Source organism: Gossypium hirsutum, chromosome A07 (assembly GCF_007990345.1).
Source record: "Gossypium hirsutum isolate 1008001.06 chromosome A07, Gossypium_hirsutum_v2.1, whole genome shotgun sequence".
Classification (NCBI taxonomy): Eukaryota; Viridiplantae; Streptophyta; class Magnoliopsida; order Malvales; family Malvaceae; genus Gossypium; species Gossypium hirsutum.
In genome coordinates this window covers 753,051-823,890 of record NC_053430.1, presented here as the reverse complement: position 1 = coordinate 823,890, position 70,840 = coordinate 753,051, and the positions used below count along the sequence as shown (strand labels likewise).

Below are 70,840 nucleotides of genomic sequence, written 5' to 3'. Positions count from 1 at the left end.
GGCATTAACTATCGACAGCTAGAGCAATAACATGACAATGCTGGAAACAACGAAGCCAAAAAAAGAAAACCTTCTAAATAGATAAGTGACTACTGATTCTATTTTGAACATTTGATTTATACGTTGAAGGTTTTATATTAGTTGTTGAATTATATTTTACCCTTTTTATTAAAAGGATCGATAAATTAGTTGTTATAGTTAAATCAATGAGTAAATTAGTTTTTTTTTTTGTTAAAAATTGGTTTATGTATTTTAACATGAGATTCAGATGTAGGTAATCTAGCCCTAATTAGTTAGTGATGACTCCATGCTAATTTACGCCCTCCGTGTTTAACTTTGCTTACTAGGCCTCCATACTCTTATATAGGTAATGTTATGATAGAAAATTTGGAATGATCTCAATCCAAAATGACCTAAACTTTAAAAGATTCGGATAAGTAACTTACTTGAATTCAAGTGTCAAATCCAAATGACTTAAAACATAATAAATTTGAATTTAAATGATCTGTATAAGTAACCAAAAATGACTTGATTCTCAAACTTAATTGATAATACTTAAATAACTCGAAATGATTTGAGCTGAACCGAAAACTTAAATGAACTAAACTCAAAATGGTTTGACTCAAAACAAATGACACAAATTCAAAATAATCCAAACTCAAAATGATTTGGAGCATAACCTGAAATGACCCCTAAAAATTTAAATTTCAGTCCAAATTGATACAACTTGAAATCAATCCAACCATTCTATAAATAGGTAAAGATGACAAGAGCAATGAGAAAATATATGTTGGCAAAACTGACACTCCCAACTTACAAACCAAATCACATTTGTTGGTTGATTGCCCTATTTATCATCAACACTAAAACATTATATATCCTTATCTCCTTAACACTACATGCTCTTATAATAGCATTTTTGGGTAATAGTACAGGACTCGTATACTTTCAATAGGTTCAATGCCATGGAGAATCGTGAATGGGAGTTACAACAGACTTGATTTGCAGATACTGGTTAAGTGCATCCAAACCATAATCTCTTCCAAACCCGCTCATCTTGTACCCGCCATAGGGGCAATCCATATCGAACACAGTATAACAGTTGATCCACACGACCCCAGCACGGACCGATCTCGAAACGGTGTTTGCCACGTTCAAGTCCTTCGTTATAATCCCAGCTGCTAGGCCATAAGCCGTGTTGTTTGCCCTCTTAATCCCCTCTTCCATAGTTCTTACAAAAGAAAAAACAAAATGATACATGAAATTGTTTCATCAACAGGAACAGAAACATAGTATGGTAAAAGTAAAATGGAGGCTTTTGTACTGAAAGTTAGATTGCATTTTGTCCCTTTTACTCAAAAAACGGACAACTTAGTCCTTATAAATTAGATTAAAGACCAAATTGGCCCTTTTTGTTAAAAAATTCATCTATTTCTATTGTTAAAAACTGGCGTGGTTGATGAAATAACTTGACAGTTACACTTGGCATGCCACGTGTGCCTTTTGCTATCATATAGGGACCAGTTTTTAACAATAGAAATTAATGTAATTTATAACAGAATGACATGTTTGTTCTTTAATCTAAAGTTCAATAACTAATTTGTCCATTTTTAAAGGGATAAAATGCAATTTGCCTATTAATACAAGGGCCCATGGTACTTTTACCAACATAGTTCTTTTTTTTTTTTAAATAAAAGCTACTTACTTGAACTTCATCAATGACATTACTGGCCCAAAAATTTCATTTTTTGCTATGATCATATCATCCTGTTAAACAAAAGGTCCCCATAGATGAAGAAACATATAAAGAAACATCATAGATTTTTAAGGTTGTCCAAACAATATATTTGTTACCTTAACATCAGCAAATATGGTAGGCTGTATGTAATATCCCTTTTGGCCAATGTGTTTGCCTCCTGTTAGTAAAGTAGCTCCTTCTCTTTTGCCATGCTCGATGTATGATAGGATTTTCTCGAATTGCTTCTTATCAGCCTACACCATTTGTCAAAAAGAAGAAGAAGCAGTCATTCATATTAATTTATATAGGTTCGGGTCTAGACATGTTCACGAGTTGAGCCAAATCCAAACTGAGTTCAAACAGTAGGGTGGATTCAGAAATTATTTTAGGGTTTTGGAATTGAATTATAAAATTCTTAAGAGATCAAAATGTAATATCATCATCTATTAAAGTATAATTTCATCATTTTTGAAGGAATTAAATAGAAATATTTTCTTTTTGAAAGTTTAAAGTGCAATTCTACTATATATTAATTTTTAATTATATCATTTTTAAAAGACTAAATAGCGATTTTCTATTATTTGGGAGCCAATACCTTAATTGGCCTTCTTGTATTTACCTATGCAAACAATTTATTAAAAAAATTATTTTAAATTATGTCATATAAGATTTTACTTGTTATTTAATAGTTTCAATAACAGATTAAAATCTTATTGATATAACATTAATAATTTAAAGAAATAATTAAAAAGTTTTGAAATTTGAGACCAATTCAAAATAAAGGCCATACTTTGAAATGTCTTATGAAATTAATTCTTTTTTTTCCTCAAATTTCAAGCGAGCATTTAAAACGAAGGAAATAATCCAACCCCTTAAACAGGTTTAGCCTAACTAAGGTTCATTATAATAAAACTTACTTGGGGTCCTTGATTAACTTGAGGGTCAAAAGGATCTCCAACAACCAATGCTTTTGCTTTCTCTACCAACTTGTCCACAATCTTATCATAAATACCTTCTTGTACATAAATACGAGAACTCGCCACACAAATTTCTCCCTACAAATTTAGAAACATTGCCAATGTTTTTGTTAAATTCAAGTATCAAATTGTAAAATTAAAGTTTGAACATAACCAAAAAAAAAACACATACTTTGTTGAAGAACGTGCCATTGAAAGCAATATTTGCAGCTTCATCAACATCAGCGTCATCAAATATTAACAATGGTGATTTACCACCCAACTCTAATGAAACTGGCTTCAAATTGCTTGTTGCTGCTGCTACCATTATCTTACGACCAACTTCAGTTGACCCTGTAAAACTCACCTGAAAAGCCCATCAAGAATGACCCGTATTTTAAAACATTCTAATTGCATCATTAAAGGTGAAAGTATATATCAAATTTTACAAGGCACAAAGTCAAAATTTTATTTTTAGGGGCTAAAATTAAATTATAAAATTTTAAATAGATCAAAATATAATTTTATTTTTATATATGCTTATTATTTTAGAATCTTAAAAGGGATTAAACTAAAACTTTTCATCTTTAAGGGATTAATGTATATTTTTGTCATTAAACTAACTTATAAATTTAGAAACTTTAAAAGATTAAAATGATAATTTACCATTTGAGACAGGGGTAGGGCTGCCTATCCCCCTTGGCATTGTGCCTGAGTCCGTACCAATTCGAGTTAATTCCTATACTATTAAATTGATTGTTTTGGACTTTGTATTAGTAAAAAGAATCAAATAAGGTCAAAACAAAGTAATATTTAGTGTTTAAAAAATGTTACTTATTATTTATCAGAGTTGGTATTTTTATAGATTTTATGGGTTTGCAAAATGGAAAAAAAATTCATGTGATTTTTTAAACAATAAATGTTAACTCTATCAAAATTTAATATTATTTTATTCTTTTCACTAGTTTAAGGATTAAATTAATTCATTTAATAGCAAAGGAATTGATTTGAACCTGTCCTTGTAATGGAGGGACTTGACACCCTCTTTTTTCTTTCATGATATCAAATTCAAGCTATTAATACAATAGGTATACATGTTTAAAATATGCTTCATGTCAAAGGCGGATATAAAGAGGGCAAGCAAGGGCCCTAATCCGCCCCTCAAATTATAAAATTGTAATATAGGGGAAAATTATGCTTTGACCCTTAAAAAAATCTATTTAGTCCTTCAAAAATCATTAAATCATAAATTAATATATGATAAAATTCATATTTAATATATTCAAAATCTATTACTCAATTTTGACTCAAAAAAAATTCTTGATTCGCCTTCATGTTAGATCCAAACTAGCATTTATAATCCAAACTAATGATTTGATTAAAAAAAAGAAGAAGCCTAATCAACAAAGTTAGAAGACTCAATCAAGACAATTTGAAGCTTTGAGCCAAGTGAAAATCCTCTATATATAAATGAAATCAAAGCTTACTTTATCAATGTCCATATGAGAGCTAATAGCAGCACCAGCAGTCTCTCCGTATCCATTCACAACATTAAGCACTCCATCAGGGACACCAGCCTGAGCAATTTCAAAGTAAACAAGAACCAAAAAAAAAAAAAAACCCATTTCAACAACATAATTTTCATTTCATGGACAATCGAAAAACTTTGTTGTGGGATAGGTAATCTGGGAGAAAATTTTGAAGTGTTGTCCGTCGAGTATTTGATTAAACTCTCAAACAATAAAAGTATTGTCCCTGAGGTGACTATACTCGGTTTTAGCCTCAAGTTTTGTTTCTCTACTTTGAAGAGAGCACAAATGGGTTCACGGAGTTTACCGCAAGTGCTTAGGTTCACCAAAGAAATGTTTTATCATTTGGCCCTAAAATGATAAAATTATAAAACATTTCCTTGGTGGTGAGGCATTCTCACAAACTCTATAAACCCGGTTGGGTTCTCTTTGAAGTCTGAAAGAAAAAATTTCAAGGTTAAAACTGAGCATGAACACTTTAGGCATAATACCTCTATTATTTGAGGGTCCGATTAGCTGCTCGACAGAGGACCATTTAAAAACTTCTCTCAAAAGAGAGCCGACCCCCTCAACATTGTTTCATTTAATCCAAGCTTTTAATTACCAGCTTAGCAAGATGAGCATAATAAAGAGCTGAAAGAGGGGTTTGTTCAGCTGGTTTAACCACAATGGTGCAGCCAGCAGCTAATGCTGGTGCAACCTTCATGAAGAACATGATAGTGGGGAAATTCCATGGGATTATAGCTCCTACAACACCAATGGGTTCCCTAAGAGTGTAACCATGGAGTCCTTTGCTTAATTTCAACACGGTTCCATGGATTTTATCAGCTGCACCAGCATAGAAACGTAGTGCCATTGAAGCATTTGGTATGTCAATGAGCTTGCAAAGAGAGAATAGCTTGCCACCATTAATCGCATCCAATGAAGCTATTTCTTCTATATTTTCTTCTATTAAGTCTGCTAACTTCATCAAGATCCTTCCTCGTTCCTAACATGAAAGAAATGAGTTAATTTCACTAAATTGACCCTTAAAATTGAATCTTCAAATTATTAATAGCCTATCAATCAGGTCCTTTTGTAAGTTTAGTGGTCATTTTAGACATTGAATGTCAATTTTGATATGTAAGACAACTTGAATTTGATGTGCTAAGAAAAACCAACAATTCCTATCGGGGACGGAGTAAAAAAATTGCTTTAGGGGAGAAGAAGATGAATCATAAATTATTGGGGAGGTTAAAGTGGAATTTTACCATTATGCTACTAACATATAATTTCATAAATATTTAAGGGGCTAAATGGCAAATCTACCATTTGAGGGGGCAAGCCGCTTCCTGCCCCTTTGCCTTTATCCCTGGTTCTGGTTCTTATAGGACGGCACGAGGAGCTGGTAGGGGATCTGTCCCCTTAAAATAGGAATCCCACTATTAGCCTTTTAAATTTGATAAACTTTTAAAGTTAGTACAAGATGAAATTTCACTTTAATCCTTCAAAAATGATAAAAGTTTAATTTAGTCATTTGAAAAAAAATATAAAGATATAAACTATTAAAACAGTAAAAAATTGCATTTTTTAGCTCCAAAATATATATTTAACTTTATTGCATGCCCTCCCAAAAATATTCTGACTTCACCCTTTGAGTTTTCAAAGCTATTTTCTTAACACATCATATTCAAGTTATCTATGGTATAACATGTATTTACAATTTAATTTATATGCTTTAAATATGTTTCATGTCAAATTCGAGCTAGCATATAATACTCAAACTAATGATTTTATTTAGAGAAAGACCTTACAGATGTGAAACTAATGAAAAACTCAAATATAATGTTTTGAAATTTATAAACCAATTTAAAGTTTGAACCATAATTTGAAGACACCAGATGCAATTAAATTCATAAGTAGTACTCAAATTAATTGGACCTTTTGTTATTGTTCAAAAGAAAAGAAAAGAATCAAATCATACACATACACACATACATACATAATAAATTGAATGAAGGAAATAACGTAAAGCAGAAAGACATACAGAGCCAGACAAGCGAGGCCAAGGGCCATTATCAAAAGCAAAACGTGCAGCCTTCACAGCCAAATCAACATCCTCTTTGTCCCCTTTCGAAACTCGGGTTATCGCCTCCCCAGTTCTCGGGTCGATCGCCTCGAACGTTTTCCCTGTAACGAGATCATAAACAATTAGAGAGAACTATTGTATTAGCTTATAACTTTTTCGCCAGTTTCGCTTACCCGAAACGGAGTCGACGAAGTTGCCATTTATAAAGAGCTTGGTGAATTTTATTGGTGGAATATTGGCAAAAGATTCAGAGGTGTGAGAGCTTCCATTGCAGTGATCTGCCATTTTCAAGTTTCTTTGTTATGGTTCACCGTTATACAAAGAGAACGTAGCTCTTCAATTTTTGGTTGACATTTGGTATGTCTAGTATACCGGTATTTAATGCTGAGTGGAGGAGTTTTTAATTCATAAATCTTTTTAAGTTCCTATCCGAATATCTGAATTTCGTAAGTCAAAAAAATTAATATACCATTTGGTTCCTATATTTAGCTTCAATGTTAATTTTGATACTTGAGTTTTTTTGTCCCAATTTGTACTCAAGTTTAACTTCAATGTTCAATTTGGTACTTAACCTAAACAACATCATATCGCCCAATAAATATTTGACATATGTGCTTTAGTAAAAAAACATAAGTACATAATTGGGACAAAAGAAAAATTCAGGTACCAAATTGAATATTGAAGTAAAACTTAGGTATTTGTATGAGAAAAATAAAAACTCAAGTATCAATTTGAAAAAACTCATGTACCAAACTAAACTTTGAAGTCAAACTTAAGTACTAAATTGGGACAAAAAAAAACTTAAATACCAAATTAAACATTAAAACCAAATATAAGTAGCAAATAATATATTAATCTGGAGAGCAGATAATGTCAATTTGGTTATTTGCAGGTCGGATGGTAATATGTGCTGCGGAGCCTTAGTCTACCCAAAATTTTTTCTAGATATTTTCATTATTCCCTTGAATATATTTAAAAATTTTAATTAAGCTCTCATAATTTTTGAAAATTTCAATTAGACCCTCAAAATTTGATATCAAGATCTATCACTAGTTATTTGTAAAAGTAAAGGGGGGTTTGATTGATAAATATCTTAAGTTGAATTTAGGGTAAATCTTAAAATTATACATCAACTTTGGCTTAATATGTAATTTTATACATGAACTTAGATTTTGCACAATTTTATACATGAAATTTTGATTTGATCCAATTGTCACAAACTAATAACATAATTGTTGATATAATATCATTTTATGTTTATATATTGCATATACAAATAATAATATTTATCCAATTTAAAAATAAATTGACATATTTATTTCTTTAAATATATATGATTAAATTAAAATTAAAGTTTTATATATATATTTGAACCACAAATAAAATTTTATTTGTATAATTACATCAAATCAAAATTTATATATAAATTTAATATTTATCTATTTAAATCTATTATACTATAATATAAAATAAATTCAAATTATAGATATTTGAGGATTAACATCCACGTATACCTCGAATTTACCATGGATATCTATAAATATTCATGAATATCCAAATTTTAAACATAAAGAATTTTTTATTTGGAAGAAAAGATGAGAACAAAATAATTTGGTTTGGGTCAAACCTATATAACATATAGGGTAATTTAAAATTATTACAAACGTATTACATTTTAATTCTTCAGTGAATGCCTTAAAAAGTTGGTTACTAATTTATTTTTTGATAACACACAACTGTATGAGGTAACAAGCAAAATATTATATTCCATAAGTAAAGAATTTCAATCAAATATAGATATTAACAATTCTTTTGTTGATCGAATCTTAATTTAATTGGTATGGATATTATTATCAAAGTAGAAGGACGTGAGTTTGAATGCGATGAAATACATTATCTTCTTATTTATGAGTTGAAGAGGGGTTTTAGGTAATTTTAGACATTGTGTCCGAAAAAACGAATATAATCAAAACTTATAATAAAATTATTAAATATATACATTTATATCTTTCTGAGAATGAGATTATAAATTAAAAATTAATGTGAACATATTTTATGACATGACTATGTCAATGCTTGCAACATGTGACTAAATCCCACGTTCCATGTGCTTCTTCTTGTTGTATTTGATATAAACAAATTAATAATTATTTTATCTTAGGATAACTTTTATTATTAGTAGTAGTAGCATAAAGAAAAGGGTAAACTGCACATAAAGTCATTAAACTATTAGTAAGTTTATATTTTGGTTATTCAACTTCAAAAAGTTACAAAATAGTCATTAAATTATTTAAAAATTTTCATTTAAGTCACTAGGCTGATAAGTCTTTTTTATTTAAGTTCGACTGGCAAGCTCCAGTCGACAATCGGTACAATGGGATAGTACCTATTAATAGGAGTGAAGTCAGAAATATTGATAGGGGGATGTTAAATGTGTTGACTTTAAATGCTCAATTTGTATTAAATATTGTAATTATTTAAGCATTAATTATTTTACCAAATTAATTTTTAGATTTATCATAAAAAAGTATAAATTCTATAAAAGAAATCAATTAAAAGAAACGTTAGAAAACTTTGGGGGGCAAATACAATTTTATCCTATTTTTAAGCATTACGTTAAAATAAAAAATTAAAAGGGTTAAACTGAAATTTTACAAAATTTAGGGAGGTTAGGGCTACTGCTTGCCCTGTAAATTCTCCGTTGGCTATTAATAAGTAGAAGAACATACCTTCAATACAAGCCAATCTGACGGTCAGTGTTGGAGATCCGAGAAAAAAACTATTTAGATTTTGGTTTATAGATTTGTGCCAATCAAAGCTATATTATGGGGAAAAAATGGACTGTAGAAAAGGGGAATACAAGTTTTCAAATGATGTAAGTAATGTGAATAGAGAAGATCATACAATTATGATTTTAATCGTCCAATAACTTAAATAAAAACTTTTAAATACTTAAATGCTTATTTTATAATTTTTTAAATTTAAATAATCAAAACATAAATTTATTAATAATATGAAATATAATTTACAATATATATTTTTTATTCCAAAAAGATAATTTAAAGTCATCATCGGTCGGCATTTTGTTATATAAATAAAATAGTATAGCCGTGGTTGAATGACTATTATTTTGTTATTATTATTATTTCAGTTTCCCAGTTTCCAGCTATTCATGCAAGAAATGGTTGACAAAATTATAACGAACACATGCAGTGACGAAATACTCTTGACATTTTTAATATTTAAAAAAATAGAAAAAAAAATAATAATCAATGACGTATTAGTTTTAGAAGTAAGATTGAGAGTCGGGTTTTACGTTTATATTGCAAATCATATTTCAATTTTCCTTAAATTTATTTTGGTTTAAGTTCTACGTATTATGTTTGAGCTCCAAGATAAAATCAATTTTTTTTTAATTTAGCATAATAAAATTATAAATTTTTGAAGGATAAAAATATTATTTTTTTTATTTTATTAATTTTTAATTCTATAGTTTTTAAAGAATTTACACTAAAATTTTAGTATTTTAAGGGAATCAATGCCATTACTTGACCTCTTTGACACTTAGCAAGTACTATCCAAATCTATTTTGATTTAAATCCAAAATAAACATTTGTAATTGAAGTTCATGAATATATGGAGTTGGAATTTTTGGTTTGTCATCTTGTAGATGATTTATATATATATTTATAAATATAAGATAGGCCATATAGGTGATGTTTAGAATTATCTTTCACCAAAACATTAAATCAATATCTGGGTCTTGAATTTGGTAATAATTCTTATATTGAATTTAATTTTTTTTTCTCTAAGTTAGTTCTTGGACTTGATAATTATTTCTATATTAGGACTTGATCCAGACAATTGTACCCATATTGAGGCTTGAATATTTTTTGTCCAAGTCAATACCTAAACTTGACAATTGTTTTCATATTGGGACCTGAACTTAGCAATTGTTCTCACATAAGACCATGAACTTTAGGGTTTTTAAGGAAATATCAATGGCTAACTTGGACCAAAAAAAGTTTAAGCCTCAATTTAGGAACGATTACAAAGTTCAGGGATTAACTTGGACAAAAAAAGTTAAAGGCTCAATGTGAAAACAAGTGCCAAGTTCAAGACTAACATGGACCCAAAACAATTTACACGCTAATATGAGAATAGTTGCCAAGTTTAAGCCCCAAAAGTGATTTAACCAAACACTAAACATAGGAGATTTTCAAAATATAACACATGCGGTTGTTCTTGCATAGAGATATTTTATTTATTTAGATTTTTATGCTCTTAAAATAGAATTCTCGGGTAATAATTAGGGACTTGTACACTTAGTGCCATGGTGAGTCAAGAATAGGAGTTACAACAGACTTGGTTTGCAGATACTCGTTAAGTGAATCCATGCCATTTTCTCTTCCAAACCCACTCATCTTGTACCCACCATATGGACAACCTACATCTAGCAAAAGGTAACAATTGATCCACACGACCCCGGCACGAACCGATCTCGACACCGTGTTTGCCACATTCAAGTCCTTCGTTATAACCCCGGCTGCTAGGCCGTAAGTCGTGTCGTTTGCCCTCTTAATTGCCTCTTCCATGGTCCTTACAAAAAGAAAAACAAAACACAATGATTATCTTAAAACTAGTTCGTCAACGGAATGATATAATTAGAAAATATAGACTAAATCTATAGTTGTATGCATAGTATAGGATTAGTAATTGAATTTAACCAAACATATTTAATTACTACTGTTTGGAACTAGTAATCCTCGGTAAAAGATAACTATTAAATTCATTAAGTTATGCTATTTCCAAAATTTAATGCGACAAACATATAATATTATCATATGTGTAAAGTCATACCAGCTTATTATTTCCACATATTACTCACTTAAAATCTAGTCAATGGATTAACGGCTATTAGTTGCATCAAGATTGAAATTTCATAATTTGAAAAGTGTAAGGACCTAGAATGATCAATTGGAGAATATGAATTAAACATATGACTATATGCATAATACAAAACTAGTAATTCAATTTAACCAAATGTATTTAACTGCTACCATTTGGGTAAGAACTAAAATTCCAAAAATTGAAAAGTGCAGGAACTAAAATTGACCAACTTGAAAAAAAATGGACTAAAATTGATCAAATTAAAGCAGAAGGACTAAATCCATAATTTTTACAAAGTAAAGAGACTAATAGTATAATTTAACCAAATTTTTATAAGAACTACTTACTTGAACTTCATCAATGACATAACTGGCCCAAAAATTTCTTCTTTTGCTATGATCATATCTTCCTGTTAGACAAAAAGGTCCCCATAGATTAAGAAACATATAAAAAACATCATAGTTTTAAAAGGTTGTTCAAACAATATATTTGTTACCTTAACATCAGCAAATATGGTAGGCTGTATGTAATATCCCTTTTGGCCAATGCTGTTACCCCCTGTTAGTAAAGTGGCTCCTTCTCTTTTGCCATGCTCGATGTATGATAGTATTTTCTCGAATTGATTTTTATTGGTCTACACCATTCGTCAAAATAAAAAAAAAAATTGCATTTATTCATATAGGCCCTCAATTATACATGGAGTCGATTCAAGTTTAAACCGGATCCAAATAAATTAATATAAACGAGTTTAAAATATAGATGTCGGTTTATAACCAAATCCAACTTACATTTTCATTTTAACACCCATATTTGATCTGGCATGTCTAAATTAAATTATATTTTTAACCCTTAATTGAAGCAGTAGTTAAAGCTTTTATTTGTGATATACATTCAAATCCTATCATACTCTATACACTTTTATAGATTTTTTGGAATTAGTTCGTTTGCTTTTAATTTTAATTTTGGGAATTTAATTCTTTAATGAAAATCAATTAATAGCATTATCATGGACTTTAATTTTTATATTACACAAGTAAAAAATTACATTCTTAAAAATAATGAGCAAACTAAATTTTAAAAATTTAAATAGTACAAAGACCGAAAATATCTAAATAAAAATAGTTTATTTCATATTTATGAAGCATAATTACTAAACCCAATTTTTCCCCTCTGTTTTTTTTTCTGTATTTGGATAATGACTATTGATTAGCTTTAAGCTACATAAATATATTTAACTACTATACATAAAGTATAAATACTAAATATATTACTATTAGGGTCGGGCTGACTTAGATTTGATAATTTCTATTTAAAGTTCGATTTGTTTAGAAAACAAAATTTACTTTTTATTTAAATTGATTTTTCAAATTTAATGTTTTTATCAAAATCTTTCAAATTTTAAACAAATAACTCGAATTCTAAGTAGCGTTCAATATAATATGAATTGTGTTTGAAACATATAAATTACACTTACTTGAGGTCCTTGATTAACTTGAGGATCAAAAGGGTCTCCAACAACCCATGCATTTGCTTTCTCTATTAACTTGTTCACAATCTTATCATAAATACCTTCTTGAACATAAATACGAGAACTGGCCACACAGATTTCACCCTACAAAATTTAAATGTTAGGGTTCCAATTATAGATTTAAAGCTGCTATAAAAGTGAAAATGAACTGTGAAAGTACTATAGAGACCTCTGTATTAAGAGTCGAATTGTATTTTGCAACTCACTATTTAAAAAATAAATAAATTAGTTCGTATATAGTAGATTAAAGAGTAAATTAGCTCTTCTGTTAAAAATTTAATCCATTGCTATTGTTAAAAATTGGTCATTGTATATCAATATGATGTACATGTGGCACACCATGTGTCTCTATTGGTTTTTAATAACATAATTGGTTGAAATATTTAACAGAAATGATTAATTTGCTCATTAATCTAATATATAGGAACTAATTTACTTATTTTTTTAATAAAGGAAGCAAACTGCAACCCGACTTTTAATACAAAAGACTCTATAGTACTTTTATTGAAAATAACGTACTTAGCTGGTGAAGATGCCATTGAAAGCAAATTTTGCAGCCTCATCAACATCAGCATCATCAAATATTAACAATGGGGATTTGCCACCCAACTCTAATGAAACTGGCTTCAAATTGCTTGCTGCTGCAGCCATCATTATCTTACGCCCAACCTCAGTTGACCCTGTAAAGCTCACCTGAAAGACCCATCAAGGAAACCTCATTTCTTCATCAATGTGATTTTTTTTTATCTTATATATAAACATGACTAAAAACTCATATTTTAAATTCATCTCAAACTTTAAAACATTATAATAGAATCACTAAAGTATCAATATCAAATCAAACAAATTCTACTAACTTAGCTGTCAGCTTGAGTGTTAAATGACTACTTAAATTTAATGCAAAGTACATTTAAATATGTGTATACCTACCAAGGGTGAAGCTAAGAATTCTATTCAGAGTTCAAGATCGAATTATAAAATTTCGGGATTAAAGTTAAATATTTTATTTTTAATTTATTTAAATTAAATTATTAATTTTTGAGGAAAAAATACTTTTTTTATTTAATCAAAGACTAGAAAGTGTTGAATTGAATGTTTTAATTTTTTGGAGGGGCTAAAAAGCAATACTCCCATTTAGCCAGGTGGCCGAGGCCCACCTGCTCGCTAGCTACAACCCTAGTACTTACCTCATTGACAACTTGAATTTTACATAAAAAAAAATAGTCTTCATAAAATTTATTTGTTTTTTAACATTACAAGTATTAAAGTTGTTCGTGTAATTAGTAAATTTTTTTAAGAAAAAATTGATCCACATGAGTTAAGTATGCTTCAAGTTAGATTCGAACTCCTGTTTAATGCTCAAAACAACACTAAACTAACTAAAGAAACACTAAACTAACTAAAGAACCTGATTGATAAAATATTGATACTTTAAAAGCTCAAACGTTTTAAACTTTAAAACCAATTAAAAACCTGCACCATAGTTTAGGGACGTAAGGTACAAATTAACCTTAAATATAAATACATATGAAAACATATATCTTACTTTATCAATGTCCATATGAGAGCTAATGGCAGCACCAGCAGTCTCTCCAAATCCATTCACAACATTGAGCACTCCATCAGGGATGCCAGCCTGAGAAATTTCAACCCAAACAAGAATCAAATAAACATCCATTTTAAGATTGGTTTGTTCTATACGTCAGATTGCAATTTACGTTTTCTATTCAAAAAATAAATAAATTAATCTCTATATATTAAATCAAAGAGAAAAAATGAGTAAATAAGTCAAATTACATTTTGATCTAACTTTTAGCTTTTAACATCATATTAAAAACTTGTTTTAATTTAGTCCAAACTTTTAATTACCAGCTTAGCAAGATGAGCATAATAAAGAGCTGAAAGAGGGGTTTGTTCAGCTGGTTTGATCACCATGGTGCAGCCAGCAGCTAATGCAGGTGCAGCCTTGATGAAGAACATGGAGGTGGGGAAATTCCATGGAAGTATAGCTCCAACGACGCCAATGGGTTCCCTGAGAGTGTAACCTTGTAGTCCTTTGCTTAATTTCAACACGGTTCCATAGATTTTATCGGCTGCACCTGCATAGTAACGCAGTGTCATTGCAGCGCCTGGGACCTCCATGAACTTGCAAAGAGAGAACAGCTTGCCACCATTAATGGCTTCCAATGTAGCTAGTTCTTCTATGTTTTGTTCGATCAAGTCTGCAAACTTCATTAGGATCCTTCCTCGTTCCTAAAAAGTCAATTTAATTCAACAGAATATACTAATTAAGTGATGAATTTGATAGGGTGTTTTGAATTTTTCGAATAGTTACTGATAAGGAGTAAAAAAAAAAACTATAATAGTATTATGGAGGCCGTGTATTAAGAGACTGGATTGCATATTGCTTCTTTCTACTAAATAAATAACAAATTAGGCTTTATATAGTAGATCAAAAGAAAAGAAGTAAATTGACCTATTCGTTAAAAATTCAATCCATTTCCACTGTTAAGTGATAATGTAACAAGTGGAGCAAATAGGCAATGACATGTGGCATGCCACATTATCACTTAACGGTAGAAATAGATGAAATTTTTAACAAAATAATTAATTTACTCTTTAATTCAACATACAAAGGTTAATTTATCTATTTTTTAATAAAAGGAATAAAATGCAATTTAAAATTTTAATTCACAGTCCTCCATAATACTTTTATCTAAAAATTTGGTTTTGAAGTGCCGGATTAAATTATAAAATTTTGGATGCCAAAAATTTTTTATTACCATTATTTATAATTTTATAATTTTCCAAGAGACTTTAGTAGTATTTTTACCATCTAGAGGGCTAAGGCTTACCCCTTGTGTTTGCCCTTATTTGTTATAATTTGATTCTGTTTAGTTGTTGGCTTTTCATACTAGCTTTGAATTCCAATCTTTTAGACTTTTATGTTGAGAAAATGACTTCGTTGTATCCCTTTTGAATTTTTTTTTTGAAAAATAATTCTTATATAGTGCTTTTAAATTAATTTTATTATTATAAGCATAAAATAATTATTTTTATATTATAAAATAAATAATAAAATTTAATAAAGGTAATTACGATTTTTTAACTTTTCAACAAAAAATAATCCAAACATCACCGAATCGAATCAATTTTGGATTTCCCTTTTCTTTTTTTTAAGATAATAACAAAGGAACATTTTGTGACCCACTTTACCAATTTAAAAAGAAAAACATTAATTATTAGTACGTGTAATATATTTTTTTCATTGATAGGTACGATGTGTAATAATAAAATCAATCCTTGAAATTATTGGGTAACCAACAGACAAAAAGGAAATATCAATAGCAGGCCGCCTGTTTTGTGTATATTATCTAAAAGTTAGTGGGTTAGTTGGTAAAATCACCATCAACGTTCTTATATTAAAAGAATATCAGTTATGCCAATTTTTAATAATATAAATGAATAATTTTTTAACGAAAAAGAACCAATTTGCTCTTTGATTTAATGTGTATGGACTAATCTGTTCATTTTTAGAGTAAAGGGAGCAAAATAGAATCTAACCCCTAATATAGGGACCTCCATGATACTTTTACTTAAATTAATTTGATTTTAAAGCAGGTGAATTTAGGTCAAGGTAATTTCGATTTATAATTTTTTATGTAGTTTTGGGTTCAAATTGTTTTTGTCATATGAATTTATTAGATAAGAGTGAAAACATAGATTTTTTCTAAATATCATAATTAAATTATATATTTTTATTATAATTAAAATATAATTTTATTATTTTAATAGTTTATATTTTTCTTAAAAATTTTTAAAGAATTAAATTAAAATTTTATCATTTAAATTTCGACCATTTTAATTTGTTTCGAATAATATCAACGTAGTTAATGGCTTGTATACTTTTATATTATAAATCACTTTTTTCTTCTTCAACTATTTTTTATATTTTTAATGAAAATAAAACATGGAGGCTAAATGGAAAATTTTCCTTTTTAAGTCCCTTCAACAAAACAAAATATTCAATTTCAGTTTTTTTACCTCCAGTTAAATGAAAATAAATTGCATTTTCAGCCCTTTCGAGAAATCAATAATTTAACTTTTAAACCAATTTAACACTAAATTTTTAATTCTGACCCCAAAATTTTATAATTTTATCTCATTTCCGCTATGCAACAGAAGAGTTGAAAGTAGAAAGGAAGTAAACAAGAAATACATACAGAACCTGATAAGCGAGGCCAAGGGCCATTATCAAAAGCAAAACGTGCAGCCTTCACAGCCAAATCAACATCGTCTTTATCCCCTTCCGAAACCCGAGTTATGGCCTCCCCGGTTCTCGGGTCGATTGCCTCGAACGTTTTCCCTGTAACACAAGATCGTAAACTTTTAAAAGGGACCTAAAATGAAATTTCCTCATCGTATTAACTTACAACTTTTTCCCCGGTTTTTGCTTACCGGAAACGGAGTCAACGAAGTTGCCGTCTATAAAGAGCTTGGTGAATTTTATTGGTGGAATATTGACAAAAGATTCAGAGCTTTGAGAGCTTCCATTCCAATGATCTGCCATTTTCAAGTTTCTCTGTGTTTATTTTTCTCATCAGTATTTGTCTTTGGTTCACCATGTATATAAAGAGAAAGATGCCACGAGGAGAAACTTTTTAAATCATAAATTTGATTATAATTTTTTTAAGCCTAAAAATAAAGTAGACTCAAACGGCATGTATTCAAAATTTAATATCCGTATTTGCTCTAAATTTAAGTATTAATGAAAAAAACGAATCAAATATGTATCACCGATAAAATTTATTTGAATCGGATTAAATTAAGTAAACTCAATTGATGGGTAAAAAATTAAAGGGTAACACATATTCTATACCATATGTCATAATAAGAGCACTGAATAATGGCACTGACTTTAGATTAGTCCAAAAAATGACTAATAGCACTGAATTTAGATTAGTCCAGAGTCGACCAAATAAGAGCAGTAATAACCTCCTTACAATATGATTCAATAACAACATTGTCAAACGGTTTAGAATGAAGCCAGGTAAGCACCTCAATCGAAAACTAATAATATATAATAAAACGGATTATTATATAAAAAAATTTATAAAATAATTCAATAATTAATTGAGTCATTGATCATAAACAACATTCATTGAACCGTTAATTAAATATAAGCAATCAATTAAGTTCTTGAAAATTCAATTTCCGTGTAAGCCCTTAACAATCATTAACTTTATCACATGGCACGCTAGGGTTGCGCTACATGGCGAAATTTCTTTTTAATTTGTTTAAAAAATCATTATAAATTCTAAAAATATAAATAAAAAAGTAGAACTTCCAAATTTTAAAAATAGTAATTTTAAAAAGGATAAAAATAATAAAAAATTATTAAAAATAAAAACTTAAAATTTTTAAAGGTTATTACAAAAATAGAATTTAAAAAATATAAAATAAAAAATGGAAAAAGATTATAAAATTTATTAAAATAATACAAAATTGAAAAAATATATATTAAAAATCACAAAAGTATTAAAAAATAAAAGAATTGAAAAAAAATTAAAAATATATAAAATTATGAAAAAGAGTTTGCATAGGTAGCTAATATGTCACATAAAGATTTGATCATCAAGAAAAAGAACTAGAATTGGGTTAAGGTCGAAGAGGAGATGTTCAGGTTCTTCAGTGACGATACCATGTTCCACACGACATTTATGCTTATATTAGTGATAACTACAAGTTAATCAATCTCAAAGATGGATCCATAAGAAATATAATTTATTATATTTTCATGATTTTTTCTTGCAAAAAATATAAATTTTTGTATTTTTATAATTTTGAAAAATTATAAAGAAATTAGGTGCAATTTTTTTATATAATTTTTTAAAATTATATATTTTTCCATTTTTATTAATTTTCTATTATTTTTAATAACTTTTGAAAATATTTTACAATTTTATAATTTTTGAAAATTTAATTTTTAAATTTCAAAAATCTAAATTTTTTGTTTTTTTATTTTTTCAATTTTTATAATTTTATATTTTTGAAATTCAATTTTATAAAATTTTTCAAAATTTAAATTTATTTTATAATTTTTATTAATTTTTTTAAACAACTTAAAGAGAAATTAACAAATTTCACCATGTAGCATAACCCTAGCATGCCACATCGTAAAATTAATAAACATCAATGACTTACGCGAAAATTGATTTTTCGAGAGCTCCATTGATTGCTTATATTCGATTAAGAACTTAATTAAGTGTTGTTTTCGATTGAGACTCTCTAACTTATTATTAAATTATTTTACAGATTTTTTTATATAAAAAGTGTAAAAAAATCTCATTAAATTAGGTCTTACCCTTTGAATTATACCAGCTCCTATTCACCTCTAAATAATATGTACATATTCAAACTAGACCTGACCATGGGTCGGGCTACTCAGCCTTGCCCAAAGATCCACCCGAAATGTGAGAAGATTTGGGCAAAAATATATACCAGAAAAATGGGCTTAGACAAAAAAATAAAGCTCGTTTAAAAAATGTGTCAGGCCTCAGATAAGGCATTTTTGGCCTGAGCCCGGCCCGGCCCAAATTCACTAAAGAACAAAAAAAATCTGTTCTTTTTTTTTATTTTTAAATGTTATTTTCTTGTTGTTTTCTCATTATTTTGCTACAATTTTATTATTATGTTGCAACTATTTTGTTGTTATTGTTTGGATATTATATAAAACTTATTTTATTGTTAATTTTGTTATTATTTTAAAGGCATTTATTGATTTTGTTATTATTTTAGAGGCATTTACTTATTAAATTGCATTTACCTTAGTGTTATTTAAGTCTACATAATTTTTTAAAATTTATTTTTAATTTGTTGGGAAATATTTATTTTGATGTTTTTAGTATTTATGATGTATTATATATATTTAAAAATTATATAAAAATAATATAAGAATAATAATGCGGGCCGAGTCAGACTCGAGTTTTAGCATTTTTATCCGGGTCGGGCTTGTGCAAAATTTTAGGCCCATTTTTTAGCCCGGGCCGAATAAAACGGGCCTAAATTTTTAGTTGATCCCGACTCGGCTCGGCCAATGAGCACGTCTAATAGTAAGTTTACTTAACTTTAAAAAATTATAAAATGGTTATTGAATTATTAAAAAAAATTTATTTAAATCACTAAAGTATCAAATTTTTTTATTTAAGTCACTTGGCTACTATTTTTTTTTTAAGTTCGGCTAGCAAACTCCAAACAATGATTCAACGATCAGTATGGTGAATCCGTATCCATATCCATTGATGAGTAGAAGAATATACCTTAAATCCAATTCAATTTGACAGTCTGTGTCAGAGATCGAATAAGAAAACTATTTAAATTTTGGTTCGCAGATTTGTAATATTCAAAGTTGCTTCATAAAAAACAATTGAACTGTAGAAGAGAAAGGGAAGGAGAGCTTTCGATTAGTGTAACCGGTACAAATAGAGAAGACCATACAATAACAATTTTAACAGTCTAATAACTTACATAAAAACTTTTAAATAGTTCTATGATTATTTTGTAACTTTTTTTTAAAATTAAGTGGTCAAAATGCAAACATACAGACCTTGAGTGTAATTTACCCTTTTTCTTTTTGTGGGGTGACACTGGAACAGTGAAATTCAGACAAAAACACAATCTTTTAAAACCGAAATTAAAATGTAATAATATTTTATTACACGACTTTGTGAATACCTACAACATATCATTAAAGCTGTGATTCTTGGTTTTTTTCTTTGTTTTGGTCTGTGCTTGTTTTATATTCGGTATGAAATCATTAGTTCTTATTTTTATATTAAAATATAATATAATAATTTAAAATTTTTAAATTTCAAATCTTTCCTTTCACTCGCAAGTTAAGATATTCTAGGAAATGTCCGTCTGCTTCTTTGTTTTATGATATAATTATTTTTTAATAAATTTGATAATTAAGTATATTTTGGTACATATATTTTTGCATTCCGTCAAGATTTGATTACGTGATTAGCATTCTTAGAATAGGACTAGATTGGTTGGTTGGAGCGGTTGGACTGACAATTGATCGATATACTGGTTTGAACAAAGGGGTTGAATGATTGAATCAGAAACTACTCAAAATCGGTAAAAACCAAAAAGTGAGACAAAAACTAATAGTTGAACAGAGTTATTAATTTTTTTAAAAGAAATTTATGATTTTTTTAATTATTTATTTAATTATTGTTGTTCTAGCAGTTGAACTTATCAAATCAATTGATTCGAGAATCAGTGGTTTGATCAGCTCAACCATCGATTCGGTTATTAGAACATCGTATGTGACAATCTAAAATTGTACCACGTTATCACCTGCAAATTTATATAATTTTTTAAAGCTCTTAAGCGATGATGTGACATAATCTTAGAGTGTCATGTCATCAAACTTTTATATTTTTCAAAGTTTCGAGACCATTATGAATTTAGTTGCCAAGTTAAAGCACCAAAGTGGATTAAAAAATTACAAGTACAAAATGAATTATGTTATCCCGTTTAACATTGGTTGGGTTAGGTGATAAGAATTACAAATTTTTAAGAAAGCTAAAGAATAATTTTATCATTATATAAACTTATTCTTTTCTTTTTTTAAAGGATTTAAATTAAAATCTTATCATCTATAATAACTTATATTTTCAAAAAAATTAAAGAGATTAAAATAACATTTTATCATTTTGAGAGAAGAGGATAATGCCCTTCTTACTTCCTTTTAGCTAGTTCTTGATCTCTAGTTCGAGTCTTGTGAATAGAAAAATTGTATAGGTAAGCTTACTCCTCCATTTAGAATTATGAACTAATTCAACTCTGAAGTGATTATCAGGCATAGAAGAATTTTAGGGGGAAAATAGTATAGCTATCATTATGCTCTTAGTCTCCATATAAGTCTATGCCTCACCGATTGCTATCTAATTTTATGTCTCTAGTCAAAGCGATTGGATCACCATTTTCTAATTTAATTAATTCAACTTTTGCTGTCTGATTTTATGCCTCTAGTCAAAGCGATAGGATATTTATTTTTCAATTCAATTAATTCTAACTTAATTTTATGCCTCACCATTTGTTAGTTTAATTTTATGTCTTTAGTCAAAGCGAAAAGATCTTCGTCTTTCAATTCAATTAATTCAACAGTTGTTTGCTACCTAATTCTATGTGTTGACACCATTTTTCGGATAAAAACGGGGTCGACTTGGGTTTTAAAAAAAATGAAACAGGAGTCGCCACCAATCTTTTTTTTATAAGGTGTGATTGGATCACCTCGAAAAGCGGTTGTTTTTAATAAACGGTTTGATTTTATTAAAACAACAAGTTTGGTCCGCGAAATTCAGAAAACGGGTTCGGGAGTCGGTTACGCACGAGGAAGGATTAGCACCCTCGATACGCCCAAAATTGGTACCTTAGTTGATTACTTAATGTCTTAATGTCGAAAATTGAAAAACTTAGAAGAATTTAAAAAATACGATCCTTGTATTAAAACGTTGAAAATTTTAGGAAAATGGGCATATTTCACATTATTCGAGAAAGAGGATCATATCCAGTAAGTTAGAATACAATGTCTCAAATTCCCAATACGTGAATGAATGCCAGAATTTTACTTATTTAAAAGATATTTTATTATCTCGGGTTTAGGAAAGGGATCGTGCCCAGTAAGTTAGGACACGATCTTTTCTTAATTCCCGAGATCGTTTCAAAACTTGAGTTTGAAAAGATTAGTGTATTTAGATTTATTGTGGAAATCGAAACCCAGTAAGTTAGGGTACGATCCTCTCGAATCTAAACACAAAATATCATTTTTTAAAACAAATTTTATTATCGAGTGAAATAAAAACATGAAGTCGTAGTAAAAATGTGAAAGCAAATTACATTGTTATACATGACAAAATCATAATGAATACAAAAGTGTAAAAATGATACGAGTAATAGCAACAATATAAAATAAATAAAAGTCAAGCCTACAATCATATAAAATAACAATGTATATAAACAAATAAATTAAACATTCGTTCAAAATAATAATGAAAATGAAATAAATAAATAGTGAATACAATTAAAATGTAAGGGGATATATATATATGTATATACGAAAAAAATAAAATATGTGTGTATTCATAAATTACGAAATATATATAAAGTATATTTTAAAATATAAAGAAGGAAAAATATGCATATATATATAAATATGTACGTATATATATAGGTGTATAAAATTATGGAATATGAAATTAATGAAATGCATATATAAAGTAGGCGCATGAAAATATGTATGTACAAATTAAAGTTTAAAATAATGAAAATATACATACGTATACAAATAAATACGTTAATTTATATATATATGTTTAAAATATATTGAAAATATGTATGTATGTGTCTATGCAAATTAAGATATACAAAAATATATAAATACATACATATAAATATATATACTTATAAAAATAAAAATATGTATATGTATATAGATATATATAAAAAAAGAAATATGAGTATACGTATATATATATTAAACAAATTATATGTAAAATATGTACATGTATATGTACAAGCACTTATATGATAATAATAAGACATATATATATTTAAAAATACATAAGTAAATATGAATAGAGATATAAAAGTAACAACAATAATACCAATACTAATAATAGTAAAAATGATAATAATAATAATAATAATAATAATAATAATAATAATAATAATAGCAAAAGTACTAAAAGAGGACTAAATCGAAGTAAAATAAAAAGTACTGGGCAGATTCGAAATAAAAAAGGACTAAAAAGACTAAATTGTAACACGCACGGAAAGAAGAGGGACCAAAATGGAAAATAGACCAAAATCTCAAAACGTGACGCTTCAGGGGACTAAAATGAAACAGAAATAAAAATTTGTGGTCAAATTAAAAACAAAGAAATAGCGAAATAGGACCAAATTGAAACACGCCACAGGTCAGAGGGACTGCGCGCGTAAATAGCCCAAAAATTAAAAACACGCGGATCCTTCGGGTCGGAGCGGGTCGGGTCGCGGGTCGACGCGCGGACCCCCCTTTTGCCGAAACGGCGCCGTTTCAGGGGGGTATAAATACCCCCCTTTTGCGAAAAAACATCATTTTGTACTGCTGAGGGAAAAAAAAGAGGAGAGAGAGGGAGGGGAGACCTCTGGGGGTAGTCCAGAGTCCGGCGAGCTTCGGTCGCCGTCCGTCGTGCCGTCCGTCGCTCCGGCCACCGTACACGGTGGCCGGAAGTCCAAAAGGCAGGTAAATTTCCCCTTTTTTCGCCGAATCGCCTCCCCTCGGTGAGTTTCCCTCTCCCTTTTTTATTATTATTATTTATTATATGTATATAAATAGATGAACAAAAAGAAAAAGTAAAATAATAATGGTAAAATATGAAAACGAAAAGGGGTGGTAATCACCTTAAAGCTTAGTTTGTATTGTATTTCTCTTTCTGCTAATCTCTGTTTTGTTACAAAGAGTACCCCCCCCACTTTTGTTACATTCTTTGAATGGCTTTTATAGCCTATTTTTGCTACTGTTTTTGCTTGCTTCCTGTTTGCTTCCTTGTTGCAGGCAATTGATGGTGAGAACAGGGTGATGGGACGGTGCGGCGGTGGCAGTTGTGGCAGGGCAAGTGGGTGTGCGGCAGAAGCAAGTGGATACCCTAGGTGCGGCGCACCTAGGGTTAGGATTGTTGTTTTCTGCTGAAGATGGGTTCTGGTTTGGGTATTGGGCTCATTGGGATGGTTTTTTGGGCTTAGGTTTTTAGTCTGGGCTATTGGGTTGTTTGGTGGGTAGTTCGGCCTTAAGCCCGGGCTAAAATTGGTCTGTACAGCTGCCCCTCTTTGCTCGTTGTCGTGTAACGAAAACAGAGCAAAGACTAAGAAAGACCAATTTTTGCCCGGTCTCGCTGAGTCTTGACTTCTCTAACGCCTCACTTCAAGGAGCTTTATTTCAATCCACTGTGGCTTGTCGTGTCGATCCATTCCACTACACTTCAGAAAGATACGACTTGTAGCTTCAATCCACTTTGCCGCGACTTTAGGGGGTGAGATTCGTTGCTTTAGTCTGCTCCACTGCAATATCAGGAAGATAAGACTAGATGCGATCTGCTCTACTGCAACTTTAGAGAGGTAAGATCTGAAATCTTCAATCTATTCCATTGTTAACCAGGGAGATAGAATTATCGGCTTCAATGTACTCCACTGTAGTCACAGGGAGGTAAAATTTGCCATTACTTGATCTACTTCACTACTGTTTAGGAAGGCAAGATCTGAAATCTTCAATCTATTCCACTGCCAACCAGGGAGATAGAATTATCGACTTCAATGTACTCCACTGTAGTCACAGGGAGGTAGAATCTGCCATCTATGATCTTCAATCTATTCCACTGCCAACCAGGGAGATAGAATTATCGGCTTCAATTTGCTCCGCTGTAATCTCAGGGAGATAAGATTTCTGGCTTTAGTTTGCCCCACTGTGACTTCAGGGGGACAAGATCTGTAATTTCCAACCTATTCCACTACAGGTCAGGGATATAGGACTTGTGGTTTGAATCCGCTTCCTTACACTTGAAGATAAGATTTGTTGTCTTTGATCTGCTCCGCTACGGCTTAGGGAGACAAAATCTGTAACCTTTAACCAGCTCCAATGCAACCGATGGAGGCAAGGCTTTGTTTTTGATCTGCTTTGCTGTTAATGCAGGAAGGCAAGATCTGCTTCTTTAACTAGCTCCACTGCAATCGATGGATGCAAGGCTTTGTTTTCGATCTGCTTCGCTGTTAATGTAAGAAGGCAAGATCTGCTTCTTTAACCAGCTCCACTACAACCGAGAGAGGCAAGGTTTGTGTCTTCGCTTCCATCTATTCTACTACAACTTTAGGGGAATAAGATTAGACATGATAAGAATCACTATCTTCTGTCCGCTCCGCTACAACTTTAAGGAGACACGCCTTATTGTTTTCAGTCTGTTCCACTGCATCTTCAGGGAAATAAGACCTGATGCGATCTACTCTGCTGTAACCTCAGAGAGATAAGATCCTTTATTTTAATCCGCTCCACTGTAACTTCAGGGAGATAGGATAGTGTTTTCGATCTGCTCCGCTGTAATCTCAGGGAGATAAGATCTCTGGCTTCAATCTGCTCCACTGTAACCTCAGGGAGATAAGATCCGAAATTCTTTGGTCTATTCCACTGTAATCTCAGGGAGATAAGACCTGATGTGATCTTCTCTACTGTAACTTCAGAGAGATAAGATCCTTTAATCTGCTCCATTGTAATCTCAAGGAGATAGGATTACTATCTTTGATCTGCTCCGCTGTAATCTCAGGGAGATAAGATCTGAAATTCTTTGGTCTGTTCCACTATAATCTCAGGGAGATAAGACCTGATGTGATCTTCTCTACTGTAACTTCAGAGAGATAAGATCCTTTAATCCGCTCCATTGTAATCTCAAGGAGATAGGATTACTATCCTTGATCTGCTCCGCTGTAATCTCAGGGAGATAAGATCCGAATCTTTAACCAGCTCCACTGTAACCAATGAAGGCAAAGCTTGTTTTCGATCTGCTTCGCTGTTAACGCAGGAAGGCAAGATCTGCTGTCTTCACTAGCTCCACTGCAATCGATGGATGCAAGGCTTTGTTTTCGATCTGCTTCGCTGTTAATGTAGGAAGGCAAGATCTGCTTCTTTAACCAGCTCCACTACAACTGAGAGAGGCAAGGTTTGTGTCTTCGATCTGCTTCGCTATCAATGCAGAAAGGCAAGATCTGTAACTTCATTGATCTGTCCCTTGGGGAACATGACCTGTATGTTCTATTTTATGAACCTAATTGTGCCTAGTGATTAGGATGACATAATCAGAATGAATCAAATGCTCCTAACTAGATATGTATGAATGACATTTGAATGAGTGCAAAATGTCATGAAGATGATTCCTTAATGCTTAGGTTAACATCACGTAAAAACTTATTAAGGTTTTATCACTGACGTACTACAACGCCTTTTTGCTCGTCTGGTATATCCAAAGAAACACTTAATCTGGTTGCCCCCCACTGTAAACCTTAACGTTTAATCTATTAGGGCACAAAATTTGTACCATCATTCTCCCTCTACAATCCAAGGGTAGAAATATGGTTTTTCCTCAATCCTCTTTTATCACAATTCAAGGATATAGGATCTTAATCTTTCTGGTCCCCCTTACACCATTTCCAGGGTGTCGTTTCAAAGACTCATGCACAAATGAAGGCTCTCTTCTCCGAGGTAACCTCTTCCTATTGCCTAGTGATTCATTGCTTGCTTGTTTATTTAAGCTTTTTCATTGACACGACATCTTGTCATTTTGTTCAATCAATGCATTTGTCAACAAAATCCAAAGAGAAAGTCCAAACTTAGACTCTTCCTTCTCAAATTTCCAACCTTCCAATTTGGCATGTTCTAAACAATAGTCCTGTTTCAGGTTCCTGTATTATTTAGAAACTTTTCAGAGTAATATGCAAAACTTCCTTTGTGAAAGTTTTATTAGTCCATTAATCATTATTCCAATGCTTGCAAAAAGGTCATAACAATGGATAAGAATAAAGTTGGTTCTGAGCATAGCTCGAAAGAACAAATTATCGAAAATAGTGAAGAAGGACAACAAAAGAATTAATTGGGAATGTATATCTTGGAAAGAAATAAAAAGTATTCCAAGAACAACAAATAACATGAGAATTGGGTGCCCCCAGATATCACAGCTTGAACTTCTCTATACAAACTTTCTGAAGACCCTTTTGAGTTGGACATGTGTTTAGGAGATCTACAATGCTCTGTCGATGCCCCCAAGATGTCGCCTATCCTTTCCTGTTGATTCAGGCATGGCAAGGTCAACACATGCCTCAATATGAACAAAACTTGAGCAGCTTATATCACCTCATGCCCCATTTTGATCAGTATTTGAGCCGCCCTTTTCGGGTTTTCAGCTCAGATCCCCTTTGGCCTAAGGCGCCCTTTGCGGGTTTTCCCCTTAGCCTCTCTATTTTTACTCTTTTCATTTTCCATTTTCATTCTTCATCTTTTTTTTTTTTTGAACTTCACTGTCTTACAATACAGTGACAAACTGTGATGTCTGATTTTGAACCGATTACAGCCCTCAACTATCATGTTGTCATTCCAGTTCAATACATTTTCCCATACCATCGTCTCTGGAATTCTATATTGGCACATGATGACATTGACGCATGCTGTAGCCTTTATCCATTTGATGAAGTAATTAATGATCTCAATAGTGAAGCAATGCCCATTAGAAGTCTTCGATAATGGTGATGTCCATACCCTATTTTGCTCAAAATTTGAGTCACCCTTTTGGGTTTTCAACTCAAAACCACTTTTGGTCACAAAGCGCCCTTTTTGGTTTTTCGCCTTGGCCTCTTCTTTTCTTTTCTTTGCTTTTCATATTTTTATTTTGACTTTGATTGATTTCTCTTTTTCTTTTTATTTTTATTTTGATTTTATTTTGTTTTTTTCTTTTCCTTTTCCCTTGTTTTTGAATCGGATCTAAACTCTTGGGATTAGACAAGTCCTTGTTATCCCCTTCAAAGGATCTTCTCTGATATCGAATTTCCTTTATAGAGCCTTTTAGGGTAAAACTACAACTGGAAACTCTTGATCTTCTTCTCCCATCGGGATAAAATCCAGCAACATCTTGAAGGAATAGAAACTCGACTTCAAACGGGCAAAGCTATGCTGAATTGACGAGAACGGTATTGCCCCGGCAAAGAATTGCATCGTTCGCACTGTAAATTTCTGACATCGTGCTGTTGTGCAGGTTTTATTATAAGAATCGAGGCATACCCTGGTATGATCATACAAAGACATCTTTGAATTTTTCATCTCTGTAGGCAGGTCAATTCTAGTCTTCATCAAGCTCACAATTTCTAATGATTCACTGAGAGGTAGGATCTGTTTATCCTTTTGTTCTACCATCCTCAACAAGTTTAGAGATAAGCTACGCTCTGTGTCAACTTCAAAGTCGTGAGATCCCTCTAAACACATGTCTCGCTCAAAAGGAGATTCTAAGTTTGTGGCAGTGTCATTCATGTCGTTGATATCCAGGGACCTATTGTAGGTACAAAATAATATATAAAGAATGTATGAATTTAAGAATAATTATCTGCACAGTATGATTATGAATGAACGAAAGAATGATTTGGATGGAAGAATAAAAGAATAATCAATGAAAAAATATTAGTTCAAAAGATCGCAGAGATGCATTCCATTAAAATAATGACGTTCAGACATAAGCCTTTTTCACAAAAGACTTCTTGTTGCTCTAGGCTGAAAGCAACAAGTGTGTTTTGAATATTACTGTGAGTAAGCTCTAAATACTACAAAGGTTTCTTTAGAACACTCCCAAGTTTATAAGGGCGAACATCTAATAAGATCCCTTCTTTAGTTGCTTGTGCATTGCTTTCACTCCACTCGTCAATTATGATTGGGTAATGGATTTTCCCCAGTGGAGTCGCCAAGCTGTTGACACCATTTTTCGGATAAAAACGGGGTCGACTTGGGTTTTGAAAAAAATGAAACAGGAGTCGCCACCAATCTTTTTTTTATAAGGTGTGATTGGATCACCTCGAAAAGCGGTTGTTTTTAATAAACGGTTTGATTTTATTAAAACAACAAGTTTGGTCCGCGAAATTCAGAAAACGGGTTCGGGAGTCGGTTACGCACGAGGAAGGATTAGCACCCTCGATACGCCCAAAATTGGTACCTTAGTTGATTACTTAATGTCTTAATGTCGAAAATTGAAAAACTTAGAAGAATTTAAAAAATACGATCCTTGTATTAAAACGTTGAAAATTTTTAGGAAAATGGGCATATTTCACATTATTCGAGAAAGAGGATCATATCCAGTAAGTTAGAATACAATGTCTCAAATTCCCAATACGTGAATGAATGCCAGAATTTTACTTATTTAAAAGATATTTTATTATCTCGGGTTTAGGAAAGGGATCGTGCCCAGTAAGTTAGGACACGATCTTTTCTTAATTCCCGAGATCGTTTCAAAACTTGAGTTTGAAAAGATTAGTGTATTTAGATTTATTGTGGAAATCGAAACCCAGTAAGTTAGGGTACGATCCTCTCGAATCTAAACACAAAATATCATTTTTTAAAACAAATTTTATTATCGAGTGAAATAAAAACATGAAGTCGTAGTAAAAATGTGAAAGCAAATTACATTGTTATACATGACAAAATCATAATGAATACAAAAGTGTAAAAATGATACGAGTAATAGCAACAATATAAAATAAATAAAAGTCAAGCCTACAATCATATAAAATAACAATGTATATAAACAAATAAATTAAACATTCGTTCAAAATAATAATGAAAATGAAATAAATAAATAGTGAATACAATTAAAATGTAAGGGGATATATATATATATGTATATACGAAAAAAATAAAATATGTGTGTATTCATAAATTACGAAATATATATAAAGTATATTTTAAAATATAAAGAAGGAAAAATATGCATATATATAAAAATATGTACGTATATATATAGGTGTATAAAATTATGGAATATGAAATTAATGAAATGCATATATAAAGTAGGCGCATGAAAATATGTATGTACAAATTAAAGTTTAAAAATAATGAAAATATACATACGTATACAAATAAATACGTTAATTTATATATATATGTTTAAAATATATTGAAAATATGTATGTATGTGTCTATGCAAATTAAGATATACAAAAATATATAAATACATACATATAAATATATATACTTATAAAAATAAAAATATGTATATGTATATAGATATATATAAAAAAAGAAATATGAGTATACGTATATATATATTAAACAAATTATATGTAAAATATGTACATGTATATGTACAAGCACTTATATGATAATAATAAGACATATATATATTTAAAAATACATAAGTAAATATGAATAGAGATATAAAAGTAACAACAATAATACCAATACTAATAATAGTAAAAATGATAATAATAATAATAATAATAATAATAATAATAATAATAATAATAATAGCAAAAGTACTAAAAGAGGACTAAATCGAAGTAAAATAAAAAGTACTGGGCAGATTCGAAATAAAAAAGGACTAAAAAGGCTAAATTGTAACACGCACGGAAAGAAGAGGGACCAAAATGGAAAATAGACCAAAATCTCAAAACGCGACGCTTCAGGGGACTAAAATGAAACAGAAATAAAAATTTGTGGTCAAATTAAAAACAAAGAAATAGCGAAATAGGACCAAATTGAAACACGCCACAGGTCAGAGGGACTGCGCGCGTAAATAGCCCAAAAATTAAAAACACGCGGATCCTTCGGGTCGGAGCGGGTCGGGTCGCGGGTCGACGCGCGGACCCCCCTTTTGCCGAAACGGCGCCGTTTCAGGGGGTATAAATACCCCCCTTTTGCAAAAAAACATCATTTTGTACTGCTGAGGGAAAAAAAAGAGGAGAGAGAGGGAGGGGAGACCTCTGGGGGTAGTCCAGAGTCCGGCGAGCTTCGGTCGCCGTCCGTCGTGCCGTCCGTCGCTCCGGCCACCGTACACGGTGGCCGGAAGTCCAAAAGGCAGGTAAATTTCCCCTTTTTTCGCCGAATCGCCTCCCCTCGGTGAGTTTCCCTCTCCCTTTTTTATTATTATTATTTATTATATGTATATAAATAGATGAACAAAAAAGAAAAAGTAAAATAATAATGGTAAAATATGAAAACGAAAAGGGGTGGTAATCACCTTAAAGCTTAGTTTGTATTGTATTTCTCTTTCTGCTAATCTCTGTTTTGTTACAAAGAGTACCCCCCCCCACTTTTGTTACATTCTTTGAATGGCTTTTATAGCCTATTTTTGCTACTGTTTTTGCTTGCTTCCTGTTTGCTTCCTTGTTGCAGGCAATTAATGGTGAGAACAGGGTGATGGGACGGTGCGGCGGTGGCAGTTGTGGCAGGGCAAGTGGGTGTGCGGCAGAAGCAAGTGGATACCCTAGGTGCGGCGCACCTAGGGTTAGGATTGTTGTTTTCTGCTGAAGATGGGTTCTGGTTTGGGTATTGGGCTCATTGGGATGGTTTTTTGGGCTTAGGTTTTTAGTCTGGGCTATTGGGTTGTTTGGTGGGTAGTTCGGCCTTAAGCCCGGGCTAAAATTGGTCTGTACACTATGCATTACCGTTTGTTAGTTTAATTTTATGTGTCTAGTCAAAACGATAATTCAATTAATTCAACCAATAGTTTGCCATCAGATTTTATGCTTCACCGTTTGCTACATGCATTTGGTGAATTGATCAGTTCAATACCATTGTAAGGTGATTGTAGTAACCTTTTTCTATAATTGTAGTTTAAAGCTTTTATCCAAATCATTGTGAGGCCATTGTAGAAACCCCATTTTTTATAATTGCAATTTAAGGCTTTTATCCAAATCTTATCAATTTAATCGAAGTATAAATTTAAGGCTTTTGATGAGTTTTTTTCCAACAAGATCTTCTACCACAATCCCAAATAAATCCTAGATCCGAAAATCTTTAATTGCATAGAAATAGCATTATGATAGAACTACTATACATGCTAGAAAGTAAATATATATTACGTAAATTCCAATTAGGACCAAAATCTAACATGTATTAAAAGCTTACTAAATATTACAATTTCATTATTGCAATATTTCCTCCATTCATCCTCTCTAACAATGAAATAATTCCTAATTAGATTGTTGATAACACATGAGGACACAAGGCAGCTTACTTTTTTTCAGGATTATGAACCATCTCCAATAGGAAAAGATTACTTACTACTCATGAAAACAAGATAGGACTACATGAAAAAGATCGGCTTCCAAATTTTGAGGAAACCGACAAGTTTCCAGCTCACTAGGTTACTGAGTCTAGACTATTGGGTACTCGAAGAGGGTTGGAACACCGACGGTGCTGCAGAGCCATAGTCATATGCTACATAACTAGTTTGACCCCCATAGGCACCACTGGTTGGAAAACCGGAAACCCCCAAATTTTCCACCGGGTGTACGTAGTGCTGTTGAGTAACTGCAGCAGGACTTTGTGAGTGAGTCACACCATATGCTGATGCATAAGGAACAGTAGGAGCCTCGAAAACATTCTGGCCAACATAGTTATACTGTGCGGAAAATCGTGCAGCCGGGCTTTGCTGCGCTGAGGGAGCTGGGTTTCGGCGATTGAAAGGGGGATAAGCATTTGAAAACTTAGCTGCTTTTGCGGGACGGAAAGCAGGTGGTCCACTGCGTCGGGCACTACCAGCACTATGACTTCGTTTATTCTGAGGCTTTCCAGCGGCTGCTGAACTCTTTTTCCTATCTGACTTGACTTTTTCCAGCTGCGTGGCTCGCTTTCTTAACAAATCAGTAGAAAACTCTGATTCAAGCTTATGGTCTTCAACGCATTTGATAATAGCTTTAATTGAATTCAGCTCCACATTTTTTGACTCCTCCTGCATGATTTATTTAACTTTAACCCGCAGTTCTTAAATTGTTATGTTATTAGAAGATAAAAGGTGAATACATATATACCATTGCAGCTGCGGAATAATTTCCATTCTTCAATATTGTGGTGGCATTCTTTTTGGAATTCTGCTGATAGGACTTGAGTAGAGAAACAGGAGGAAATCTCTCTGTAAGGCCAGCTGCTCTGGCAAAGTACACTGCCTCGATCTCTTTGCCATTCTTTACTAGTTCATCAATAATATCTAAAAGTTCAGAAACAATCCAATCAATGAGGTGCTATTTACTTCAGTTCCCAGAAAATGATGATAAGCATAATCCACATTCATCTTTAAGTAATATCAATCACATATTCCACAAAATTCGGGTTTTTCTTGAAAGTGTTTGTGATTTGCTTAAGAAAAAAGAAAAAAAACCACTTCAAAACTACCAAATCAGAAGATTGTGCCTCATCTTACAAAATCCTAGGCAAAGATTTGATGTCTTACATTCCAAATATATTGGCCTAAAATAAATTACAAGAGTGCTGAAGCCAGTCCTAGTGTGCATGAGTTGTCCCTATATCAGCACATAAATTGAGGCACATAAATTGAGGCACTGCATGGCTGACATACATTTTTGGTTTTTGACACGCGCATTCTTATTATAGAGAAATGCAGGGCAATAACTTATTCCAAAATCCATAAGCGCAAACACAAGCATGCATATATATATATATATGCTACCTAGTAATACAAGTGGAATGTGCTCACATTCAATTTCTGACACTCTTCTACAGGTACAACTCTTACCTAAAAGAGTAACATAAAGGAAGTGGTGGATTGTAATGCAGCTGCTAGACATGACAAGTTTAAATGAATTATGTAAATACAAGTAGATTCCATAAAAGCATAACACATCCAGAGGGTGTAAACAGCTTGGTGAGTCATAAGCTAATTAAATTCCCAAGTATAGGTCAGTGATACCTATGTTAAATAAATACCTCCACAATTACATCTTCAGACATCTTGCATCACTCATGTCTTCAAAACAGGATGTATTGTATAAATATTGATCAATGATTATCTATAGGCATTACACAAAGTTTAAGGCAGACAACCAGATAACTCAGGGTGAGAATATGCTTTCAGTGTCTGGTCAGAGCAACCATTAGCAATGCAGTTCACTATAGATCCACCATCTAAATGGAAAATTTGAAAAGTGTCATCACAGACAAATACTAGGAGTTCAGGAAATTGCTTTTAGTGAATCCCACATTATCCCAAATTAGATTGCTTGATAATAAATCCCTCATGATACAAAGGGAACTAGTTTATTAATCTCCAAAACTGACACAAAGCAATCCTACACTACCAAATTGCTTGGATGCATTGCAAAAAGGGCAGGTTAAAATACAAAGCTTCAAACAATGCTAAATACAAATTCAGCACCATACCGCATATAATTTCATTGTCAAAACATATCTATTATTTCACGTTTATTATCCTAAGCAAACCAAAAGCAACAAGCAAAACACATTTAGCGAACATCAGGAAAAAAACCCTAAACTCAGTGTGTGAATATGCTTCCAGTGTCTAGGTAGAGTGACCATTAGCAATCAACTCACTATGTAAACAGGACACTCGGAAAGTACAGTCATTACGCTTCTAGGACATTTTTTCAGTGAATCCCATATATCCCTATTAATACTTGATACAAATCAATAAAGGAACCAGTCTATTTGATCTCCACTAATGACACTAACTAGACCATCAAATTACCTGGATGCATCGCCCATTCAGCAACTAACCAAATATAAGTTCATCCTCAGATCACATTTGTTATCCAAAGCAAACCAAAACCAACAAGCAAAATACATATTTTATCACCTAAAAACTACACATTGAAATGAATAGCACAAACCTCCCATTTTATCCTCAAACCCCAAAGCAGCAGCAAGCTTAGCCATATCCCTCCTCGAAGAAAAATCCAAAACCAATTTCCTCAAAAACCCTTCATCAAACCTCTCTTTCAATTCAAAACCAACCACCATATGCAAAAACATAACCGCTTCCCCCGGCGTAAGCCCTTCTTTTTCACCATCCAATTGCCCTTTCCATCTATCAACAACCTCCGCCGCTCTTTCTCCGATATTCCTCGAAAACTCCGGTCCTTTCCCTTTCTTCTCCTTCCAACTCGACTCAGGAAACAATGCATGAACCAACATCCCACATGCCCATCTCTTATCAGTCAACCCTAAAGTTTTCCCACTTTTTTGAGAAACAAAATCCTCAAAAGCTTCTAAAACAAGCCGGTGAGGGTCGACAGCTTCAGATAAAGCGACGGAGATCTCCGCGCGTAACGGGACTGACTCTTTCCGTTTCGAAACTATGAATTTAACCAACCCAGCCGAGTCCATACGACGGGCGAGTGATTTCAACGTGTCGGAGAGCTGGGCTGAGCCTTTAGGGTCCTTGAATTCGGCGAAAGCTGCTTCTTTTAGGGTTTCGATGTGGGCGGCGGCGGCGGATTCACGGTCGGGGAGGGAATATTCACGTTGAGAAAGGGATTCGAGAGTTTGGGAGAATTTGGAAGAAAGGGATAAGAATTTGGCATCGAGGGAATGGGATTTTTTGGAAAGGGAATTTTGCAGGGAAGTAAAATGATTGGTTAGGGTTGTGAATAATTTGGTGCATTTGGATACGATTTTCTTTTGGGCTTCAAGGTCTTCGATGAATTTCTGTACCCGGTCGGCGGTAATCGGCGGCGCGGTCGACATCGGCGATAACTTTACGGCGGCCTTTTGATGGAAGTGGGGAGGAGAAACGGACTTCAAAAGTCTAAACCCTGGGCCTAGTGAAAAAAAATTGTTTTGGCGTAAATGAGAAAATACCGCCTTCTCTGCTGAACGACGCCGTTTTTGATGAAATTTGGGACTTGGGTTATGCTTTAAACAATGGGCCCAGTATTAGACTTACAAAGAAATCAAAAGCCCAAACCTATAATTATTATTTATAAAATAATTTAATTTGATCATTATTGCATCGAGTTTGAATTAAATTACTTGATCTATCAAGTGAATTAAGTATTTTCAATTCAAGCCGTTAATCAATTTTTTATAAATTATTTATTTTTAATACCTCTAATATTAAATCATGAAATTACTCTTAATATATATACATTTAAAACTCGAATCTTATTATTAATTTTTATTTGGCATAAAATTTATATCTGAAGTGAGTTCGAAATCAAACCTAAAGTCAAATATATAAATCATATAAATAAAATTAATCGAATCAAGGTGGAATAATTTGATTCAAGCTGAATCTAAATTTTTATAATAATACTTGATTGAAATCGAATTTCAAGTCAAACTCAAATTTAATTACAACCGGAGTGTTTTGTTTCACTTCCTATTTCACACTCAATAAGAATGCTTTTTCGTTGTTTTTCTTGATTGTTAGGTAAAAAATATTCTTTCTTGCAAAGTTGAAAAGATGAGCAATCATTTTCAATAAAATTGATAGTAGATATTTGATGCCTTAAATCAAACCACATTAGCATATTAGAATATGCTTTCCAACCATATTTTATTCACTCAAAATGGGTTTACACCAATTGTAATTTCCTACTTTTAGTTGCCCCTCCACTCAACTTAACATACATACAAATTGGTTTTGGGGTCTCGATTATGTGTGCTTCTTCCTTTGCCTCTTCCTTTGCCTCTCCACCTCTCTTTCATTGGACCATGTACGTATGAATGCATGACACAAACACTAAAGGATAAGCCTATGCTACTACAGCTGTTAAAAATATTTGCTTCTTCAAAAGATTTAGTAAAAGAAGATTGCTGATGTTGACTCTATTTCTAGCATTTTCTTTTGTTTGCTTGTCATCCCATATTGTAAGTCCCATTACATTTTATTAAATTTAAAATGAGTTGGTTTTCTTAATATTGTTTTTTTTTTAATATCTAAAGTAGATATATTAAGAATCAAATTATATTTTATTTTTTATTCAAAAAAATAGATAAATTAACGTGATTGATGAAATAACTAAATAATAAAACGTAATGTGCCATGTGTTCCTCGTATTAACGTACATAAATCGATTTTTAACAATAAATAAATGTAATTTTTAATAGATATAACAATTCACTCGTATTACTTTTGCCCTCAATGAATTCACTTATTTTGGCTTTTAGTTCAAACCCAACATCACAAAATCGCCTCTGGTTTTTTCAATTCCAACGAGCTGTTATTGCTGCTAATTCTTTTTTCACAATTTCAAAGGCCTTGAATGAATCTAAAAACATGTTAAAATAAACAATCAAGAGAAACAAAATTCGATGGAAGAATATTAAATACATTCCCAGTTTATCAAACACTGGAATCACAGCTTAAAATATATCGGAAAATTTCCAGAAACAGGCTATTTACAGGGGGGAAAAAAAGATTCAATGAACACAAGCGCATTGATTCAGGGATTTTCATCAAACATTAAACAGGCACTACAGTTTTCCTTAGAAAAATACTAGAAGGATCAGCAAACCTGACGGAGAAAGATCTAGAGAGATTTTCAGGCTCATCCCATGTAAACCCATGATCGAAATTCTGGGAATAAGTGTGAGGATCATAACGAGGTACTCTAACGGGAGATTCAAAGATCTTCATCTTCTCTTTCTTGAATTTCACCCATAGCAGCTTCAGCTTGTTTGAGGTGCCTGCAGTGGTGGATGATGATGATGATGATGATGATGGTGAGTTCACTGGTTCAACCTCATGGTAGTCTTGGCTTAAGCACATGGTTTTGCACCCTGAGCTGCACCAGTTTCTGATATCCATTGCAACCCAAGTTTTTTTGCTTGGAATAGAAAAAAGCGGGGTATTGAAGAAGATAATATAAGCAATTAAGCAGATGGATATGGCTAGTTGAAACTTGGACGTCTTTTGGTCCAACTGGGGTAGAACCCTTTTGCTTAACCTTAATATGATAGATTTATTTTTTAAATTCGAAAATTTAATTTGATTAATTAGAATTTATGTTAACTCAGTTATCATTAGTATTATTATATGAAATAAGCATAAGTAATGTGTCCTTCTACTATCTATTAAAATTAATTCTATTGTTCTTATACTTTTCAAAAATTTGAAATTTAATCCTTGTATTTTTAGGAATTTAATCACTCTACTTTTTAAATTTCAAAAATTAGATTTAACTGTTAACATTGTTATTTTTTTTAGAGTTAAATTTATTGCGGTGATATTTTAAAATAAAAAAATTATTCAATTGGTAGCAATGTTTAAAAAAAGATGTTGTAATTAACTTGAATTTAACAAAAAAAATAACAGTATTAACTGTTAGACTTGAGTTTTAAAATCTAAAAAGTAAAGATATTAAATTCCTAAAAATACATGGAGATTAAATTTTCAGCATGAATCCAAGCCGAACCAAACCTTATCACCACACCTTACATGACACTTAGAATCCCCTTTACCCACCGAGTTTCAAAGGAGTGCTTTGTTAAAGGGATTTTTTATTTTTGCACTTTCACACTCTGGTTTTTTTTTTTTTTCTTTTCTTTTCTTTTTGCAATCAAACCGTGCAAGGCAAGCACTAGGAATTGTTGGGCCTAAAGCCGAATAAGCTTGGAAAATCCCCAACATCTCGCCTAATACCTCACACGAATGGTAGTTCTGATGCTTCTCTGCCTAGGATACCTTCAACCTTCATCAAATATGATAGCTAATCACTTTACTAAACAAAGTACTAATCCTACTGATATGATAGCTAGTCCTCCTAAACATAGCAAGGCATCTCATGTGCATAAATATATGAACCATCCCAATCACATTAAATTCAACATGAATCCCTTTAACTGATAACACATCCTCCAATCACATCTAAAAGCACGTGTTGAAGATTATCTATGACTCAACACAACACACCTATAACAATAGGGCCCCACCTAAAATGTTACAAAATAGTGTAATGTATCATGGAGGCCTTTATACTAAAAATCAGATTGCATTTTGTCTTTTCTACTTAAAAAAAGGAAATTTAGTTCTTGTATATTCGATCAAAGAGCAAATTAATCTGGTTAAAAATCTCATACATTTCTACCGTTAAAAATCGGTCCCTATATGCCAGTACAAGGTACATATGGCACTCCACGTATCACTGTCTTATTATTCCATAATCTGTCAATTTTTAACAGTACAAATGGATTAAAAAAATTAACAGAAAAGATCAAATTTCTCTTTGGTCTAATACACGAAGACTAATTTACTTATTTTTTTAATAAATGAGGCAAAATATAATTTAACTTTTAATACAGGTTTACCTGCAAAATAGCCCAAACATTCGCATTCTCACTTAAGACACTTTTCACACTATTACTTTGTCGAAGTACCTTCAAAACCTGAAAATTCTTGAAATCCTTTAATCACTTAAAAACTCTTAACACCTCCGTGTGAAACTCCACATGGCTTGTAACTTTCATGGTGGACAATAATCGGTTTATTAGACCATGTTTTGGACAAGTGGGGGTGCATGGAGCAGCTGATGCTTTTGGTAGCACCTCCATTGTCCAACCTTTGAAGATAAAAGCAAATGCTTTATGGAATCTCAACCCTAAATCAACTTTTATCTCAACCTATACTTATTCCTTCCTTTTTCCTTCCTCTTAAAACAATCACACCATAACACATATTCTTTGCTTTTCAAGCTCCATCACTCATCAACATAATAATAATAGACCCCCACGAACAAAAAAAAGAAGATAGGAAAAATGTGCTACGCGGAACGTGGCTTGGGGGTGCAACGAAAATGGTTGCTCTTGCGGGCATTGATGACGGCCCCTGGACCAAGAACCAGGGTGGCTAGAGACACTAATGGGGTTGGTTCGATGAAGCAGTGCCTTTGTTCGCCTACGAAGCACCCCGGGTCGTTTCGATGTAGGCACCACCATGCGGAGTACGTGTGGGGTGGCCGATTCGTCAGCAAAAAATGACTGCACCAACACTATGCCAAGCTTGTGCTGGGGGATGGTCTAAAATCAGGTTCTGAAATGGGAGTCTAATGGCTCGAAAAATATGTAGTGGCCTAACCTTTTTAGATTTCGCCTTGTATTTATTTCCTTTGTGAATTTACGAACAAGGAATGAAGGTCGATTTGGTTCAGCAAACTAGAAATGATTTCTTAAATGACTTTGCCTTAATGTAAAGAATTCAATAATTCAATACGAAGAAAACTGTAGAAAATCATGGTAATTGAGTCAGTCCAGTTAATTTGAGTTGGGTCAATTAAATAGTTTTTTAATCGAATTATTTTAAAATTTAAAATTTTTAGATCTTTTCAATTTGGATAATTCTAGATTTAAGTCAATTCCAAATTTGAAATTTTTTTTTATTCTAGTCATTCAAATTTGCTGACCAATTTTTCAAATCATTTCAGTTCAAGACATTTTCCACTTCAAATTGACTTTTTCATAATCAATTCAGATTAGTTCGGATTAAGATGAAAATTGGGATTGGGATCAAAATTACAAGCATACTTTTGACAACCAATTATTTCATTTCTATTTTGACATTACAATAGAGGCATTCATAGGCCACTCAACTTTGGGTTTGACTTGGGCATGCATTTTTCAACCTCGAGTCAGTCCGACCCAGCTAAACCCATGATACTTCTAAATATAATGGCATTTTGAGCTTGTTCAAGTAATAGACACCCTCTAAACCTCGTCATCATGAGAATTTTAATCCCAATGAGCACAGTTTCAGGGTAAGTTACAAGAGGGGAAAAAAAATCTTAGTTGAATATATTTTCCATCCATTTATGGGTTCATATGCACCAACTAGCTGAAGTATGATCACTTACATTAACATGTACAGTATAACCAAAGAGGAATCAAATTGCTGCAGCTTTTAGTACATCAATTGACCAAAAATCAAATATGGGATCAATGTTCACCAATTACTGCAAAAACATAAACCCATTCTACGATTAGGATTACCACTAAATGAGTAATATATATATATAATATACACAAATATGTATATATCTTGGTGAAAGTACCTGTCAGGCCACTTTATTATAGGGATTGAATCAAATATAATCCTTATACTATTAACAAGAATCAAAGAACTTTTAATAGAGATAACATTTATTGTTTAAAAAATTATATAAATCCTTTTTCATTTGTGGAACCAAAAAAGCTTTAAAAATATTAAATTTGTTAAATAATAAATGTTAACTCTAATAAAATTTGACCTTATATGATTCTTTTTAATAATATAGGAACTAAATCAGTCTATTTAATAGTAAAAGGACTAATTTGATCCAATCTATATAATAGAAAGACCTGTCAAGTACTTTCACCAATATATCTGTCAAGACCAGCCGAAACATGCTATAGAAAGAAACTGTTGCAACAACATGCTAATGGGCAATTGTTGGGAAGGAAGGGTGAAACCAGAAGTTTTTTCGGGGAAGGGGGAGGGGGCACGGAATTGAGTTATAATTTTTTGTGATAATCAAAATGCAATTTTACCATTAAAACTTTACATTTTCTAGAAGGATTATCATTTTTGAAGGCCAAAATGCAATTTTACCATATATTTTATAACTTTCAACGGGACTAAAACATAAAGTTCCAATTTTAGAGGAGGCCAGGACCCCTGCAGCCACCTCTGTGGGTAAGAGACGACAGCAAAACTTATTCATCTAATCATGTCTCCAATTTACTTATGAGCCCCCCAAAAATTTGAACTTATGTTGGCATGTCAATGAGGAGGAAATTTGCAACTAGAACAGATTGGCACAAGTTTTCTGCACACACACTGTTTATAGAGCACAATTTCATGTATGCTTCGAATTGGTATCATTGTTCCACCGAGGTACGGTAAGAGGGATGACAAAAGAAAATAGATTCCTCACCTGAGCATGGCAGTCTTGACGAATGATCGTTTGGTTTCTGGTATTTACAGACACCTCGCATGCTACTTTTGCCTGAAACATCACTGAAAACATAAATAAAATGGTAGTTGAACCTTGAAGCATTCTCATTTAGTATGAAGAGTTACTTAAAACAGGGTAAAAGTATCGTAGAGGACCTTGCATTAGGAATCAGATTGCATTTTGCTTCCTTTACAAAAAAAAGCAAATTAATCCTTGCATGTTAGATCAAAGAGTAAACTGATCCTTCTAATAAATATTTCATTCATTTCTACTATTAAAAATTGGTCCCTACATGTAAAGCATGAATTACATGTGATCCCTCAGCTACACCGGGTTTTAACAATATAAATGGATGGAATTTTTAACAAAAAGGACCAATTTGTTTTTTAATCAAATGTATAGGGACTAGTTTGTTATTTTTTGAGTAAAGGAGGCAAAATGCAATCCGACTCTTAATACAAAAGCCTCCTTAGTACTTTTTTACCCTTAAAACAACTATTGAAACATATGTATTACACATGAAACAACTTCCAGTAAGGGTATTAAATGTTCTGCTGGTCAGGATTTATAAACATAAATTGCAGAGTGAAGCTAACGAATCATTGTACTATTAAAAAATTCATCTCTCTTGATGGAATCAACTAAAATTCAAGGATTTAGACACCCTTTATACACTTGTTGAGGCACGTCACTCTCTGGGACAGACTTGAACTCTTAACATTGTTCTTAAGGTGTTTATGCTCAATTTTAACTTTTGAGTTTTTGTCTCTTGACTCCACGGAGAGCTCTCAACAGGTTCACGGAGTTTAGTGAGAGCACCTGATTCACCAAGGAAATGTTTTTAGCATTTTGGCCTTGGTGGGTTCTAACCCATGCTAAAAACATTTCCTTGGTGGATTAGGCACTCCTGCCAAACTCAGTGAACCCTTTTCGTCTCTCCGTAGAGTCAAGAGACAACCCGAGACTAAAACCGAACATAGACACTCTAGGAAATACCTTTGTTGAAGGTCCAAAACCAAATCAAAGAGTGACCTCCCGTCAACAATACTTGTACCAAATCATAGATGCTCATGGCTTGAGATATTAGTTACAGTAAAATGACTTTATCAAGTTCAAAATTGCACCGATAGATACGAAGCAAAAGAAACTACTATCAAAACTAGGCCCTTAGAAATGAAACAAAATGGACCTCTCACTCAGTCCCCATCTACATTTTAGTGCACTAGCAAACATTCTCTATTATGCATTAGTAAGATGTGACTGAACTGAGAACATAATTGCATCTTTCCCATGCTTTTGGTGTGGACTACAAATAAGGATCATATTCCCACTATGTTAACTCCAATAAGGCCATGGCATAACCTTTCTATAGCTAGGTTTCTTTCAAACAGTAAACACATTACCTCATCTACTTGTTATACTCTCGCTTTAGACCCCATCATCATCAGAATAGTTCACCATTATAAAAATCTAGCAACATGCATGATCTTCATGGCTTCATCAGGAGAACTTGGCCTTATGACCTCACCTAAGTATCACACCTAGTAAACCTCACCATTTGAAGATAAGTCGGAAAGGGTACTTGATGAAATCCATCCAATCCTTTCAAGTCAAGTCCAACAATGCTCTAAACTGACATCCACAAGCCTATCACAATACCAACAGAGGTAGAAAACTCAAGGGCTACCATGTAACTATAGTGACTCTTTGCACCTTCAAAGATGTGAACCACCTTCATCTTAACGACTCTATGTATCCCACACAGTGAGAACCATTGTAATCAGTCACCATACAAGACAACGTATAAATTGCAAGTACAAATATAAATACATGTCCGACCAATTATAATAGTAAGTAGAATCAACCAAAAAAATTCACAGAAAAAAAAACAAAATTTAAAATGCAAAAAGCATACGTTTGCATCACAAAATTATAATTTCAAACCAAATAAACCATCAAATTGAATTTTTTTTTTAAATCTCACCTTTAGGGGAATTTTAAGGAAACAAAGACCAAGAACACCATTAACTTTAGTGGTAGTATCAAAGGGAATAACCCCTTTAGCCCAATCCTCAATCAAATAAATCACATCATGAACAACCTCAAACCCATTCAAATCGAGCGTGGCGTTCACGTACGATCTCCCTCTTGCTCTCACGCGCCCACCTTCCGAATTCACCACCCCAAACTCCTTCCCCCTATACCCAACCGAAACGACGAGCTTTTCATAATCCAATGAAAAGAAATCCCTGTTGCGGACCGAGATAGTCAACGAAAACGAAAGGTCGATGGTGAGTTTGGGGGACGAGTTGACTCCGACGTGGTTGAGTCGAATTCGAGCGAGTTTGAGAATCGGATCGGATGGGTAGAAGAAGAGTAGGGTGGCGGATAGGAGGAGGAGGACGCCAGCGAAAATGGCGCCACGGCGGAGATAATGGTTGGTTTGATTGGGACGGTGGTAATAGACGGGTGAAAAGATGACGTTTTGTTGGTTAAGGTTTTGAGGGAGAGGGATATACGGTACGGACGAGTCTCGTAAGCCCTGTTTCGACATCGTCGTTTTGTTTTTGGTGGGCGTTGATTACCGATTAGATGCCGCCAAAAACCCAGGAGGCGGGTTTTTCGGTGTACCAGGTTGTCGTTTTCTGTTTTGCGAGGATTATTAAATTACAGTTCAGTCACATTTGGCAAATTTATTTTTCCAAAACAACCATACATTTTCAATTTTTTATAAACAACATTTTTAAAATTCATTTAATATATGCATCTTAAATTTGCTATACTAATTATTCTTAAATTTATTCTTATCACAATCAGAATAACAACAGATCGAATATCTATCGTTTTTATAAAATTTATACTTAAATTCATAAATTTATTTTAAAATTCTAATATGTATTATTATTTAAATTTAAATTAATTAAATTATTCATTAAATATTTAAATTTAAGAAGATTCGATTATTCTTAAGGAAGGTAAACACCCGACCAATAGGTCACAATATGAATTCATTTAATATATGCATCTTAAATTTGTTATACTAATTAAGTCATTTCATCAAATTAATCATCAACAATTTGAACATTAAATGTCTCGTTGAAATACAATGTGAAGTATAACATGTTTTTTTTGGGGGGGTAAAAATAACATACGTATATTTTTTGCATTGACAACTAAACGCAGGCCACACTTGAGGCGATGAACATCTTTAACCATCAAGCTATCACATCATCAAGTTAAAATAATAAGTTGAATATATTTTAACAGCAAGTTGAAACAGTATTATGATTTAAATATATTTTAATGTTTAAAGATTAATTTGAATTCTTCTTCAATAAAAGGAATCAGAATTTTAATTAAAAGATTTAAAAAAAAAACAATATAAAGAGGAGAAAGAAAGGATGAAAAAGAGAGAAGGGCATCACATCTTTAACAAAATAATTGAAAGAAATTAGTTGGTGATGAATTTAAATAATGATACTATTTATTCACAAGACAAAAAGAAGTAATGGATAAGGTAATCCATTAATGTATTAATGTTATTATGAGTGAATCCATGTGCTTTTGCCTTTAATTTAAAACTTTGTTCATCACTATAACTTCATTTAATATTAAATAGGAGAAAACAAATCATTGTGAAAATGAAATCTGTATATATATATATAATATATAAAGAAGCATTTAACCATTTGATATTTTCGTTGACGAAGTGACATTTAATCTTTAAAATTGATAATTATTTTTATTTTTATAATTTATATTATTTTTTTTAATTTCATTTTTAAATTTAATTTTTATTAAAATATGATGAAGTGACATTTTAAGAATATATTATGTTATTATTTTAAAATTTTGAAATTTTTATATAAATTTCAAAAAGACTTAATTTAAATAAAAGTATTTTTTTTAAAAAAAATTAATAATTTCAAGTGATAATTTAACATAAACACAAATGTCACCTCATTGTACTCTAACAAAAACTAATTTCATGGACTAAATTTAAAAACATGCATCAAGGCAAAAAAAATTAAGGACCAAAATGAAAAAAATCACCAAATTTATAAATTATATTTATCAAAAGCGGATTGGTTTTAGAAGGAAAAAGAAATGAAATTCTCATCATTTAATCCTACTCATAAACATCTCATATTTCAAACATGGTTTGACACCATTCAAAACTCATCTCCAAATCCATTTCAATTTCAGTCCAGAAAAAATTTGTGAGGCAATCCTCAATTGCCACAATGAATTGAATTAGTTCTTTTATGTGGATAAAGTTCTCAAGCAATAATCGCATAAGTATCAATCATGTTCATTTAACCGTTTACGTTTAAGAATTATAGCTATATTTTTTAATAATATCGTCTCCAAGGTTTAAATTTGTATTGTATTATTGAGAGTGCATTGTGTCTTACCATTGCATCCAAAACTTATTTATAAAAATGAGAGCATAAATGACAATCTTTAGAGAAAATTGGGATAAAATATATAAAAAAAAAGTCATAATTTATATTTCGCATTTAATTTTATGTAACATATTAACCATATTTTATAACTTAAATTCAGTATTTATTTTTAATGTTTAACTTTTCAATATTTATTTTAATTATTTAATTTTTCTGTTTATCAAACAACACCTAAATCTTTTATAAATATTTTTTTCATATTAATTTTTCTTTCACCTATATCGTGCATGGGTCATAATCTAATATATATTTAAATGCATGATTTAATTGATGTCATGAGTTAACTATACACTAACTTATTTAAAAAATGACTAAAACGTTTTCTTTTATAAAGTAACAATATTTGGGTTTTATTTTTTATACAAAATTTATAAAAATAATTTAAACCCAAAATAGATTTTTTTTTAAAAACATCATAATTACTTCATTAAAAAAATTTAAAAATAAATATAAAAAATAATATTTTTTAAGTAGAAAGTCTTAACTAAAATCATTTTCATAAATAATATAATATAATAAATTATTGATTGAATTAATATCACACGTAAAACAGACATCACTTCAATTAAATAATAATAATTTCTTTTTACAAATTTATTATATTATTATAAGATATTTGGTATATTTTTATATAAAAAGCCATACAATATTCAACCAATTATATATATATATATATATATATTTATACACTAACGTTGAATTAATCACCATTAATTTTTGTAGAATTCTTCTTAAAACTATAGTTTGAAAGCAACATAAACTTTATATTATCACCTTTGAACGTGTCGGTATTTTTTTATTAAAGAAAACTTTTTTCCAATTAAGGATAATGATTTTATAATTGATATTTGCCCCCCCTTTTTCTCAATCTTATCAAAACACTCCCCTCTCTTTATATCATCTATGGGTCATCATCATTATCATTGCTAAAGATTAAACTAACACGCAAAGGGCCAAGTCAAAAATTTTCCTTAAAAAGGGTCCAAAGTAATAAATATTTAGAAGGATCAAAATAAAATTTTACCATGAAATTTCATGAATCTTGAAGATTAATTTGTGTATGTATATTTATAGGGCGAATTTAAAAGGCAAGCAGGTGCTTTGCTCTCTCAAAATGGAAAAAGATTTCAATTCAACTCCATGATTAACTTATAATTAATATAATAAAATTACATTTTAGTCCTCAAAAATGAAAATAAATTCAAGTTAATCCTTAAAAATGAAAATAAATTCAAGTTAATCCCTAAAAAATTGATGAAATAATAAAATTCATACATGTTCAAAAAATTGTAATTCAATTTTCACCCAAAATTTTTCCCAAATTCGCATACACATATATACACCTTTACCATAAACAAAACAAAGAGAAGCAAAGCTCTTAGTAATATGCTGCTTGAAAATTTAAACATTTACCCATATTTCATATATATATATATATAAGAAGCAAATACAGAAAATCAAACATAACTATATATCCATATATTTCACATAGGTAGAGTTATACAGATCGGAATTGTTATGAAAACATACATGGTGGATATAGATACACATATACTTATGTATATGTGTGTATATATATATTGGGGATTTTATGTAGTTTCAACTGACTTGGGAGAAAGAGAAACCATGGAAGTATTGTTGGTAGGCATGGATTTTGATCGTTTCATCATCCAAGATGATGAGCTTGATCTGTGAAATCTGCACCGGAAAGAGCCTTGGTGAGTCGTCGGTGAGCACAAACATTGGCCTCCTTTCGGCGAGTTGGCTGCCGCCGATGCTGCTGCTTCCGAGTTGTTGCCTTTGGGGGAGGTGATGACGGTGATGTTTTCATGGGACGCCATTGAAGAGAGAGAGAGAAAAGAGAACAAATGAAGAGTTAGTTCTAGTGGGCAAACTTTAAAGAAGAAGCTTATTAAGCCTTTTTGTATTATATATATAGGTCAAAATATGCTATGGTCCCTATACTTTAGTAAAGTTTGATTTTTTAGGCATGTTTATTGAGTTTATAATGACTTATTTTTGAAGTAGCTAAAATAATAAGGGTGAACTACACCCAGTATCACTACACTATTATAATGTTTACTTTTCGTCACTCAACTTCAAAAAGTTACAAAATGAGTTTTCGAATTATTTAATAGTTTTCATTTAAATCATTAGACTCTTAAAATCGCTACTATATGGGTTTCTATGTTCGCACCACCTACACCAATCAAAAGATCTCTTTCCCCTTCTCTTATGCAATTCAATTTTTTTTTTATGAAATAGCTTTTAACTTAACAAATTTGTGAACCAAAATCCAAATAGTTTTCTTTTTCAATTTCTAATACTGATTGTTAAATCGACTTGGATCTAAGGTATGTTCTTCTACTCGTCGATAGATACTAATCCACCATACCGATCATCGAATCGTCGCTAGGAACTCACTACTTGAACTTTTTTAAATAATTTAACAACTCGGTAACTTAAATAAAACTTTTTGAAAGTTTAGTGGTTGATAAACATGTCAAATTGCATATTTTTTATGCTTAATTTGGTTTATTGATGAACTGAATCCTGCTAATTAAGTGTTTTTATGATTTAATTCTTGTCAGGGATGCAATTGATCAAAAGCAAGCTGAAAAAGGGCCAAATTAGAAGAAAATTATTGGAATGGGCCAAAGCGAAAAGATGGAGCAAGCCAAGGACTAGTCATAAATTTGACTTTGTAAAAAGCCAAAAATAGGAAATTCTATTTTAAGTTTATTTTAATTTTATTTATTTTTAATTATTATTATTTTAGATTTTATATTAATTTTCTTAAGCTATTTTTATTAAACCCTATCTATATAAATAGGGGGTTTTAGTTCTTAGGAAATCATCCATTAATCAATTGTCTTTACATTCCTATTTCATTTTGGAATTCCATTATCCACTTTGTTTTCTTTTTCTTAATTCAATTGAGCATTAGATTATTTTGTCTTCTTTTTACAAAATTTGTCTAATTCTCTTTGCAAATATTTTTCCTATCCATTTCCACTACATTTTTCATATAATTTCTATCATTTTCATAACCTTCAAGCATGATTAAATTCATGCCACACTAAACCCCTTTCAGCTTTAAGCCGGTGTTAACCCCGTCAAAATACCTGTGAGTTATGAACCCGAGCTGTTTAACTCCCAACTTTTGATATTTATTATTTCTCCGGATTAAGAGTATGACTTCGTCAACTCACAAAGTCAAGTCAACACTAAGTCAAAAAAGACGTCGTTTGAGTTAGTATGGCTAGACGTACAGTTGGAATTCCGAAAGGATCGATTGTCTAATTGGTCTTCCGTGAACACATTGGCGTGCCAAGTGGGGATTGCTATTTGGTTCCGTCAAGGAAAGTAGTAACCGGATTTAAATGTCTCAACGTTTGAGGGCATTGGTTCGAGCTAGGCTCTTCTAGAACGCAAAGTTGCCGGAGTTCTAAATCACGAACGTTTCATAGGTTGTTCGATCGGTAAGGGTTAGTTATAGGACGTTCCATAACTAATTTACACAAGGAAGAGTTGGTGTCCGAGGCGTCCTTGGTAGCTATAACTAGCTTATTGAAAAAGAGGAGTTCACCTAATTTCGAGGAACGGGTCAAAGACAGGAAAACTCGTGCGTAAGGCTGAGCTAAGTTTTATTGATTTTCCTTTAAATCATTTTGTTATTTATTTTTATTTCATCTTTTTATTTTTATTTCATCTTTTACTTTTTACTTTTTACGTTTTCTTGTGTTTATTTCAGGTTTCATATTTTATTTCCCCCTAAACGTCGCGAGCACGACAATTGCCCAGACACTAATCTGGTCAAGAAACAAACAATTTTAAGTAATTCCAGTCTCTGTGGGATCGACCCTACTCCCTATACTGCTTTAATTTGCAAACTAGGTGTAGGTTTATATTGGTGGAATCGGCAGTCATCAGTTTTGGCGCCGTTGCCGGGGACTGGCAACACTTACAATTGTTTAAATCGTCTTCATGACCAGATCTTCACCAGGAGATCTTGAATACGACCCAGAGATCGAGAAATCGGCACGAGCACGACGAAAAGAGACAGAAGCTCTTAAACGTGCAAGTAAAACAGGAGTAGAGCTAGGACAAGGAATCCTAGAATCCGACGTTGAAAAGTTGAGCGAAGCAATTCGTGCAGAGGCAATTCGACGTGGGAAACAAGTCGAAGAGGTTGAACCTGAGACCGAACCACTCTTTGAAACAAAAAATAACCTCTGTGAACTAGAAAGAATGGCAAACCGAACCATTCGTCAACTAGCCGCTGCTCCCAACGAGCAAACACCGTTATGCATCAACTATCCAACCGGAGGAACCCCTTTTGAATTGAAGTCGGGCTTGATTCACCTTTTGCCCATTTTTCGAGGCTTGAAGAACGAAAATCAACACACTCACTTGAGAGAATTCCACATGGTCTGCTCAAGCATGAAACCTCAAGGAGTACCCGAAGATGAGATCAAACTTCGAGCCTTTCCTTTTTCTTTAGTTGATACAGCAAAAGAATGGTTATTTTACTTACCTCCCAGTTCTATCACAACGTGGGATGACTTATCTCGTGTATTTCTTGACAGGTTCTTCCCAGCGTCACGAGCAGCCGAGCTTAGGAGGGACATAGTGGGAATTCGCCAATTGGAGAGTGAATCGCTCTACGACTACTGGGAGTGGTACAAAAAACTGTGTGCGAGTTGTCCTCAACATGGGTTAACCGAACAATCACTTCTTCAATATTTCTACGAGGGTTTGCTCCCTATGGAAATGAAGATGATTGACGCTACTAGCGGAGGAGCGCTTGTCAATATGACCCCTCGAAGGGCAAGAGAGCTAATATCCACCATGGCGGCAAATTCTCAACAATATCGGCCAAATTCAGAACCGATAAGACGGGTTAATGGGGTAAACGTTTCAACTTTAGAAGATAAATTAGATAAGCTTACGAATGTTATTCAATCTTTGCTTATAGAAAAGAAGAGTTTGACCTTACTATGTGGAATTTGTACTACGTCTCAACACCCGACGGATTTGTGCCCAATCCTTAACGACAATTCAACGGCACATGTTGACGCTATCGGAGGTTTTCCAGGACCTCCGCAAAGACACTATGATCCTTTCTCCAACACCTACAATCTCGGGTGGAAGGATCATCCCAACCTGAATTACGGAGCTAATCTCCGATATAATCTTCCATACCAACCGAGACCTCTGCAACCACCACCACAACACAAGCCGAGCACATCTCTAGAAGCTATCGTGGAAAGACTTGCTACCGATGCTGCAAAATATCAATAGAGGACAGACGCATCAATACAAGAGTTAACTAATCAAGTTAGTAAACTCTCGATGGTAGTTAATTGCTTGGAGTCTCAAGGTAAACTACCTTCTCAAACAGAACCGAACCCTCGGCAGAATGTCAGTGCAATAACTCTTCGTAGTGGAAAGGTTCTAGAAACAGTTCCAGCCAAAAATCATGGGCAAGAAAAGGAATGGGAAAAGCAGATCTCGGATCCAACAGCAAGGCCAAAATCGGAAGTTTAGAAACCAGTTGTGATGCCACCTCTTTTTCCAGGGAGGCTTGCAAGGGATAAGAAAGAGAAGGAGGAAAAAGAAATCCTCGAGACATTTAGGAAGGTGAAGGTAAATATCCATTCACTCAACGCTATCAAACAGATCCCTCGTTATGCAAAATTCCTTAAGGAATTGTGTACTAGCAAAAGGAGGTTAATAGGTAACGAAAGAGTAAATGTAGGAGAAAATGTCTCTGCAGTGCTGCAAAAGAAAGTTCCACCCAAATACAAGGACCAATGTATGTTTGCTATTCCTTGTGAGATAGGCAATATAGGCATTAAGAAAGCCATGTGCGATTTAGGGGCTTCCATTAATGTTATGCCTTATTCTATTTATAAACTGATTAACGTGGGTCCTTTAAAAGAGACAGGAGTAATAATTCAGTTGGCGGACAGGACAGTCGTCTATCCTGAAGGGCTGCTTGAAGACGTCCTTGTTAAAGTTAACGAATTAGTTTTCCCTGCAGAGTTTTACATTATCGACATGGAGGATGACAATTCGGCTAATTCGTCTGATATAATTCTTGGGAGACCATTCTTGAGTACTACACGAACGAAAATTGATGTTTGGAATGGAACACTTACCATGGAATTTGACGGTGACGTGGTTAGGTTTAGTGTTTATGAGGATATGGGACATTCAAATGATAAGTTACAAATTGTGCCTTGCAGGAATATGGATCTCAATTTTAAGCAAGAGGAATTATCGATGATCCAAAAACCAATACATGAAGATGTGATGAAAGCCTCGAAATTGGAAATCAAACCGTTTCTAGAACATACAAGGATTCCAATAGAGGAAAATGTAAAGATGAACGAAGAAGATCAAATGATAGGAGAATCCGAGAAATGCTTCAAGGATAATGGAAAAAGGTCGAAACCTTTCTACAAGAACATCCAAGTGCACAATATGGGAAAATTAATTCTCAATAAACCCAAAGGATAACATTTAAGGTCGTCGAGCTAACGACGTTAAACAAAAGTGCTTTTTGGGAGGCAACCCAAATTTATTTTCATTTATTTAATTTTGAGTTTTAGTAAGATTTAGGTTGTAAATAAATAAATTTTTATTTAATCTAGTGAATTTTCTATTTTTAGGAACGTAATGGAGGTTTTGCAGAAGTCAGATAATGATGGTAGCGTGGGCACACAGTGCTAAATGCTGACAATTATTTCCCAATGCCGACAACATCAGTTGAAACACATGGGGAGAAATCTTAACCTTTCTCTTTGCTTTTTGAGTTACTAAACTTTATTGCATATAACACATGCTTGAGGACAAGCATAGATTAAGTGGGGGGTTGGATTGATATGTTAATTTTTACTGCATGTCTTTCTCTTTTGCATGTGTTCAATCTTACGATGAATTCTTTCGACAATTTATTCAACATTTGAGCCTTAAAACCTCATACTTAGTCGATTTAAGCAATTGCGAAAATTACGAACTAAATGTTTAAGTATATAGATTGGTCGACATTTAGGTTTTAAAATTGGTATATGTAGCTAGAATTTTTTCGCATGAATTGATTGATTGAATAAAATATGTTTGCTTGTGCATAAATAAATTAATAAAGGTTCAGGCTATGAATGAAGTTTCGAAAACGTGACCGAATTGAGTAACCGAGGCAGGGTGCTTGGGTTATCATCTTGTCTCGCGTAAAAAGGTTCGAGTGACAAGTCGATAACTTACAAACATTCCGCTAGTTGAACACCCCATAAAATAAAATAAAAAAGAGAGAAAAAATAATACATAATAAATAAAGACTGTTTGAACTGAGTAACCGGGATAGGGTGCTTGGGTTGTCATCCTAGTTCGCGTAAAAAGGTTTGATCTTGTCTATTAATTTTCTGATGCATAGTTATTAATAATGCCGTGCAAATTATGGGATTCAATCTCAATTTAGCGAAATTGTTTAGTTGACGTATTTCAATTTTATGACACTTGTTGATTAAAATGTATATTTTGAACATTTATTTCTTTTTGCCTATGTTGTTTGCATTGATTGAGGATATGGAAAAGGGGCTCGATTTTTAATAAATTGTGGAATTGATTCTAATGTTTGAAAGAACAACATGCTTGAGGGCAAACATGAGCTAAGTAGGGGAGATTTGATAAACATGTCAAATTACATATTTTTTATGCTTAATTTGGTTTATTGATGAACTGAATCCTGCTAATTAAGTGTTTTTATGATTTAATTCTTGTCAGGGATGCAATTGATCAAAAGCAAGCTGAAAAGGGGCCAAATTAGAAGAAAATTATTGGAATGGGCCAAAACGAAAAGATGGAGCAAGCTAAGGACTAGTCATAAATTTGACTTTGTAAAAAGCCAAAAATAGGAAATTCTATTTTAAGTTTATTTTAATTTTATTTATTTTTAATTATTATTATTTTAGATTTTATATTAATTTTCTTAAGCTATTTTTAGTAAACCCTATCTATATAAATAGGGGGTTTTAGTTCTTAGGAAATCATCCATTGATCAATTGTCTTTACATTCCTATTTCATTTTGGAATTCCATTATCCACTTTGTTTTCTTTTTCTTAATTCAATTGAACATTAGATTATTTTGCCTTCTTTTTACAAAATTTGTCTAATTCTCTTTGCAAATATTTTTCCTATCCATTTCCACTACATTTTTCATATAATTTCTATCATTTCCATAACCTTCAAGCATGATTAAATTCATGCCACACTAAACCCCTTTCAGCTTTAGCCGGTGTTAACCCCTTCAAAATACCTGTGAGTTACGAACCCGAGCTGTTTAACTCCCAACTTTCGATATTTATTATTTCTCCGGATTAAGAGTATGACTTCGCCAACTCACAAATTCAAGTCAATACTAAGTCAAAAAAGACGTCGTTTGAGTTAGTATGGCTAGACGTACAGTTGGAATTTCGAAAGGATCGATTGTCTAATTGGTCTTCCGTGAACACATTGGCGTGCCAAGTGGGGATTGTTGTTTGGTTTCTTCAAGGGAAGTAGTAACCGGATTTAAATGTCTCAACGTTTGAGGGCATTGGTTCAAGCTAGGCTCTTCTAGAACGCAAAGTTGCCGGAGTTCTAAATCACGAACGTTTCATAGGTTGTTCGATCGGTAAGGGTTAGTTATAGGACGTTCCATAACTAATTTACACAAGGAAGAGTTGGTGTCCGAGGCGTCCTTGGTAGCTATAACTAGCTTATCGAAAAAGAGGAGTTCACCTAATTTCGAGGAACGGGTCAAAGACGGGAAAACCGGTGCTTAAGGCTGAGCTAAGTTTTATTGATTTTCCTTTAAATCATTTTGTTATTTATTTTTATTTCATCTTTTTATTTTTATTTCATCTGTTACTTTTTACTTTTTACGTTTTCTTGTGTTTATTTCAGGTTTCATATTTTATTTCCCCCCTAAACGTCGCGGGCACGACAATTGCCCAGACACTAATCTGGTCAAGAAACAAACAATTTTAAGTAATTCCAGTCTCTGTGGGATCGACCCTACTCCCTATACTGTTTAAATTTGCAAACTAGGTGTAGGTTTATATTAGTGGAATCGACAACCATCAGTGGTCATTTTGTAACTTAACATAAACTTATTAATAGTTTAATTACCTTAGATGTAATTTTCCCAAATAATAATAGTGTCAACTATTGGATTATGATTTTTAAGTTTTTAAATATAAAAATTGAATCTCAAATTAAATTAAATGTAAATACAAAAATTTGGCACCATATTTTGACCTTTTATGTATATTTTAACCTTTTGTGATTTCATCCATTGTTTTGTCTTTATCTTAAGCAATGAGTAAAGATAAAAATGGTTGTCTAATTTCTTGGTGAAAAGGAAAAGAGATAAGGGGTTTAGGTTCCTTAATAGTCTCATAATTCACAACCTAACATGAAAGTGACATGTCTTTACCTTTGCATAAACCATGCCACTATGTTTTTTTTTATGTAACTTTTCTTTTTCAATTTATTGTGATTGAAATACAAAAGAATAATGAAAAGTTGGCTCGGCTTAGAGTCAAGTGAAAGGAATACATTATTTGATATTATATGATCACGATCCTTCATTAATACATCTTTCATCGTAATTTACTTAAATGGTTTTGAAGACATGTTTAAAATTCTCTTAAGCAATTCCATGACAATATGACAAGTTTTTTGGTCACATTTAATCATATTCAATCATCCCTACATTATAGCTCAATTATTAAGTCTCCTTACCAACCAATCACATCTCAAGACCATTAGCTATATAAAAATCCTCCTCATATTGTATGATCACGATGATTAAGGTATGCCCTTCATTGACACCTCCCTCTAACTCGTTCAAAAATAATTGTTTGACTTCACCCCTGACTTTTCTTACCAACCAATCACATTTTAAGATCATCAGTTATACAAATCGCTTATTGTCCGATTAAAACTAAAATACTCTCACTTATCAAAACTCTAACACACTTATTCCTAAATCCTTTATTCTCTCTCTAATTTATTGAAACTACTATTAATAACAACTCTCAACACTTTCATAAGAACTATCTGGAACCACCGACTCTAAAATCTGTACCCACCATAACAATCTATTGTTTTACAATTCAACAAAGAAGACAATACAAACTGCCTTAGTGCTGACATTTCTCAACCTTCATCAGACATTTAGGACAGTTTAATATTAACAATTCGTGAGTAGAAGACAAAAACATAATAGCATGATCGACATTCTGATGTTGTTTGTCGGTGTGGTACAAAAATTCCATAGATAAATGCACTACTAAATTACTAGCTATAGTGGAATTCCACATGGGCATGGTGAGATTGTGGGGGTTTCATGTGGGGGCTAAAGGTATCTTAATATGGCTCATTGTACACGTACCTAAGATTCTACCACGTGGATGACAAGATATGAGATCTCGTTTATTTATTTTTTAGATTATTTATTATTATCATTATTGTTTTATTATCAAATTCATAATAATTGTGTTATACTGAGATATTAATTAACCTAACTGTTTCAGGCCAATCAATATAGCATAGAGTGAGTCTATTATGTCAGAATATTTAGAGATTAAAAATAAATAAATAAGAAATAGCATTGAATCGAAGGGACGGATTAGAAGTATTTATCTTTTTTATTAATTAGTCTCTAAAAAAATCATTTTAATCATTCTAAAAAATTATGAAATCATAAATTAATACATAATCAAATTATATTTTTACTTTATAAAAATTTATAATTTAATTTTGACTTTTAATAAATTTTTAAATTCATCTTTAAAAATTCATATTTATACAGTTTGATCCATGTATTTTAAATATTTTTCATATCAAATTTGATTTAATATTTAATACTTAAACTTATAACGAGACACATAAAAGAATTTGATTAATACACCTTGCAAATCATATTGATAAAGCCAACAGATTTTTTTTTTGCTTAATCCTAATGATTATGATGAAGATATTATTTGAATTTGTATCCAAAAATTACAAAACAAAGCAAATTTGCAAATGAAAACCAACATACTTACTAGTCAAATCCCCAAAACTACCAGTCTCGTATCATTTCAATACTTGAAAGTTCTGGGTATTAAATAATGATGATAATCTTTGTTTGACATTTTTCCCTGGCAACTATAAAGACTTCTGGAAACTAGCCATTCTCTTTCTAGTTTTCAATTCCAAAGTTTCCCTTTTGAAATTTTCTATCTCTAAAGCTCTTTGGATTTTTTTTTCCTCTATTGTTTTCTGGGAAATTTCATCAAATCGTGAATGGCAAGGTCGAGAAATAAGAACATACAAGCCAAGCTGGTGAGTATGTCCTCCCCTTTTCACTTCTCTTTTGTTTTGGTTTATTGTTGGGTTTTAGAAAAGAAGAAAAATAATGATTTTGTTGTTTGAAGTTGAGATCAATGGTGGAAGTGCTTTGTTTATTGATTGATTTCAATTTTATTTTATTTTATTTTGTAGGTATGATTATGGTTTGTCTAAATTAGAGTTTAATCTTTTATTTCAATTCCATGTAATTTAATGCTTTGGAGAGGGACCCATAATATCAGGGTTTCAACTTTCGTGCTTCTTTATGCGGTAGCCAAATTGATAATTTAGTTAACATGTGGATTTTCATAAAAGTAGTAGAATTAAATTATGTTAAGATAAGCGATAAAATCTCAAATTTCAATAAAATAGAGGGGTTGAGACTAAAATTAATTTTTTTTTGTTAATATGTTATTTGGTTTTTAAATTTGTCCATTTGTATTTAGTGACGTTTTAAGAGGCTGCCACATGACACCATCAAATTGGTTAATAGTGTCACATCAATATAAACTAACAATGCTGGTGTAAAGATGCCAACTTGGTTAACAAAATATATATTAGGGACCAATTAGGTATAAATGGACAAGTTTAAGAGCCAAATAATATGTTATCATTTTTTTATATATAATGTATGGTTTCTCATTGTTTTTAAATTACTACTAGATTATGACACGAGTGAAAAAGTTTATGTAATAAATATAATTATTAAAAGTTTATTTAAGTATCAAATAAACCTTTAGTTAAAATTATTATGGTCAAGATTTAAAATTTATTGTACCCTAAGTTCAAATATTCTTATGTAAATTTTAATTAAATTTATATAAAAAAAGATAAAATTATCATTATAATAATATAGTTTACTTTATATAAGAAGGTATTTTAATCATTCTCTAATTAAGTTAATATCCTATTGTCATATAATATAAACTTGGTTAAGAGATTAAATATAGTATAGGTAGATGAATTTCTATACTCAAATTGTTTTTTACCAATGAATAGTCATGAAATTCACGAATGATCAAAAGAAGAGGAAACGTTAATATGCATGGTTATTTGAACTAGATCGACTGATTGGATTGGGAACCAATCAGAGTATTGATTAGAAAAAAGACATTAAATCAGTTGAGTCGCGAATCAGTAAGAACTAGTTGAATGAAATTAAAAAATTAATAAAATCAATTTTTAATTTTTAATAATTTAATTAATCAAATCGTTCGTACCGTTCAAAATTAGTAGCTTGACTGATTCAAGTACTATCTAATTCTGAAAATTTGTTAATATGAAACTTTCTTCTTCTTCTTCTTTTCTTTTTTTTTCCAGGTACTTGTTGGGCACATGGGAACTGGGAAAACAAGCTTGGTATTGAGATTTGTCAAAGGCCAATTCTTTGATTTCCAGGTTTATTTTCATTTCAAACTTTTTATTTCTATTTTCTGCTTATATCATGTATCCTATTAATGTAAGAGAAAATAACCATATAAGTCCTTCTACTATTAAATAAATTTAGTCTTTATACTATAAAAAAAAAGTCAAATAAATCATATCTATCTAAAGTTGACATTTACCTTTTAATATAGATAATATCTTTAAAGCTTTTATACTTCTATAAATGAAATCTTTTGTTTAACAAAGTCAAATAATTGAAATCTATTGTTTAGTCTTGATTGCAATTGGAAAAAAAAATTCACCTAACTTTTTAAACAACAAATGTTATAAACTCTATTAAAATTTAGCTTTATTTTATTGTTTTTAAAAATTAAATTCAGTCCCTGTAATAGAAGGACCTATGAGGTAATTTCACCTATTAATATTCATCTAATGTGTGTATAACTCATGTAGGAATCCACAATTGGAGCAGCCTTCTTTACTCAAGTTTTATCACTTAATGAAGCCACCGTAAAGTTTGATATATGGGACACAGCAGGCCAAGAGAGATACCATAGTTTGGCTCCGATGTACTATCGTGGTGCAGCCGCTGCTGTCGTGGTCTACGACGTCACGAGCTCGGTAGCTTCCGCTCGATCTTTTCGTGCTTTCATTTTTTTTTTCTTCAACATGTCTAATTAATACTATATATGACGCATAGTCATATGAAACTTGCCTAGTTAGTACTAATAGTTTACAGCATAGCTGTAAACGGGGCATTATCCCCGCTTTGTCCTCTCCCTCGATGATGTTTATTGTCCTTCGATGTGGATCGGTTACTCGAGGTTTACGAGTCATGAAAGATGACAAGGACATGTATATATGTTTTGATCATGCTCTTTAAATTCATCTGTTTTGATACTGCTGTCATCATGTATTCATGCTTTTTATAATTGGATATGTTCATCGGGTTCGATCTTTCAGGAAACGTTCGAGCGAGCCAAAAAATGGGTTCGGGAACTGCAACGACAAGGTAAATCGACAAACAATCTAAACAAATTTAAAATGTTACATTCCTAGAACTAACTTGGTATTGATATATATATGAAGTTGATGATTAAACCCCGAATTTCCCATTTCATCATTATGTATACAACTGCAACGAATTTGGTAATATGTTGTCTGATTCATATTATTCCGGTTCAGGAAATCAGAATTTGATAATGTTCTTGGTAGCAAACAAGGTTGACTTGGAAGACAAGAAAAAAGTGGGAAATGAGGTATCTGCAATTTGATATATATATATATGCATACATACTTTTTATCGGAAAGACATTATCGGAAAGTATATCTATACTATACAGTGTTTCGATTATCGTTAATGCTGTACAAGCTGTATCATCATTGCCTAGAACAGGGACAAGGGAAACAATCAGAATAACTCCTACTAAATTATTATGCAGGAAGGTGAGCAATATGCCAAAGAAAATGGCTTGACTTTCCTCGAAACATCGGCAAAGACGGCACATAACGTCAATGAGCTCTTTTACGAGATTGGTAATTCCGTGTTTTAACATTCCGTTTTCTTCTTATACGAATGATTAGAGTTTAAATTCGCATGATGCGTATATGGGGTTAAGGTGGTTTGTCCTAAAAGACAGTAAGGAAATGATCTTTGAAAGTTGTTCAATTACTTGACTAGCAAGTAATCATCAACCATTTGGCTCATTAATTAAACTGAAAGATTGCTCTCGGATACAAGAAGGTCAAATTATGGTTTTGGCCCCTAGCTACCATGCTCGTTTACTGAACTTCCTTTCTTAGTTCTTACATAACTCTCCTGCAGCGAAGAGATTGGCGAAAGCTGCTCCGTCAAGGACGACCGGAATTAAATTGCATAATAGGCCTCGAGAAAGTGAAAGGCGGTTCTTTTGCTGTTCCTCATGATATAAAGGTTAGCTATATTTATACTCGTACGCAGTTCGGATTATCAACATCTAAGTTCCAAAAAATTGATTTGCATATCTAAATCAATCTCGGACATGGTTTTCATCACTTGCAAGGGAAACTTCATGTGCCAGTCAATTTAGTCCACTAAGGCTTGAAGTTTCATGTTTGGTTTTCTAGGTTCTTGGCTCTTAATATGAATTATTAAGATCTCAGCATTTCTTCTGTATTACAAGTAGACTTGTCGGTTGAGTAGGTCAGGTTGGTTTCTGGTCGAGTTGGGTCAATCTATGTCGGGACATTTTAGTTTGATCATTTCGGATTTGAATTGTTTTGAATTCAGGTCTTCTCAGTTCGGGCATTCGAATCTATCTATGAAGTTTTTCGAATTTAAATATTTTAAATTTTTTTCATTCGGGTTTTGCTCTCAAGTTCAGATAAATTTATTTATTAGAGTAATTTTTCATTTGAATTATTGGGTTCTCAAAATTAATAGTTGACAATTCTTTGCAGGCAATGGAAAAATTAAGCTGCTTTTTGGCCTATTTCATTTTGATGAACATATCTTGCACCATGTACACACAAGAGCTTCATTGTCAAGTGCACTTATTTTGTGTAAGATATTATCATGCAACTCCAAATAAATAAAGGATCAATTCCCAATGCAGCCAGTAAATTAATGATATTCATCAAATTATTGATGGTAACTCGTGTTTATAAGTTCAAATTTTGAATATTGAAACTCAAGTTGTCTATATTTAGATTTTTTTTTTAATTTTAATTTGTTATCAAGTAGGATTATTAAGTTCACAACGCTATACTTTTAAATTTAATAGCAAATTTTAACAGAAAATACTAACATTATCACCAATCTTTTTCCGGATTGTGGTTATTCTTCCTAATGATATTCTTTCTAGAATTAAACATGAGTTCTCTTCTTAGAAGGATAATGTGTTTTATTATTTCACTTTACACTTATTCGTAATCTTTAACCAGTCTATTCTTAATAAATTGGGTAAGATCGAGACTTCAAAAACTGAAGTTGGTTACCTTAATGAAGCTCATGAAAGAAAGTAAAGTAGGTAGAACTGAATCAGATTGAATTGGTCAAGCTGTTACATATTAATATAAACTTGTTGAATCGAAAAAAAATTTAATTGACTAGAGATTTTTTATTTTTAATATATATTTATATTTATAATTTTTTTAATAATTTACTTCATTAAACCAGCTATCTGGTTAAAAAATTTGGAAGAAACCAAGGAGGCATGTCAGCGTATAATGTGGACACTGCCACGCAGGTGAAAGTTTTTGTGTTTTTGGCTTTTAATGCGTAGAAATCAGCATTCGAGGCCCTCAGAAACAGATTCTATTTTTCTTTTTCTTTTCCCTTTACTATTCCTTTTATTATTTTTGTCCTCTTGTACTGTTGTGGTCTGTTTGCAATATCACATGAATATAAGAAAAAAACCTGAACCATAAATACTTTTTAGTCTGAGAATCCGGGATCTTTAGTCATGTTAAGCCTCGATTCAATTTAAAGTTAAGTTGAACTGGGACAAAGTTTGGTGAATGTTATTTTCTTTATTTATAAGATTTAAAACTTGAAATCATAAATGATATCAAACTCTTTAGCACTCTATCTAAGGTACTAGAACAACTTACCATAAACATCCCCACACAGCAAATGAATACAAGAAAGCACTTGTTCATGGTTCACTGCCCGCTCCTATAGCAAGTTTTGACAGAAAATAAACTCACTAATGATCACCCTAAAGGATAAGTGCATGGGAGAGCTTGATGATGAAGAGATGAAACACCATTTTCACTAATAGACTATTCACTAGCTGAATTGCCTAAACACTTAGCTTCTTCATTGGACTCAATGGAGATCTCATAGGATCATCATCATCCTCTCATGAAAGGACTTAATGTAAAAATAGTATACTAATATGGCATTGTACATGTGATAATATGTTCGACGCATCAAAATTTGAATCAAAATTTGAAAATAATAAAAGTTAATTAAATGAATTTAATAGCTACTATTTTATCCAAACTAAAATTTAAAAATTCTAGAAATACAGGGGATTGAAAATGATCAAATTAAAGTTACAGGGTCTTATAGTAAAATTTAACCAAGATGAAACACCATTTCTCGTAATAGATTCACTACCTGACTTGCCTAAACACCTAGCTTCTTCATGTGACTCAATGAAGGTCTCATCGGATCATCATCATCATCATCATCATCATCATCATCCCATGAACGGAGTTTCCGGCATGCCGGTTCCGGCATCGTTGTCATAAATAGGATTCGATATGTAAACCAAATCTTCCACACCGTTATTTCCTAGAGATGCATTGCTAGGTGGTGAATTCACAAAGGAAGTGAATGGTGGAGATGTGGGATATAAGATACCAATCTGATGGGGACTTATTATGTTTGGTTCTTGAGCTTGGATTTCAAGGACTTGTTGATGAGGGAAGAGGAAGTTGGTTGGTGCATGAAGAACTCCTTGTGCATAGACACTACTAAGGGAAGAAGAAGAAGAAGCTGTAGTGGTATTATTAGTGGGGAGGGTGGCGGAAGATTTGAGCTGACGGCGGCGTAGTAAGAGGAAACAATAGAGCTCTGCTAGAAACACTAGGATAAGACCTAGTACAATGGCGAGACTCGCCGCCATTAGCAGTGTTGCACCCATGATTACCTTGGATGTCCCCTTCATTTTTTTACTGTTCTTTTTTCTTCTATGGAGGAGGCAGTCAAGTTTTGACCGTAAATAATATAAAGAAAGTCTAAGACCATCTCTTTTGGTGGGAAACAACAGTCTTTTTTACCTTGTGACAAGGGAAGTAGAACATAGGAAGGGAATCTAGCATAGCAAGGAGCTGCTTTGTTCGATGATGGCAGATACTTGATTTGTTTTTTTTTTTTTAAAAAAAATTGGATATTGTAAATTCCAAAGATATTACTATCTGCAATAGGTTCAGAGCAGAGACGAATATTAGCTCTTAGATACACATTATCCGAGTTACCTTTGCTTCATGTTGTGAATAACGAATTCAGATTTTAGATTTTATCGGCCCTACTTTTTATAATTTTTTTTAAGAAAATTTATTATACTTAAATGCAAATATTTAATAAATTCACGAATAATTTAAGTAATTTAAATTTGAATAATAATATTTTTCAAATTCAATGCAGATAATAAAAATTTTTGAATTTCAAATATCCAACTTATTATCATCTCTAATTCTAACTCTAATTCTAACTCGGATAAATTTCTTTTATCCGAAATTCAAGTTCATGTAGCAAAATTCAGTTCAAATTGAATTAATTGTTAGACTTTCAATCAAAGTCAGTGGTTAAGGAGATTTTGTAGGTGGCTAATATAATGTAATGTTATTTGGTTATTGATTATAAACGTTTATAACTCAACCAAATTAAATTTATTGATTTTTAATATATATATTTTTTATTTTTAAATATATTTGTAATATGTAATATATAAATTAATCAAAATTCAAACACAAGTCAATTCTCGATTTAATTCATTCATGTAAAATCAATTATAATCTAAGTTAATAGTTAGTGATCATTTAATTTAGTTTTTCAATTTTTTAACTAAACTACCCAACTGCTCAAATGGAAAATTTCTATTTTTACCCTTTAAAATTGTAAAAATTAAGATATTAAACTTGTGAAATTGCAAACATACAATTTGATTCCGTCCCCTGAAAATTTTTCTTGCTTCACCCCTATTTTGCAGCAAGGTTTAAAAAACAGTTAAAACCTACAAAAATATAATGGCCCATACGCCTATTCAGTGTTTCCCTTCTCAGTTCTCACTCATAATGGATGACAAGAAGTATTAAAACGTGCAATGAACATCACAAGCATTTGCCAACAAAGCCAAACTTGGGAATCTGAGATACAAGAGATTACTTAAAATTCTTAACTAGCATTCAAATATTACTTACCCGGTTCGTGTAGAGACAGGGTTTCGGTGCAGAGATCATAAAAAATACTATGTATGGATACATCTTTTAAAATCATGTCATCCAAAAAAAAAAATCAGCAAATTTGTAAATGTTTGTTAAGGTCAACATCTGTCACAGAAAATAGTAATTATACCAGTGCTATAAACATCTAAGTAGGTATATATTCAAACTACTAAGCAATAGGCAATACCTGTTCTATCAATGTTCAAGAGGTTCCCTAAAAGCTTTATCTCCCTTTCATTGCTGCAAAGTGAGCAGCCAAATCATCGTAATCCGGTAACTTAGGGTGTACGTGCCGGGCTGCATTTGACCTACCTTGCTGAAAGGAAGTAGCACGGGTGTATACTTTAGTTCCTTCTGATTGAGTTTTTTGTTCACGAGGGAGAGAAATTGATCGGACTGGACGGGGAATAGTCTCGGAGATATCATCCGATCTATCCATGCTAGCTTTTTCTAAGGCTTCTTCATCTACGTCATTTCTCTTATGATGTGCATGATGACTTTTAGATTTTCGTCTTAGTTTCCCGTCTTCAGAGGTTGATGGTTTCTTACTATAATGCATCAACAGCCTGTCGATTATCCTTTCCTCCTCATCATTTCTTTGATGCTCTTCGTCGAATAAGATTTGCAGACCTTGTCTCGACTCATCCCTTCTCCTGCTTCTTGGTTTTCTCCTCATGAATTCTGTATCTTCAGCAGTACCAATTTCAATATGACCAGATGCTGATCTCAAATGTCGCCTCCGAGACGATCTTCGTCTTGGGATAGGGGTACCACTTTCACCGTGACTATAGTAATTATCTGTTTCTCGATCATGACCTCTCATAGGTGGAATTCTCTGCCCCTCTTTATCAGGCATAGAAGGATCACCAGAGACTCCATCACTGTCCAAACCAGCAAGCGAAGATAATATATTGGCACCATTCATGCTGTCCTTTGATTTGATACTGGGTGGTTTAACATAAGGAGGAGGGAGAGCACTACTACACCGGGGCTTCCACTTGGGTTCACCTTCCACGGGATTTTTCCTAGTTGAATTCTGGACACCATACTCATTGGCATAACTATCGGGAACGAAGAGATCTTTATCTTGACTCCTTGACCGTGGAGCTGCATAGTTATTTGGATTTAGATCCGGCTTTCTCTGTGTTAGAACTTCTTGGTTATCTATTCCAGGTACACTATTCTCCCTACCATCTTGTAACTTGCCTCCACCATTTACTCTTTCGATTCTTTTCCCACTAGTCGAACTACTTAATCTTGCTGTTTTGAAGGCAATATCATCCTTCTCGACAACTTCTTGTTTTTTCGGTAATGGGATATCAAGATTCTCCTTCCTAGCAAAACCTTCTTCCCTGCCTTGACGCAGCTTGTCCTCGATGGAGAATTCCCACTTGTGCCCATTCTCATCCACTTTAAGTTCATCCCTTGGTGGATCAGCACTTTTTCCATTGTTTGATTTATTATCATCACCATTGACATGGAAAGGCCCGTATTTTTTAGGTCGGTCCTAGAGAAAACTTACAGAGATTAGAAGAGTTCCAGTGTGAAGAGATAATCAGACAAGTAAAGTGCAAACACGAGGGATACCTGTTTTCCATCATTTGATTTATTATCATCACCATTGACATGGAAAGACCCGTACTTTTTAAGTCGGTCCTAGAGAACAATTACAGAGATCATAAATGTTCCAGTGTGAAAAGGCAATCAGGCAAGTAAAGATCAAACACGAGGGATACCTGTTTTCCATCATTTGATTTATTATCATCACCATTGACATGGAAAGACCCGTATTTTTTAAGTCGGTCCTAGAGAACAATTACAGAGATCAGAAGAGTTTCAGCGTGAAGATGAAATCAGGCAAGTAAAGATCAAACACGAGGGATACCTGTTTTCCATAATTTGATTTATTATCATCACCATTGACATGGAAAGACCCGTATTTTTTAGGTCGGTCCTAGAGAACAGTTACAGAGATCAGAAGAGTTCCAATGCGAAGAGGCAATTAGGCAAGTAAAGATCAAACACAAGGGATACCTGTGGCTGTGGGATCACAGCAGGTTCAGACATTCTTCGCTCGAAAGCTTTTGAATCCCATTTTATGGAAAACTCTGATGCTATATCATGCATTACCATAACTTTACGCTCCATTGTGGAAGGATTTGAAGCTGAATTCTCAACAAGCTACCATGAAATTTACAACATTGGTCATAGAAATGCAGCGAATGGAACCATAAATATTCTCCTTTTGGAGTGGATCATGACTGGAAATTTACCTGTTTATTGGCGAATACGTCCAGTGAATTTTCATATCTTTCATGAAATATATGCCTAAGCTCACGCAACTCCGGCAAATCAGAAAATCTAGCAGCTGCAAACATTAGAGATGAGACAGCTTCCCTGCAATCTTCTGGGCAATCACTGTATGCATTTATTATGAAAAATAAGCAACTGTTGTTTTAATCAGCTTCTTCACGACAAATTCCAAGAAAACAAACAATAAAAGTTCACAACAATAAAATAAAAGAAAAAAAATGTATAACCAGAAAACTTCTAATCCATCTTGTGTTTCCTACGGTTCCAAGTTACCATCTATACGTTACACAGCGCTCCACAATCCTTAAAATGAAGGCATACGGGAATCTCTTCCGGATCCAGAACAACAATCTCATCATGAGAAAATTTTTAATTCACCATGGTAAAGAAAGAGAAATTTCAATATTTTCTTTAGCAGACATTGAACAAAAAACCTTTAATCAATTACAATTTCAAATACTTTATTCAACCCTTATCCTTAAGTATTCTCTAAACTCAATTTGAACCTCCATTCATCCTCAAATTGAACTTAACATCAAAAGTGTAACAATCTCTTGATACCATACAAGAAGATGAAAAAAAAGGAAGTGGTCCACAAAGAAGAATGACAATCAAAGCTTACATGGAGCTAAAAGTAGCTTGAACTATCATTTGAAACCCAGAGAACACCGAAACCTAATGCTATTGCCAACAGATGGCACTAGAGATGGCATTATCCAAATTTTAATTATCAACTCCAGGACCACTCGTTTTCCTAACTTCAATTTTTCCTTTACTACTACACATATTTTCACAGAAATATACCAATAGAAAAGCTACCATGAGTAGCCATTGGCAATACAAACGCAACCATTATAAAGAATTGATTGTATTGAACAAGAAATAAACAAAACATCCACTTATACCTCAGTTTTTGCATGACTGAAACATGCTTCGTCACGAAATCGCAACACTTGTCTATAAAATCATAGCAAGACGAAAGCACTAATTCAGCTATATATCCTTCAACCTGTTTCACCACCAAAATCAACACATCATTCATTTTCACGTCCATAAATTTAATGAAATTAGTAAAACAAAGCATAACATTTTTACATATTCAAACAAATCTGCTTATATATACGTACATATGCAAATCATAAACCTTACCATTCCGCTAGTAATCTTGCTCAAAAATTAAATCAATAAAACTACAAATAAATCAAAATTAGCAGAATATATCAGTATAAAACAGTAATAATAATTTTTTTTGTCAAAAACTTACTCTGCCATAAGCATTGATATCAAGGCCATTAGCAAGCAGATCAGCTATATCTTTCTTCAAAAACTTAAGCGTCGCACTCTTTTTCCTCCTTATAACATCAATCCGACTCTTTATCGCTTTTATCAACGATTTACTGCAAAAAAAACCAAAAATTCTTCACATAAATTCAATCATCTAAAACAAAAATAAATCAATTAATTAAATAGAAAAATGTATAAACCATTTTGCGGCAAAACCACGGCCTAAGATTCCGTCCAGCATCTTTCGATCACTGATTTTATTCAGATCGGAGGAAACGAACGATTCGACTCAAAAAAACAACGCCGTAAACTTCAAAATGTAGATCAATGAAACATAAGATCTACCATTAAAGAAGAAGAGAGATAAAAATGAAAGGCACTTTGGCTTAAAGCTCTACTTCACTGCCGTTTTCTAAGCCACCTTTTTAATTTCAAAGAGTACACTCGTTAACAGGGTCTACTTTGTGAATTTACAATTGTACCCTTCAAATCTACTTTTTATAACCGGTGGATCGATTTAAAAGTTTGGGAGGATAGTTTAGGGAATTTGAATGTTTCTAATTTTGGAGCGGATAAGGCGGTAAGTGGGGTAGATCGTGACCGTTGGATGAATGTAGCGGGCGGTGGAAGGATTGTTTTAATTTGGTCTAATTATGGTTTTAGTCTTTCTCTTATGCAAGATTTAATCTTTTTATTTTAATTTGATATAATTTGATCCTTTATTTTTATAATATTATTAATAGATCTAAAATGCTATTAATTTTTAGCTTTGTTATATATTGTCTTGCCTTACCTTGGTACCTCACCAAGGTCATGAACCTTGTTGGCTTAAGGCGTGCTTAATGCGTGGAGCTCACCCTTCAACCTCATTATGACTGGGGTCAAGCCTCTTTTTTACATGAATAGCACATGAAACTCCATTAAATTCACTCAAGTCAAGTCATCACCTGACCTTCAAATCTATAAATTTAATCATCGGGAGTCTATTCTACCCTTAAAATACATACCAAAACAAGACTCTTAAATAAACGTGACGAGAATTGAGGATAGTTTATGATTAAATATCATTTATAAATACCTCATTCTTCGCCACCAAGAATCAATACCCATCTTATATGCCAAATTTTTACCCAACCAACAACAACTAGCTTAGCTTTCTCCACCGTCCCTTTCTCCACCATGTGAATTATCATTTCCTCCACACTCCTATTCTTTGCTTCAATAACGTCAAACTTTTTTTTATTAAAAAAAAAGAGAGAGTGTTAAGTATTTAATTGACATGTAATTTTATTATTTAATTAAATACAGTTATTTAGATTTCCAATTCATCCTAATCATGTAACCAAATAATAATAATAAAATAAAAATTTTCACGTCATCATTTTAATGGCAACAAATAATAGTATTAGTAAATTGAACTTATTAATAATATTATAAAAAAAATAAAAGAATAAAGGATTAAATTCAAAATTTTAATATTATAAAGAGACTAAACTTAAAATTAAACCTTTTTATATTCCGTGTCTCACTCAGTTGCCGATTTAAATTTTTAAAAGAAAATAAAGATAACGATAAAAGGGAATGTGATGAGGTGGACGGAATAATGAATGTTATCAATAATAATGTTCTAAAGATTTTGCATAAATTTTGATGATTTTTTAACCTTTTTAATGATTTTAAGACAAATTTTTGATCACAGTGTTTCAGAGCATTTGTCAGTGTACAATGAAAAAACAAATGATCGTTATAACGGTTTTAACTAGACAATTTGACTAATAATATGTTTTTCTGTTGCCATTTAGTTAAGTTTGGTTGAATTATTAATTTTTTATTTAAAAAATAGATGCGAATATTTTCTTCAAATAACAAATATATTGTTTAATATAATGGTGAATTGAT

General features: G+C 32.2%; 8 protein-coding genes and 1 pseudogene across 14 annotated transcripts; 2 read left to right on the top strand and 7 right to left on the bottom strand.

The window, feature by feature from the left end:
* Positions 1 to 727: 727 nt before the first annotated feature.
* LOC107930845 (aldehyde dehydrogenase family 2 member C4) lies at positions 728 to 6,664 on the bottom strand. Its single transcript, XM_016862590.2, has 9 exons — positions 6,465 to 6,664; positions 6,250 to 6,392; positions 4,828 to 5,211; positions 4,182 to 4,271; positions 2,888 to 3,061; positions 2,656 to 2,793; positions 1,855 to 1,992; positions 1,706 to 1,767; positions 728 to 1,231 (listed from the first exon to the last, which is right to left on the bottom strand). Exons 1-9 carry the CDS (start codon positions 6,574 to 6,576, stop codon positions 958 to 960), a joined length of 1,515 nt encoding a protein of 504 aa, XP_016718079.2. The 5' UTR covers positions 6,577 to 6,664; the 3' UTR covers positions 728 to 957.
* Positions 6,665 to 10,304: 3,640 nt separating this feature from the next.
* LOC107930846 (aldehyde dehydrogenase family 2 member C4-like) lies at positions 10,305 to 17,307 on the bottom strand (annotated as a pseudogene).
* Positions 17,308 to 32,364: 15,057 nt separating this feature from the next.
* On the bottom strand, positions 32,365 to 36,114 carry LOC107930859 (FRIGIDA-like protein 4a). The gene is made up of 3 exons (XM_016862611.2): positions 35,138 to 36,114; positions 33,305 to 33,480; positions 32,365 to 33,225 (listed from the first exon to the last, which is right to left on the bottom strand). Exons 1-3 carry the CDS (start codon positions 35,991 to 35,993, stop codon positions 32,653 to 32,655), a joined length of 1,605 nt encoding a protein of 534 aa, XP_016718100.1. The 5' UTR covers positions 35,994 to 36,114; the 3' UTR covers positions 32,365 to 32,652.
* A 1,422-nt stretch (positions 36,115 to 37,536) lies between these two features.
* On the bottom strand, positions 37,537 to 38,203 carry LOC107930816 (uncharacterized). The gene has a single exon (XM_016862560.2). It carries the CDS (start codon positions 38,056 to 38,058, stop codon positions 37,714 to 37,716), a length of 345 nt encoding a protein of 114 aa, XP_016718049.1. The 5' UTR covers positions 38,059 to 38,203; the 3' UTR covers positions 37,537 to 37,713.
* Positions 38,204 to 40,769: 2,566 nt separating this feature from the next.
* On the bottom strand, positions 40,770 to 44,867 carry LOC107930783 (uncharacterized). 4 transcript variants are annotated; one of them, XR_001693068.1, is made up of 3 exons: positions 44,160 to 44,866; positions 42,155 to 42,237; positions 40,770 to 41,194 (listed from the first exon to the last, which is right to left on the bottom strand). XR_001693068.1 is itself a non-coding variant. In XM_016862498.2 (3 exons), exons 1-3 carry the CDS (start codon positions 44,727 to 44,729, stop codon positions 41,192 to 41,194), a joined length of 645 nt encoding a protein of 214 aa, XP_016717987.1. In that variant the 5' UTR covers positions 44,730 to 44,861; the 3' UTR covers positions 40,770 to 41,191. The 4 variants fall into 4 exon arrangements, 1 of the variants encoding a protein (XP_016717987.1); XM_016862498.2 differs by having other exon boundaries at positions 42,155 to 42,226; positions 44,160 to 44,861; XR_005930175.1 differs by lacking the exon at positions 40,770 to 41,194 and adding an exon at positions 43,579 to 43,822 and having other exon boundaries at positions 42,149 to 42,226; positions 44,160 to 44,867.
* Positions 44,868 to 52,203: 7,336 nt separating this feature from the next.
* On the top strand, positions 52,204 to 53,166 carry LOC107930802 (uncharacterized). Its single transcript, XM_016862521.1, has one exon. The coding sequence runs from the start codon at positions 52,204 to 52,206 to the stop codon at positions 53,164 to 53,166; it is 963 nt and encodes a 320-aa protein (XP_016718010.1).
* Positions 53,167 to 57,814: 4,648 nt separating this feature from the next.
* LOC107930789 (ras-related protein Rab5) lies at positions 57,815 to 62,091 on the top strand. The gene is made up of 8 exons (XM_016862505.2): positions 57,815 to 58,018; positions 59,345 to 59,422; positions 59,864 to 60,031; positions 60,374 to 60,422; positions 60,596 to 60,669; positions 60,853 to 60,946; positions 61,236 to 61,343; positions 61,850 to 62,091. Exons 1-7 carry the CDS (start codon positions 57,980 to 57,982, stop codon positions 61,334 to 61,336), a joined length of 603 nt encoding a protein of 200 aa, XP_016717994.1. The 5' UTR covers positions 57,815 to 57,979; the 3' UTR covers positions 61,337 to 61,343; positions 61,850 to 62,091.
* Positions 62,092 to 63,594: 1,503 nt separating this feature from the next.
* LOC107930803 (uncharacterized) lies at positions 63,595 to 64,041 on the bottom strand. Its single transcript, XM_016862522.1, has one exon. It carries the CDS (start codon positions 64,039 to 64,041, stop codon positions 63,595 to 63,597), a length of 447 nt encoding a protein of 148 aa, XP_016718011.1.
* Positions 64,042 to 65,328: 1,287 nt separating this feature from the next.
* Positions 65,329 to 69,408, bottom strand: LOC107930858 (uncharacterized). Of its 4 annotated transcripts, XM_016862608.2 has the most exons (9): positions 69,142 to 69,408; positions 68,922 to 69,054; positions 68,563 to 68,666; positions 67,618 to 67,762; positions 67,379 to 67,525; positions 67,230 to 67,298; positions 67,081 to 67,149; positions 66,932 to 67,000; positions 65,329 to 66,851 (listed from the first exon to the last, which is right to left on the bottom strand). In XM_016862608.2, exons 1-9 carry the CDS (start codon positions 69,180 to 69,182, stop codon positions 65,568 to 65,570), a joined length of 2,061 nt encoding a protein of 686 aa, XP_016718097.1. In that variant the 5' UTR covers positions 69,183 to 69,408; the 3' UTR covers positions 65,329 to 65,567. The 4 variants fall into 4 exon arrangements, with proteins under 4 accessions (XP_016718097.1, XP_016718098.1, XP_040972996.1 ...); XM_016862609.2 differs by lacking the exon at positions 66,932 to 67,000 and having other exon boundaries at positions 69,142 to 69,362; XM_041117062.1 differs by lacking the exon at positions 67,081 to 67,149 and having other exon boundaries at positions 69,142 to 69,362.
* Positions 69,409 to 70,840: the final 1,432 nt, after the last annotated feature.

What these genes read in the sequence shown, in the direction of transcription:
- LOC107930816 (XM_016862560.2), bottom strand. Translation starts at nt 38,058, where the DNA reads ATGGATATCAGAAACTGGTGCAGCTCAGGGTGCAAAACCATGTGCTTA.
- LOC107930803 (XM_016862522.1), bottom strand. Translation starts at nt 64,041, where the DNA reads ATGGGTGCAACACTGCTAATGGCGGCGAGTCTCGCCATTGTACTAGGT.
- LOC107930858 (XM_016862608.2), bottom strand. Translation starts at nt 69,182, where the DNA reads ATGCTGGACGGAATCTTAGGCCGTGGTTTTGCCGCAAAATG. An exon ending in ACGTATTCGCCAATAAACAG is followed by an intron (nt 67,526 to 67,617) that starts GTAAATTTCCAG and finishes ATTTCATGGTAG; the next exon opens with CTTGTTGAGAATTCAGCTTC. An exon ending in CTGTGATCCCACAGCCACAG is followed by an intron (nt 67,299 to 67,378) that starts GTATCCCTTGTG and finishes ACTGTTCTCTAG; the next exon opens with GACCGACCTAAAAAATACGG.
- LOC107930845 (XM_016862590.2), bottom strand. Translation starts at nt 6,576, where the DNA reads ATGGCAGATCACTGCAATGGAAGCTCTCACACCTCTGAATCTTTTGCC. An exon ending in ATGGCACGTTCTTCAACAAA is followed by an intron (nt 2,794 to 2,887) that starts GTATGTGTTTTT and finishes CTAAATTTGTAG; the next exon opens with GGAGAAATTTGTGTGGCGAG. An exon ending in AAGTTAATCAAGGACCCCAA is followed by an intron (nt 1,993 to 2,655) that starts GTAAGTTTTATT and finishes CAAATGGTGTAG; the next exon opens with GCTGATAAGAAGCAATTCGA.
- LOC107930783 (XM_016862498.2), bottom strand. Translation starts at nt 44,729, where the DNA reads ATGTCGAAACAGGGCTTACGAGACTCGTCCGTACCGTATATCCCTCTC. An exon ending in TCCTTAAAATTCCCCTAAAG is followed by an intron (nt 42,227 to 44,159) that starts GTGAGATTTAAA and finishes GTGATGTTTCAG; the next exon opens with GCAAAAGTAGCATGCGAGGT.
- LOC107930802 (XM_016862521.1), top strand. Translation starts at nt 52,204, where the DNA reads ATGCCACCTCTTTTTCCAGGGAGGCTTGCAAGGGATAAGAAAGAGAAG.
- LOC107930789 (XM_016862505.2), top strand. Translation starts at nt 57,980, where the DNA reads ATGGCAAGGTCGAGAAATAAGAACATACAAGCCAAGCTG. An exon ending in GCCAATTCTTTGATTTCCAG is followed by an intron (nt 59,423 to 59,863) that starts GTTTATTTTCAT and finishes TAACTCATGTAG; the next exon opens with GAATCCACAATTGGAGCAGC. An exon ending in AGAAAAAAGTGGGAAATGAG is followed by an intron (nt 60,670 to 60,852) that starts GTATCTGCAATT and finishes ATTATTATGCAG; the next exon opens with GAAGGTGAGCAATATGCCAA.
- LOC107930859 (XM_016862611.2), bottom strand. Translation starts at nt 35,993, where the DNA reads ATGTCGACCGCGCCGCCGATTACCGCCGACCGGGTACAGAAATTCATC. An exon ending in GTTTGAGGATAAAATGGGAG is followed by an intron (nt 33,481 to 35,137) that starts GTTTGTGCTATT and finishes CTGAACTTTTAG; the next exon opens with ATATTATTGATGAACTAGTA. An exon ending in ATTATTCCGCAGCTGCAATG is followed by an intron (nt 33,226 to 33,304) that starts GTATATATGTAT and finishes TAAATCATGCAG; the next exon opens with GAGGAGTCAAAAAATGTGGA.